Source organism: Macrosteles quadrilineatus, unplaced genomic scaffold, assembly GCF_028750875.1.
Source record: "Macrosteles quadrilineatus isolate MER2022 unplaced genomic scaffold, UCM_ALF_1.0 Scaffold_3__2_contigs__length_128488019, whole genome shotgun sequence".
Taxonomy (NCBI): Eukaryota; Metazoa; Arthropoda; class Insecta; order Hemiptera; family Cicadellidae; genus Macrosteles; species Macrosteles quadrilineatus.
This window is the reverse complement of record NW_026542596.1, coordinates 35,623,685-35,682,606: the sequence shown is the minus strand read 5'-3', so window position 1 is coordinate 35,682,606 and position 58,922 is coordinate 35,623,685. Positions and strand designations below refer to the sequence as shown.

Genomic DNA, 58,922 nt, shown 5'->3' with positions numbered 1-58,922 from the left:
ATGATTCATCTCAATTTGAGATGAATCATGAATAGAATATTTTGGTCTTTGAGGCATACAATGACTGACTATGATGACTACCATTTCCAGTTGAGTCGTTGAGTCCAACCAACCATTGACTATTGGATGTATGTATTAATAGTCAAAGGTCCAAGGTCCGACCATAGATTAAACATACTCCCTACTTAGGGAGTATGTTTAATCTATGGTCCAACCCAACCCACTGAGCTATAATACACAATGGTCCAACCATGGTGGAAGTGGAAGAATTGGATTGGAAGGAATCACATCATGACTGGGATCGGATTCACAATCGGACCCAACAATGACACAATAATTACAAAACGAAAACACAACATCACATCTTATTCACCAGTGTTGCCAATTGCGGGGAAAATCCACTACATCACATACGTGTATGCTTGGTTATTTGCAGTTTGCACCTCTCTAGTAAAAAAAAGAAACCGTAGAAACGTATATTATCGTGTAAATATGGGTAAATTTCAAATTATTTTAATCTTGGATGCTATCGAGGATTTTGCGAGTAATTTTAGAATCCTTGCGAGGAAAATCGAGGATTTCCGTCCTTTCATGCGGGGAAAACCAAAGAGGTCGGTTGGCAACACTGTTATTCACATCTGTCAGTCACAGTAACAAGAACAAGACAACAAGCAACAAAACTTAACCTCCAAACCAAATCGTTCAAGTTCAAGTAGTTTAAATTACTAGTTAATTGTGATATTTGGATATTATTTACTGAAATTGATCATGAGTTTGAACAATTGGATGAGCCAACTTGACGAATCCTTAAAAAATATACCGGTAATTAATCTAGCTATTCCAGGTTAGTTTGAAATAACTTATCTACAAACTTGGTTATTAGTTTGTACTAGGCCTAGGCCTAATTGGCAGCCTAGGCCTATCTGAGAAGTAACTCATTGTGAATAGTGATGCGCAATTGCGAAAAAAGTTTCGAATGTTTGTAGGCCTACCTCTCGAGACGGTTCGATTGTAATTTTGCTTATCTTAGTGAGTGGTTTTTATCGAGATATTTGTGGCGATTGTTTCGTTTCAGCACGGCATGAACATATAATTTGTCTCATATTCGTCTAAAAGAGAGTCCTTAGGGTACCGGTACTGAGAGTTTTAAAGAGATGTTCATGGCGATTGTTTTGTTAAGTACGGCATTGGCAATTATTAGCATCCAATTTCTATTGTATCTGGCGGAAATTGACCCTCAATGAGAGGTATTTCTTACTTCAACACCGAGGAAGGTTTATGGATATATTAAGTTAGCCTACTTTATCTACGGGGTACACTTCCATATCTGTTGGCACAAACAACCGAATGAGTAATATTGATTATGCGATTGTTTAATTTGATATATCGTTTGGTTAACTTAGTTAGGTTAGATTAACCTTACCTAACTAACCAAACGATATATCGAATAATCGGTAATCGATCGATATTTTCATTCGGTTGTTTGTGCCAACAGATATGGAAGTGTACCCGAACAATCGGAGACTTCCGTATCTGTTGGCTCAAACAACCTAATGAAAATATCGATCGATATATCGAATGAAACAATCTAATAATCAATATTTTCAATCGGTTGTTTGTGCCAACAGATACAGAATTCTACCTGAAATCTAGAAAAATAATTAATATTATCATCCTCGTAACAGCTCCTATAAGTTGTAATATAGCATGGCAAGGCCACACTAAAAAAACAGGCCGTAATGCTCGCCAAGCATGACGTCACGATAGAAGACGGCTATGACGTATAAGTACCTATTTATTTATTTTCCAATGAAAGATTAAAACAAGCAGCTGATCACAAACGGCAAAATTACGTCATTGCCGTCTTCTATCGTGACGTCATGCTTGACGAGCATTACGGCCTGTTTTTTTAGTGTGGCCTTGAGCATGGTCACCTTAGAATTTAGACAGTGGTGCAGACTGCCGACAAAAGTTTTGGCTTAACACATGCAACAATCGAGAGAAACATTTTGATTGTACAAACCTCTCACTAAGTAATCGAAACAATCAATAAGCGGAACATCTTGAGATGGAACATTTTGATTGTTTAAACATCTCGCAATCGCGCATTACTAATTGTGAATCCTAATAAAAATAGGGCTGCACTTTAGTAGGCTATCTGTCCTACACTCATTTGAATGAATATATCGATTATTTCATTCGATACATCAAGTTTGGTAAGCTAGGTTAACCTAACCGAATGAAATAATCTATATATATCAATATTTTTCATTTGAACGAGTGTAGGACAGATAGGCTACTAAAGGGCATCCAAAAATAGAGATAGTTTCTATGACTGGAATTCTGACACTGCCAAGGTAAGCTATTTATCCTATTTTACATTGCAAATGTTGAGGAAGAGGTTTCACCAGCAGCAGCAAGCAAACCAGAACTTATGATTTTCAATTATATATAGCCTATTTATTTAGGGTTAAGTTCATTTGGGTATGGTTAAATAAGCTGGCACCACACTGGTACTAGCCTAACTAAGATAAACAACACTATCAATGAACCAACCCAAAGAAGAATAATTTATTATCATTCTTCCACAAAACCAAAGGTGACCTAAGTTATTTTAAGGTTGTTCCACTAAGTTATTCTCATTATATTTCTAGGATCCCATGATTCCATGAGCTATACCATTAAACCAACATCAGATATAGCACCTGACAATGAGCAAATTGTTCTATTATTGGCCAGAGTATTTGGAAGCCCTAGTCGAAGAGTGATTCACAGGTGGTGTGCGACACAAGAATTGACTCTGTTACAACAGTTAAACCTCGGCATCAGGTAACTTAAATTAATAATTGGCTAATAAATGAACTAAAGATCTTGCAACTGAAGGTCTAATACCACAATTTTATTGGAATGAGCCTGTAAATTAACATGGGTTGGTTATACGTAAGACATTTTAGTAGGCCCTACTTCAAGTGAATTAGTATTACTGGAAAAAAAATTACAAATGCCACATAGGCAACCCAAGCCAGTGGTGACTGCAGTGATAAGAGTAAAGGCTGTCTCATGTTAAGTTGAGGCAGACTACCTGACCAGAGAGTAGAGAAGAACAATGGCTAGGCCGGTCCTTCGACGGCCCCTCCCGACCCTTGGAGTAAATCCCATTAACAACGCTTCACAGAATACTTCACTTAAAAGTGTAAATATTAAAAGTCATAAATTGAAAATATAATCAATAATGTCATATCTGAAAATAATGTAGGCTATTCTAGATTATAGAAAACAAAATTTGTCATGTTCGTCCCGTGCAAATCGGCCGACTTTAAGTATTAAAACAAACTTTTCCCCTTATAACTAAGTACAATATTTAATTTTAAATTAGGTACTAATAATTGATATTCTGTATGATACTTTGTTCATAATATTTAGGCGGTTTCAGGGGAAGAAATCTATCACCTCCACTTGACCCTTACCTTTAAAAATAAGCATTTGAAACGCCGTTAATAATGTTTCCAACATGTGTTGGATCCAATTTACCATTCATTAATGTAATTACTTAACTTGTATCATTTTGAGTAATCCCAGAATTGATAATGTTACACAATGTACATATAACAGATCAATTAATTAAATATTATTCACCCTGTTTTTGCTTATTTTTCATGAGCCTTGTTCCACTATTTTTCTTTCGTACAACACTTTTTTACTCTTCGCATTTTTGCGCTAAACTTTCTCTATTAGGAGCTGCATCTTACAAAAAGTAGACCGGAAGTCATTTTTTCATAGGCTATATCTCCTAAACTAGTGTGTTTATGTAATTATATCTCGTATAAAAAAGTTTTTAAATTGCATGTTGCTATGTACTATGAAAAGAAAGTTGATTTATGTTTTAATACAAATTTTTATTCTGTAGCAAATTATTGTGAGTTAGCTTTTTCAGTGAAACAAAACAAAAACAAATTAATTTAAACAAAGTCATATGATAAATAAAAGAAATTAGGAAACAGTTGGTTGAGCACAGCACCTCTCCCCTAAGTTTTAGAATCACATATTCATTCTTGTAACCGGTTGTTTTTTCCTTGAGCTTCTTCTTAAAGACACATTGATCAAATAAGATCGGTTGGTTCAAATTCAAGCGGTGAGAAGGACGACAGGGACTACTTTATCAATATCAAACTTCCTCTAGGGTCTACAATTCAAGATGAAGAACTTCAGGGAGCAAATGATCATGTGTTCAACAACCATACTGAAGATGAAGCTCGCTTTAACCAACCTCTAGCTCCTCTACCAAACGGTGAAGCCTCAAACCCTGTCTTAAGAAGAAGCTCAAGGAAAAAACAACCGGTTACAAGATTGAATATGTGATTCTAAAAATTAGGAAACAGTTGGTTGAACACAGCACCTCTCCCCTAAGTTTTGGAATCACATATTCATTCTTCCTTGTATGAACTGATTTCGTAATGCTGTGTCGAGAAAGTTGCCAAAGTTGCAGTATCTTGACAATCCTTTCAATTCCGTTGCAAAGTGCTGTATGTCTTCACCTTCCTGTTGACGTCTATTGTGGAATTTGAAAGCTTCTGCTACTTCATTTGGTGGTGGTGAAAAGTGTTTGGTGAGTTGTTTAATTAAATCTTTAAACGAAAACTCCGTTGGCAATTTAGGTTGTAACAAATCAATAGTGTTCCATAAGTTTTCTTTCCAATAACATGTAGCAGTGTTATTGTCTTGTTTTCCTCAGAAATATTGTTGAATACAAAAGCTATTTCTAGTCTTTCTAGGTAGCTGTTCCATGTTTCTTCATTATCATCAGTCGCCATCTGCTATGTACTATGAAAAGAAAGTTGATTTATGTTTTAGTACAAATTTTTATTCTGTAGCAAATTATTGTGAGTTAGCTTTTTCAGTGAAACAAAACAAAAACAAATTAATGTAAACAAAGTCATATGATAAATAAAAGAAATTAGGAAACAGTTGGTTGAACACAGCACATGTTCTATCCGGTATCATGATAAACTATAGGGTTTTTATAAGAAATTTCAATTATTGCTTTAGCAAATTTTATATGATCCTTGTTCCACTTAAAAACTTTTGTTTCAAAACTGATTATTTTCCAATAACATTACTTTGTCTATGATATAAAATTGTAACAGGCTAAATAACTATCCTAAATAAATCCACTAACAACGATGAGCAGTGAGCAAAATCGAGTATTCTAAGTAAATAAGTGATGGAAGTGACTTTAGTGCACTCCGTCCTCCGAGCAAAGCCGAATCGCCGTCCAGTCCACTGACACAGTTCGTTCCATCGCCAGTGCTAATGCGGCGTTGCCATACATTGCTTAGCGCCTGGCGATGGTTCGGCAACACCGCGCCCGCGCCGTGAGTCACTATCGACCGATACATGCCTGTGACGTCTAGACTGCCACGCACGTAGTTCAACAAATGTCCGCTCCACTCCACGCGTGCTAGTGTGCCAATTTCGGAATTCTTCTTTTACTGGGACCCACTCTTAAGGACGAAATGCACGTTTAAATTTATTTTTTTCAGGGTCCAAGGGGGAGGGGCTTTAGCCCCTGTAGCCCCCCCCTTGGAACCGCCACTGATCAGGCCAAACCTACCACAGTTTGTACATGACCGACAGAGTAAGCAGATTGGTAATTATGGCGGTTAAGTAAAACAAGAGTTTTATGTGAAGGCCAACCTGTGATTGTAAGAGACTATAGGGGCAGGAACAAATGGATTTCAGGTGTAATCGTAAAACCTCTAAGCACTGTGTCTTATTTAGTAAAGTTGGAAAATGATGTTATTTGGAAACGTCATATTAATCAGATAATTGGGTTAAATAGTGGTATTACAACAGCTGTACCCGGAGGTAAACTTAGATTCGCTGCCAAAGGTATCAGCTGAGTTATATGAGAGGGGGAAATCAGCTGTGGAAATCACCCGACCTATACCCTCTCCACAACATATGAGTCCAACAATAGCCACTCCCACCAGCTCCAACAAACGCCGCTCCAGTTCCTTTTCTCCCCGCCCCTCCAGTTCCAGTAACCGTCATTCCACCTCTCCACGTGTACCTGACCACAGACAAGGTGACGTCATTTCCGCACCGAGCCCGCAGCGGGCAGTAACAGCTGATGATAGTAAACAATCACCTGTCAGATCTGAGCGTAAGTACCCAGTCAGGGAACATTAGTTAAACTTGTAAATATTATTGTTACAATCCATATAGTTTATTATGTACTGTGTTTTGTTATTTGTTTAGGAATATTTTCCCTCATTTTATGTGTTTACATTGTATTAGTTGTGTGTACTATTGATTTGATTACCGTACTGTTTATGTTTTTGTAATGTCTAATCCACTGTAGATGTTCATGTTTAAACTTTTAAAATTATTACTTTTATGTCAAAAAGTTAAGGGGGAGGAAATATATAATAATATGGTAATATATGCATATTGATTTATAACATTTAATATTTGTATTGGCAACAGTGCTGTAACGTATAGTTCATTTGAATAAATTAATACCGTTGGTTGAACATTAACCAATCACAGATAGCGTCCTATTCCCCACCTGTCCTGCATGATGCTTCTCCTCGGCCTCAGTTGCCCGCTACCTACACCGGCTTCACTATGTAACGCTCAATCGCTCCTTTAATGTCAACCGGCGGTATTCAGTTCATTACAATGCGCCTTCTTATTTTACCCCGGTCTTACAAGTGCTATAAGTAGTGTTAAGAAGTAGTTCAGTGAGTACGAACATTACAATAACAACTATTTTCGTTGGGTTGTGCTGCTTGTGACAATTGATGTGCGAAAAGCATTTAACTCCGCAAGGTGGTGCAATATGCTGGGTGCTCTAGGGAACACCTTCCACGTCCTGGCGTACCTCATGCGCATCATATAGGACTCATATAGGATCATATAGGATCTTCGGTTTCCCCTCCTCATTTATGACACTACAGAAGACCTCCGGACGATGACTGTAACTTCTGGTGCTGCTCAAGGATCCATACTCTGAACGTCGCCTATGACAGCCTCCTGAGGTCTGAGATGCCTGAGGAAACTCTGTTAGTTAAATATGCAGATGACGTTGTGACTTTAATAGCTGCACGTAGCGTTGAGCTTGCCCAGCTGAAACTAAACCGAGGTCCATGCGCACCATTAGCGCATGGATGGCAGATCAAGGGCTCTCGCTCGCTCTGAGCAAAACTGAGATTGTGATTTTAACTAAAAAGAGGATTGACACCATCGTGCTGTAGAGGGTGTGGAATATTGAAGTCCAAACCGCTCGTGCCGCCAAGTACTTTGGGGTCATGGTGTACAGCAAGCTCAGCTAGCGAGACCAGATCATCCGTACGGCGGACAAGGCCGCTAAGGTGGTTTCTTCCCTTAGCCGGTTAATGGCCAATGTTGGAGATCCACGGTCCAGCCGCAGAAGGCTGTTGATGTCTGCGGTCCAGTCCGTACTCCTGTACGGTGCGGAAGTGTGGGCAAATGCACTCAACAAGGAGGTGTACAGGATGCGGCTCACTTGAGTGCAGCGTCAGGCAGCACTCAGGGTGGAATCCGCATACCGAACAGTGTCCAAACCCGCCATCCTGGTGATTGCTGGAGTCATCCCCGTCAAACTTTTGGCGGCAGAGAGGAAGGCATTATATCAGCGGCGTGGAGAGGACCAGGCAAGAAGTGAGGAGCGTGCCCGCACCTTCAAGTTCTGGCAGGAGAGCTGGGAGCAGGAGACGTGGGGACGGTGGACCAAGCTACTGAGTGGTTTTTTAGTGAGTAGTCTGTTCTTCTCAGGAGTCTCACACTACAGGTTGGCCACCTGTGTGTGTGGATGTATTGTCCCTCCTCTCCCTAAAAAAACTTTGGATTTTATGAAAAAAGCAAAAAAAAGTAATTGGGATGTATAGATAATTGTATTTTTTCCTTGCACACAAACAAAAAATGCCCTTTTTTACCTCAGCAGACCCGTCATTGGTTGCTGTCAATATGTCTTGTCGTCACGGCCTGTGTCAAATTATCGAGGTCCTACTGTATATATAATATTTTTACTGAATTTGTAAACATTTTTAGGGTGATGCCCTTAAAGTTTACATTATTATTATTATGACTTTTCAGAAACAGTGAAAATAACATGGTACCAATCAGTAGGCTTACTTACACCACTTTGTTTTTCAGATATCTGGATTTGAGAATATCCACAAAAGAGGGTGATACAAAATTGTATGCTGTCCACGGTCTGTACGGTGATGAAATATACCCTCATCTCCAAACATTAAACAATTTCCTAGAAGAGTTCCCTGAAGAAATAATAATACTGGATTTTCAACATTTCTACAATTTTAGTGATGAGACTCACGAATTGTTGATATCAATGATTAAAAATACTTTTGGAGGCAAGTTGTGCCCTCTGCCATGGGACATAATGACAGTGACACTGACGTGGATGTTGGATCATGGATACAGAGTTATTGCTATCTATCGAGACGGATTGGTGGAGAAACATGCGGAGTTGTGGCCTGGAGTGAGATGGCCTACGCCGTGGCCCCAGACTACCAATTCTGACGCCCTACTAAAATTCCTCAACAAGACAATGGCACATCGCCCCAAGAACGCCGGTTTTGTCACCCAATGTCTTCTCACACCCGATACCAAGGTAGGATCATTACTAAATGTTATAAGATAACGGTTTAAGTGAGTTTAATTTTTAACCCTCGAGCGGGTACTTAGCCTTTAAACGGGTATTACAAGAGAGCATGCAGAGATTCCATCTCAAGTGAAGCAATTATACTTAAATTAGGAACAAATTTATTTGTTAATCAATTACTCATGTAACTGGTAAAAAAACACTTTTAGGAGATTTGGGCGCATGCTGAGAAAACCTCTGTAACTTAACTGCACTCTCTCGAAACTCAGATTAAATCTAGGTGAAGGGTGGGTGTAAACAGAGGAAATCAAGTAGGGGGCCAGACACCACTGGCGCACCCCTCCCGGACGGGCAAAATCGTGACATAGAATGGGAAAAAATTATAGGAAAAAATAAAAATTAATTTTGTTATTTGTGTTTTGTTTTACAAGTATACATAAAAAAAACACAATGGAACACTTCATACTGTCAAAATAATTTTTTACTCGTTTTTGACTATGCGGATATATCCGCTACCCGTCCGCGGATGAGTAGAAAAGCAGCGGATATCCGCCACCCGTCTTTGAAGATATGACCATGACAACGTTGGGCAATAAATAAAGAACAATATGTAAACAATAAATAAAGACAACGTAGTGTTGAGCGCGAAACGACGAGGGGGGAGCGTAGGAGAGGGGGGTGGTGCGCGGGATAGGGGAAGGCGCGGGAGAGGGGAAGGGACGAGAGAGGGGGGAGTGTGGGAGAGAGCGCAGCCATGGAGAGAGGCGCCTTGGTACCGCGAAATATCTGGTTACTGCTCAAGCACCTGCCAGTCTGTCTGAAAAAGAGGCGGTTATATCCGCTTCCCGTCCGGAACATCAAAATCCATAAGCGGATATATCCACCACCCGTCCATTATCGCCAAAGACTTAGGCGGATATATCCATCACCCGTCTGGGAAGGGTTGTGTTTTTTTTACGAAATCTTTACGAGCGAATCTAAACTCCACTAGCGTTCAATCAATCAATCAATCAATCAAATATTCTTTATTCACAAAGTTTAGACAATATGTCTTGAATAGCGTCATTAAACTAACATAAACAAAAAATTATAAACTAAATAATTAAAATCATTCACAAAGGATTTATAGTAAAACTAAAAATGAGTGCTATAACTTTAAAAAATCACAAAATCTTAGAAGGTTACGTTAGAGTAAAACTAGGTAGTAACTGGAATTCAAATGGTCGTTTCGAGATTACAATTTAAAAATTCTTTGATGGAATAAAATGGGTTTCTTATCAACAAGTCTTTTAGTAGGCTTTTGAATCGGTTTGTATTATTTTCTTTTTTAAGTGAAATCGGTAATTTTTGAAGAAATTTTAAGCCTGCATATGAAGGTTTTTTGGTATAGAATTCTAAATTATGTCTAGGAAGGTTAATTTGAAAGCGTGTGTTATATTTACTTGCAGTGGATAATAAATGAAATTGTTTTGCATAAATTATTGTCTCATAAATATACAAACTGTAAACTGTTAATACACCCAATTCAGGAAAGATATTTTTAACTGAATCTGTTCTTTTTAATTTCATGATCACTCTAATAGCTTTTTCTTGTTTTATAAGTATTTTATCCAAATTTGCCTTAGTTGTTGCTCCGTAAATGGCGATTCCATAGGATATGTGGGAATGAATTAGAGAATAATAGATTATCCTAAGAGTTTCCAAGTTGCAAACCTTGGACATCAGCCGCAAGGCATGAATGCCAGATGATAATTTATTTACTACATAGTTTATGTGATTATCCCAAGATAGATTTTCATCAATAACCAGTCCCAGAAACTTTGTTTGGTTTACCTGATCAATTTTGTCTGTTTTTATAAAAATATTAGGTTCAAATGCTGTTATTGATTGTTTAGTTGAAAAGGATATTAGATTTGATTTTGTTGTGCTGATAAGCAGATTTCTGTAATCCAAAAATTTTTTATAGAGAGGAGACTCCTGTTTGAGGATTTTTCAATAGTTAAATTGGATTTTCCTGAAAACAAAACATTAGAGTCATCAGCATACAGACACATAGATCCATCACTGACCGGGATCATCTCTGGTAACCCCTTAATGTAACAGAGGAACAAAAGAGGCCCCAAGATCGATCCCAGGGGTACTCCATATCGTAGTGTCTGCCGCTGAGATCTAAAGTTTTCAATATATTTAGTATTTCTTTTCTCTATTACGTAGTCCACTTCAACAAACTGTTCTCTGTTTTCTAAATATGAAGTGAACCACCGTAATTCTTTTCCTATTATTCCTAATTCATTTAAAATATTTAATAGTTTACAATGTGAAACGCTGTCAAAAGCTCTACTAAGGTCTAAAAATATTCCAACTGCTTTATCACCATTATCTACTGAATTTATAATTGATTCAATAAAATCTATACCAGCTGTTATTGTAGATTTTCCTGGTCTAAACCCGTGTTGCTCCTTATCAAACACTTGATTCGTTTCAAGGTAATTAAAGAGCTGAATATAAACAAAAATTTGAGAGTTAATAATTTTTTTTCTCTTGCAACGCTTGTATTATATTCTGGGGGTGGCATGCATTGTCATAACTATATTTTCAGAGGTATCGGAGATAAAACTTAAATTAATTAAGTAGAATAATTTAACCTGTGGTTAATTGTAAGTTTGCTTACCTCACACAATACTTTGTTATCAGTTTGTAATACATCATCCGTGTGGAGAGTTGAGATCTAAATGCTCCAAGCCTTGTTTGCAAGCAGTAATTCCGTGGCTCAAACAGCAACGCCCAGGCCTACGAGGAATCAACGTTGTCATTACAGACTTTGTCGAAATGGGCGGCGACCTCTTCAGCAAGGTCGTCATTGGGTTGAATGATCTCCTATTGAAACCTTAGTTAATAATTAGTTTGCGTAGCTCTACTCAGTCTATACTAAAATGCAAGTGAGAATGCTTTAAGCACTGTGTCTGTGATTGTAGTGGTACATAAATGCTTTGAATGAAAAATGCTATGTTTTAGAATGGTACAAGGCACTAACTCTAAGAAACCAAGATAATTAAAACTCTTTAACAATGGCTTTTTTTAACCTTAAAGAAAAATAACTGTGAGCAAAAAAATACTTAAATTTGTTAATCATGATATCACTTCACAAGAGTATACCGTGGTAAAAATGAATTAGACATAACTAAATAGTTCAGAGTTTAGTGGGATTTTGAAGTAGGCTTTATTTAGCTCCTGTAGCTTCTAAACAAGCCATTACATTGGCTTTATTTATTTATTTATTTATTTTATATAAATAAATAAAAATAAAATAAACATTGGCTTGAGGATATTCTGTTTATATGTATCGGATATTCCCCTCCAACCCCCCTGGGTTCCCTTTTCCCCTACGTCAGAAATCCAAAAACTATTCAAATCCACAAATAAAAATCAGGAATTAAGATTTCACAAACATTTGGTATTTAAAAATTGCTAGTTTAAAACCGAAACCACATTTGTTACGTTAATCAGGTGAATTGTGATTGTACAGAAAATATTTTATGTAACAAATATGTACTGCCTTGCTGCATACTACCTACTCAGTACTACTGTTTTATATAGTGCTCACCGCGTCTGTTTGGATAGTGAAAATTAAGGAACTGGATTAAAAATATTTTAATTTTCCATCAAACCATCAAAATTGCTCCTGCAAACCACCAGTTGGTACGACTTACGGCCCTTATTTTGGAAACCGCTGTAGTTGGTGGTTTGCTTACCCTGTGCTTAACCGCTAGAGAAATGTTAGACCTACATAAAACAAAATATATATTCAACAGTACCGTTGGGCTTAATTGTTATAACAGGGTTGGGGTGTTGGAATTAAACATTTAAGTTATTTTGAAATGAAATAAAATTAAAAATGTATTTATTTAACCCTTTCGATGCTAGAATATTTGTATTGTAATTTTCCTAAAAAGTACTAGAGTTATTTAATTATTTTGTCCTAAAAATGCTAGGCTTGCCACAGGGGCAAAGTCTAGTGCGAGAAAAAAATCGGCAAAAATAAAATTTTTATCTTAAAAGTGCTAAGGAATGATATATTGTGCCTCGATCGTATGAGGAATCGAAAGAAACCATTGCGTTTTCGAAACTACAACCGAGACAACCGATATGTCCATTTAAACTCACAGGATCTAAAGACGCACCGGCACGATATATCGTCGCTTAGCGCTTTTGGATGAAACGCTAACAACAATATATCGTTGCATAGCACTGAAAGGGTTAAGAGGAAAAGTTAGGACTTGAAAGTCCTCTCTACCACTTAACCTCTAAAACATAAATAAAACTATTCACTTATATCAATAAATTTAAATAATCTAAAGTACTATATTAAATGACAATGATATAAAAGATAAAATCAAATATTCTATCTTTTATTTTATTTCATCACACCAGTAGTTAATTCTAGCTTCAAGCAGAGTTTTAGAAATATATACATTTGATTTACATTTATTCATAGTTTTAGCATTTACGTTGTGAACAAATCACCACAAATTGTGATACATATTAGTCGTGAATACATAATAAATCTATTCATTGCTCTCTATAATTTTCTCCTTTTTTTACTCTATGTACTAGAAGTCAATAATAAGGAACAATAAATCGATTTTTATAGGTCATGTTAGGCACCTACAGCAGGTATGAGTATTTTGTGTGTGTGAAGCTACTAGTCCTTTGTTTTATTGGTTGTTGACAAAGTATAATCATAGACTAACCAACACAAGTAGACTTCTCATCCCATTGTAAATTTTGAAGCACGTTTTTTGTGTCTAGTTCATGTACGTGACACAAAGGCGCTAGTGTCGATGAAACTTTGTTTCCATTATTTTAGGGTTAATTTCTTTATTTGTGCTTTACTGTTTGGTTATATAACTAGGGGACAAGTTATTGTTTATGATTAGATCGTATTATTTGGTTAAACGAGGTTTTAAATGGCTGTAATAACGGGAAACAAATTGTAAACAAAACACGACCTCTACATAAACCGTACATGAACTAACAATAAAATTGTCTTCAGCTGTTCCATAAGGATGAGAAATCTACTAAGGGAGTATGTTTTATCCATGGTATAATCATGATGGAATCAGATATATGACTGATGTATCAAAAAATCAATGTATAACAAGCACTCTCTTACGTCATGTTACTTACTAGCTAGTACAATAGTCATATCATGTTATTTTGAGAATAAAAACGTTTTAAAAGATTTCAACAACAAATAGGCTTAATAAATTATGTTGTTACTTGTTTTAGACTATCTTGTCTCAAAGAGTATTGATTTCTTAGTACAGTAGCAACAAAGTGGTTCCTAAGGTTAAAATGTCATTCTGCTTTAGTTGGTTGTAGCCTATATTGTTATGTATGCACAACATTTATTTTTGATTGTCTATTCATTTTATTTTAGTGATAAATGAATCTTCATTTGATCCGACCTGTATTTCTTGCTCTGCCTCAGTGCATTACATACAGTGGAACCTCAATAACAAGTGCCAATTCCAAATATTGATTTTATATTACCTCTTTTATATATATCCTCACATGCTACTGTAAACGTCTATAAGAAATCAACTTTGTTTGGAATTAAGTTTATTTTATAATTTCCATTAGACACTTGTTTATCAAGATATCGAGGTTCCATTGTATATTATATTGTGTAAATCAAAGACTGTCGATGCTAGTATACACAAATAAATCATACTGAAATAGCTAACAAAAATATAAGGCTTTGTACTCAAGTTAATCTTGTATTATCGACTAACTAGTTTTAAATCAAGTGTTATTTAATCAGTATTTTTAATATATTAGTTTGATTTACAAATCTAACAAATGCAGAATTTAGAGAACTATGATTTCAGGTCGGAATTTTTGTATTATACTGTCAGCACAGTATATCTTATATGGATTTCTATTCATTTAAATCATTGATCTGGTCTTATGCTGGACAGTGGTCATGTCTAGGATCTCTGTTCCTCTAAATGTGCCAGTATACACTTAAAGAGCAATCTATAACTTTATACTACCAACAGCTTTCATAAAGTATTTTAAAAGTTCAATTTTAATTTTAAGAATCGTTGATTATAAATTGTCTAATTCCTAGTCTTGTTATTTAATATGTATTGAAGTGTTTATTTAATAAATGTCACACGTTAAAAGCATCATTCTTAACCCTTTTCTAAATACAGGGTAAGTAAAACAAAACCCTCATAAGGGTAAATTAAGTGCAATGTGCCTGTCCAAACATGTCTAATATTAATGTATACATAGCCTCATCTACGTTATTAATACGCTACATGAAACTTAGTAAACATTAAGGCTTTTTGTTTTAAGATTTAACCCCAAATATTATATACCAAACAAAATGTTTGTCTAGGTGTGTAGATTTGCATACTGACTCTGTTAAAATGAAATATTTACTCTCTGAATTTGGGTTAGCGTAAAAACTACAATGGAAAAAGCGAGAAAGCCTGGACAGTTTGGTATACTAAAAAGAGAACTGAATTAACTCTGTGCTACATTTCTTGAGTAATCACTGAAAGAGCCGATTTGCAAACTATGGAAACATAGGAAAGTCATAGAACACCACCGAGTAGAAGAAATAGAAATATATTTTTTTTTTTTAATTTATAATCGTTATTATGGACAACCTATGAGTGGGAAACATTTGTAGAAAATACTATCAATAAAACAAGATCAGCTTTTGAAAAATGATAAGATATTTACAAGAAACGTTGATTATATTGAACTGTATTGTACATCGTGAGTATTTTCATAATATTTGAGCCGACTCAATCTTTTAAAGTCATCGGAAATTATGACTGTTATTCGTTTTAAATTGTCGCCTATAATACTTCGCAAGCTTGAATTCGAGCAACAGGTACACTAGTTTTGGTTAAGAGTCAACTTAGGAAATTCACAATAGGAATAGACCTTTTTGAAAGAGTGGTGACAGCTGATTTTACCACACTCCCCCACATTTATTATACCACACTCCCCCAGCTGACTTAACAATCAAAGTTGTGTTGACACCTACTGCTATCAAGCATGTTAACTACTACTACTGTTTGTGTATCGTACATAATCAAACCAGTCTTTATCTACTTACAATATGTATAATTCAGTTTTAAATTAAAATCATTGTAAAACTAAATCTTTAAATTTAGAGTTCTACTGGACCGATTTTAATTAATGGGTTGTTGGAAAGCTTTATTTGTGTGGATTTGCAAATAATTATGTAAGTTTGTTTTTGTTATGATTTATGGTGTTAAATTAAGAATAACATAAGAAATACGTTGAAAACGGTTGAGTTTTCACATTTTTTATTTGGAGGCAACTTTGGCTGCCTTTTGTGAGTGTTTTCAAATTCAAATTCAAATTGTTTATTTGGCCATTAAACATTATATAATAGGCTAAGTCAATACATAATTCAATAAAATAAAAATAAAACCATCATCAGAGATTGGTTAACATATAAAATCAAACCATGCTTAGTTCAAGTCAAATAGCAGACAAAATAAAAAGTAAAATAAATCAGATTAAAACCATGCACATTTGGGAAAAAAAATCAAAAAGCAGTTAAAAAAAGCACACACCATGCATTACCTAATTACAGGTGGACCTCTCTAGAGTCAAATAAAGGTGTTTCTAAGAGACAATTACTTAGAAAGGCTTTGAATTTTGGTAAATCAAGAGGCAGATGATTAAAATACTTGCAACATGTAACAGGATAACTATTAAATGATTTACTCATAGTCTGTGCCTTACAGTGAAAATATCAAACCTATTTCTAGTGTTATGGCTATGTACATGCTGATTTCTAGGTAGGTTCATTGGACTTAATTTCTAGGAGACATTGAAAAATATATACATTATATACAGTCATGACTTTGTTTTGGAGAAACAGTGGTTTGGAGTGCGCGAGATACTGGGCTCCACTAAGTGCCTTCATCGCTTTCTTTTGCAGAACCAGAATTTAGGCGAGTGACCCCAGAGCCTCGTTCCGTAGATAATAATGGAGTGAAAAAAAGCAAAGTAAGCAACACGAATGAAATCTTTTGGCAGGTAAAAACTCAGTCTTCTCAATAAAAATATAACCCTGTTAAGCCTACAGCACAGCGACTCAATATGATCTCCCCAGTCAAGGTGAGGGTCCAGAGTAAAGCCCAGCAGCTTTACATGGTCAGTGCACTCAGCAGACTTTCCCAAGCTAAAGGTGATTGCCTGAGTCTTGGATTCATTGATGAGGATCAATTTGTTAACATTGAACCAGGCAGTAGCAGTAGAAAGAAAACCCTCAACTTTGGTTTTTGAGAGCTTCAAGTCAGGATCTTTGGCAAACAAGGTAGTGTCATCTACATAAATAATAACATTACCTTACACTTCATAGTAGAGATCTTTAATGGTCACCAAAAACAAGAAAGGGCCCAATATGGAGCCCTGAGGGACACCATATGATTTACTGCCAAAGGGGTGGAATTTCTACCATTCCAACATACTATCTGCTGTCTATTGCTAAGGTAAGATCTGAGTACATCGAGTGCACCACTCTGCAGGCCATATCTTTCAAGTTTCATAAGAAGAATTTGGTGAGAGACACAGTCAAAAGATCGTGAAAGATCACAGAGCAAGACGGAAGTGTTTTGTTTGGTTTCAAAGCAATCAAGCACTACCTGAAGAAGGGAGTCCACTGCCGAAACAGTGGATCTGCCCTTCCTAAAGCCGTACTGCGCAGGCACAAGCAGGTGATGGACTTCAAAGTACTCATACAGTTGTTCCAGCATAACAGCCTCAAACACCTTTGCCAGAATGGGAATTATAGCTATAGGCCTATAACTAGACAAGTTATCATGAGATCCCTTTTTATAAACTGGTACAACTCTGGAGATTTTCAACGCGTCAGGAAATACCCCCTCATACAAACAGGTGTTTATGATGGTAGCCATGGGAGAAGCAATTACATGAATTATACCCTTAAGTAGTTCAATCGTCATGTCAAAATAATCTTTACTCTTTGACAGTTTGAAGCTATGCGCAATGTTAATGATAGCAGTTGGCGTCACAGGCCTCCAAGAAAAGTTAAAAGGTACAATTGGGACTGATTTAAGACTATTTTCTAGATTATCGGTACTAGTACTTGGCGTTAGGGATGTGCTACAACCCCCTATGAGTTCCTCTACAGAATTTACAAAATATTGATTAAATTCTTCAGCTTGGGCAAAGGTTTTGCCACTAACAGCGGGCTTTGATTTGGTGGCTTTAATAAAATCCCAAGCTGCTTTACAAGGATTTGCTGCATTGGAGATAGAAGCAGCCACTGAAGCCTGATTAGCCTCTTTTACTTTTGTTTTGTAATTTGTTCTTAAATTCTTTAAATGAGGAATTAGAGTAGGGTTGTTCTTTGACAGATCACTTACAAATATAACCAAATTCCTTAACCTAGATAGTTCAGGACCAAAACAGTCAGAGGAGTGTGTTTTTATATTGCCATTAACAATACCTGCTTGAGAAGTTTTCCTCAAGAGGAATGCACAAGTCAAAGGCATGATTTAAGTTGTCAAATAAACAATGAAAGGCCTCATTAGCAGTAAGGTAGGGCAAAGTCTCGCTCGCACCATAAGTCAATCAATATGCGTTGATACCATATCATTGAAATACTGGACATTAGAGGGGTTGAATACTCTAAAACTAACCTCAGAGCTAGAATTGGTGTCTAGTCTGTTTTCAGCAATAGTACCACAGGATTCAGTTTCAATGGAAAGGAAGACATGCTGGTGATCTGCAATCTGTTCCCGGCTGACAGCTGCTTTGTAGTTCCAGCGATCAAAATTGGAGATAAATGTGTCCAACGAAGCTTTCTCTCTTGTAGGTTAAATTATGGTACAGAGTAGAGATTATAACTACGGAGTAAATTTAAAAAATCGGTGACCTCGCTTGAATGCCTTAACAAGTTTATGTTATGGTCTGTGCCGATAATCACAAATAGTCCTAATAATGTCAGAAGATATTCGAGACACAGTTCTAATAAGTTAAAAAAAGTGACCACATTGCCACTTATGGTGATCTATACATGGTAACTACAACAGTTGAGAGTTCATTAATCACCACACCAGCAAATTCCCCATGCATTTCTACAGAGAATTTTTCCAGATCAAGAGGTTTACAGTTGAGTTTATTGTTAACATATAGAGCTACACCACCCCAGGGACGGGAGCGACAGAAGTAGGCTACCAGGTTTAGATTGGAAATAGTATTATAGAGACCTTAATTCATTCATGCATTAAAGAAATGCATAGTATCAATTTGTTTGTAGGAAATTATAATCTCTTTCAGAATATCACCTACTTTGGTCGATTTCCTCACAATTTAAAAGTTATTTTCATTAAAGCTAAGCAGACACCGAATTCATAGAAGTGAGAAAAAATGACATAGATACCGGTAAGTTATTAGCGAATTTCCCATAGGGAATAAGCTATTTCCGTTGTACTCATACGTGCGTGGAATTCCTCTGCAATGGCTCAGGTCATATTTAGTTGGCCGTAAGCAAAACGTTGAGGTTGACGCAGAATGCTCTTCCGAACTCGCCGAAGTGAGATATGGTGTCCCTTAGGGCTCTATCCTTGGACCTCTGCTTTTTATTCTTTATATAAATGACGTCGGTGCCTATGTTTGTCCTAACTCCTTAACGCTGTATGCAGATGATACCACCATGCTTTTTAAGGGCTCGTCTGAAGTTGTTCAAGAGAACATGTGTTCAACAATTAAAAATTTTGATAACTGGCTTTTAAATAATAATCTTCTTTTAAATCAGAATAAAACTAATTATGTCCAATTCCTAACAAGAAACAAAAATCCACTGCATCTTAAACTACCACAATCTTCAATAAAAGAACTTTCTGAAGTCAAGTTTTTGGGCGTTGTTATGGATTCTCGGCTGACGTGGCAATCACATATTTCAGATCTTTGTGGTCGTTTAAGCAAGGTGAGTTTTGCCTTGAGAACATTGGTTTCTTTGCTTGATCAGAGGGACCTGATTAATGTTTACCATGGATGCTTTCAGTCTGTTATATCATATGGAATAGAGGTTTGGGGAGGTTCCACACATGCAGACAACGCATTTACGGAACAGAAACGAGCCGTTCGTATTTTATCTGGTCTCCCATCCTCGCACTCTTGTAGGGGTGTTTTTCGAAATCTTAACATACTCACACTTTATTCTCTATATGTTTTTAAAGTGGTTCTCTTCATCAAGAATAAAATTGGGTCTCTTCCTGCTGTTGGAGATAGACACAGGTATCCCACCAGACATGGCTCAGATCTCCTTCTTCCACAAATCCGCCTGTCCCTGTCTGAAAGAGAAACTTTTACAGCGGGTATAAAGATGTTTAACCGTCTTCGAACCAGCATAAAGGAATGTTATGGCGAAAGAAAGTTTAAAAATGTTTGAAATCCTACCTTGTACAAAAAGAACCGTACAGTTTTATAGAATTTATGTCTGGCTGATTGTATCTTTTTTTGATATGTCTATCTTATTTATTAAATGTTATTATTTTAGTTCTTATTGACGACTGAGATGTATAATTGTAAAAAATTGTACCTATTCAGAAAATAAATGACTTATGACTTATGACTCATGGTAAGACCTGGACCTGGGACCGATTTTTTTTTCGTTTTGAGGTCCCTAAAGGCCAAAAACACCATCCATTCAAATATATATATATATGTATATATTTAAATATATAGGCCTACCTATATATATTTATATACCTATATATATTAATATATATACTAGCTATGTGCCCGTTCTACGTACGGGGATCTTAGTAGTCAGTTGAATGTGACAAAAATCACACAATGTTGGGTTTTTGGACATTTGTAATTTTACTTCTTAAAGTAGGTAGGCCATGCCATGTATTGTATGGAAAAGTACTGATGGTATCAAGGATCGTCGTCGAAAAGGTTGTTAGATTAATAAAATAGGTAGGCGTACGTACAAGAGATGGACTATGGGCCTATTTGCTGTATGGTCCAGCATTACACGGTGAGTAGAAACAGAAAGTGACACATTGGAAAAGCGGGGTTAGCACCATCCGTAAACCTCTGTTACAATCACCCACTGCAGTTGTGATTTTTTTACTTTACACTTTACACAATCACCATTGAAACGCCGTCAACTAGTGGAAACCTTGTTTGTAAGCTATTGGTAATTGGTGACGATCATTAAGTGTACCAGCTATATACAACACTGATTCAGGGTCTTTTTTCTGGTTATCAAAACTGAAGAACAATACTTGTGTGAACCTGGCAATAACTTGGCAATAACTAGTGCGCGCGCCTGATAAATGCGAGTAATATTACCGATGATGCCAACAGATAGAGGACACTTTAACGGACTAAGCTAGATCCTTAAAGATTTATATTCAATGGTACTACTGAAAATGAATCTACATAGCCATTTAGCATTAAGCCAAGCAAAGGAGCCAAAAGCAAGAAGAAGAACCACCACACAATCAAATCAAAGCTCAAAGCAACGTTGAGGTTGAGGTTGAGTCTTGAGTGGTTGAGTTGAGTTGAGAGTGGTGGCTGTGGGTTGAGTTGATCGAGTTGTCCTGTTATTTCGTTTCACAATTTTTCTTATTTGGTTTAATGGAAATAATTTGTATTATTTATAATTTCATTCTAAATTTCAATCCATTTTATCCACGTATATGTGAAATTTTAAATCTGCTGAACGCTAAACATAATGGACATTGAAGAAGGTGAAATATTAATTTCAGATGTTTCATCTGATGAAGACAAAGAGTGTCAACCTCAACCTTGCAGCCGTGATAGATTTCGTGTCCTACAAGATAGGCCTTTTTATCGTTATCACAATATCTCCCAATCAAATTCTATTTCTTCACCCCAAGATTTGAAGAGGCTACACAATTGCAGCGAGGATAGTTTTTGCCGTAAAACATTTAGGGTCTGTCTGGTAAATCCAACTTCTGAAAGACAGTACAATAACAGGTTTAGAAATAGGCGTGGATCTATCAGAGATGGTGAGTGTTTTTGTGCTAATACACCATTTAACATTAAGTTTCAACAACTAAGACGGTAGGCTTGGCCTATTGCATGTTTCGGCAAAACTGATCTAGGCCTAGGCCTAGCTTGATTGGATTATCGAACAATAGCCTAGGCCTAGGGCCTAATGTTAAAGCTAGGCTAAGTTTAGGCTTCTAAGTTAATACCACTTCTGTGAAGCTGCCAATAACTAGTGCATGTGTGTGTGTACTTGAGAGCGTCCTGTGTTTAGGGGGGGGGGGAGAGAGGAGAGGTTGTGGGCATTGAACTGTAACTCTTGAGCTCGCGGTTGGGGGGGGGGAGGAAGAGAGAGAGATGCAATTCATTTTAATAATGTCATCCGGTCGGTAACTTAGTGAAGATTATTGGAATTGATATGTTTCATTAAGTTAGTTAATTTTAGCCTATTTGTTGTTTTTTTTTATAGGCCGTTTTTCCCTTTTTTGGGTAATTTCCGGTCTTTTCCGAAAAATAAAAACGTCATTCAAGGGACGCCACTATGTGCGTATTTTAACCCAAATATGAGTGTAGGATGAGTGGCGCTATCTTGTAGTCTTGGACTAAGGCCGACATGTTCCTTAGACACAGCTGTTAATTAATAGCCCATACAGCTAATGGCAACTAAGGGACCTACAGTTTATTGTGGAATCCGAACCACATTTTTTCCACATTAGCCTAATTAACAAATTGGTCCAATTATTAGGATAGTACTGGGAATAGTCGTAGTACTCACTGTGCGAACATTAATCCACACCAGGTAGCATCGCATCCACAGTGCATCCCTATAATTTCCGGATTCAGCATGAAATTTAGGTCATTGTGGGGGAAAAAATTAACTTTTGCTACTAGTCACTAGGCCTACGTCGGAATAATTACCGTTATTTGAGTATACTAGATATACAGTACCTATACTATATAGAGCATACTTGGGAATAACAAATAGAAATTCTATGGAATAGCACTATTCATTAGTTTTTTTGGCTAACTTCTATTTTATTCGTTTGTTTTTAAATTAACTAACTAATAACTTCTATCAGTTACTTTTTACGGGACTAACTAATAACTTCTAACTAGTTAGAATTTTCAACTAACTTTCCCAATTATGCGGAAGCATCTCAAATAATGGTTATTTAATTCACGTGATCAGTGAGGGTTGCGTGCGGCCGTGAGAGGTCAGTGCCCTTGTAGACAAACAACGCGGGGGTGGGGAAAGAGAAAGTCAAAGTCCAGTTGCTTTGGAATGCAGTGGGCCTGAAGAAGGGTAGTGACGGCCATTATCAACACCCCAAGCACTGATGGGTGGGAAGGGGAAATGTTTGTTTGGTGATTGATATATCATCTCAAGTGTCAAAACATTGTCTTTAGTTGATGTTCATTATCTGACAAGTTTTATGTCATTTGTTTATGTTGTAGTAATGTAAAATGTGACAATGTTTGATTAAAACACAAGTACCAGGGGACCGATCTTGCTCAAGGTGTTTGATTTGTTCAAGAGGTAAAAAATAGGCTAGAGCTTATAAGCCTACAAATATTTTCAGTCTTACTACGATTAATTAAGTAGTAAAGTCAACTCGTTTTTGTTAGACATCCACTTATCCTCAATTTAGTCTACAAAACTTTTTAATTTGGATGATCAATCTATAAAATGTCCACAATAAGCTTCAATCAATATAAAACTCATGATACATAACATCTGTTATCTGACGACCGTTATTGCATTAAGTCATTGGGATCGTGGAACGTTGCAACTATAATTACGGGATGGTGTAATAACGCATCAATTCGTGCGGTGCATCGTCGAAAAATACAAATCTCCTTGGCCTTTCCTTTAGATTTTTAGTTCAATGTCAGTGTATATTGTTTTGCAGTAAAACACTTAATGTTTTTGAACAGTCGTAATTATCTCTTTGGTTAGTAACTATATACCTACACTTGATAGAGGACATGTTCACGCATACCACGGTATCAATGTTGTATCTCAGGAACGATTTAGCGTCATCCTGGGGGCTGAAAAGTGACGAAGGGCTCTCGCGCAATCTATTGACGGTGATATTAATTCCCGAGCAGAAATTCCACTAGTTGCTTTTGTTGACATTCTGCAAGACGACTCGTCCAGCTTACCAATGGTTAGCAGCCAACCTAGTACTGTGTGATTTTCATTTTCTAGGTTACTGCAGATCATTTTGTACCTTAATTTAATACCTTTTCATTTTTTAAAGAACTAATTTTAACACGTTCGCTACCGAGCGTCGCGGTTAATATCTGTTTATGTTTTTAGGTGAAAGTAAGTTAAAAAAAATCGATTTTTCAAGAACAGTTCATAATTAAAACAGTTTATAAGTATTAGTTGAGACTCCCGCCCACACACAGTTAAGTTTTAATCTTCTTTTGGGTGTGTATATTTCTTTGCAAGTTAAAGCAAACTGTTTTTTTTTTAAATTAATTAACATTAAGTTTTGATTACATTGTAAGTTATAAATAATTTGCTTCTTAGATCGTTGTAATTTTATTGTATTACTTAAGGAGAAATAAAGATTTATTATTATTATTATTATTATTATTACCTAATTGAACAAATGTAAAAGCTACACATGGGATAATGCAGCATACATACATACAGATGGAGAAAAGTAAAGAACAGTTTTTCCAACTATCATATGACGTCACCAGTCATCATATCCATAGACCAAGCGACGCAGTTGTGCGTCAGACATCCCTATAGACCACTGCAGAGAATTCAGTGCCTTCAAATAGACTGTTACAAAGATATAAGCGTTTTGATAACATTGGAACACCAACGCAAATATTTCAGTCTTATTTTAATGTGACTAGCCGTCGCATCTATGGGTAGAAACCAGCCGTCGTCCACAGGGCCGGATTTCCCAATAGGCCCGGTAGGCCCGGGCCTATGGGCGCAAGGTCCTAGAGGGCGCACGGCCGAGAGTAAATTTTTTTTTAAAGTCATACGCGCTGCTACTGCGTAGTAACGAACAAAAGCAGGAGGAGGTAGGCCTACACTATGCGTGTGCAGCGGCCAGCAGCCCGCGAGCCACGACGTGTCCACCAGACCGACAGGGCAGCACGGAAAAGAAGGCAAAGCCATATAATATATTATCGACTTTGACTTAAATGTGTTCTGAAATCATTTTATAATCAATCAAAGTATTAAAAATATCATTTTTGCAGTTCTAAAAATTAATTTGTCAACGTTAAGTATTTTTTTTTAGATTAACACTTCCTTTTTGATAATTTATTATCTTTCAAAACTTTGCCGCCCTAGGCGCGCCTATTCGGAAATATGCCCCTGCTTTGGAGTAAGTTAAAAAAAAAAACGTTTTTGGCATGTTTGACTTTATATTTCTCTTAACTTTTGTCTAAAATTAATTCTTAGCTTAATTGGGAGTTTATACTCACTCTAATCAACCCTCGAAAGGGGGGGGGGTTGATTTTAGTTGAAATAAAAATCTCGATTTTTTGAGGTTCCTTTCAATTTAAGAGTCGACAAACGTATGATTATATTGAAGTAAACTAATGTTTTGTATACAACTTTTTATAGTGTACATTTGTCATTTTGTGCCATAACGCCTTTCTTCACTCCAACCCGCTCAAAAAACCATTTTGATAGTTGTGTCCTTGGAATTTGGGTATATAGCCACTTACCCACCTATATTAGAGCTAGTATTTTGAAATTTGGTATGGGTGTTGGTCTTATAAGCCCAAATTCTTAAAGATTTTTAAAATTCTCATTTCCTAATTTAACCCCACTCCATTGATTAAAAATATCCCCCATAATAACTTTATGGAGAATAAGCGTGCGCAGAATAAAATGGGGTAGCGGATTTCTACCCCCGGATATTTACCCCCATGAAAAAATGCCTACGTCATTTTGACGTCACGAGGGGCGGGGCTTATACACGTTCGAGAAACAGCCCGCGGCTGGAAATCTACCCCCGGACATCTACCCCCGGAAATCTACCCCCCCGTGGTCAGCCCTGCCGCGTATCGGCACAGAAAACGTACTACTCTAACCCAGAATGCCAAACGCATGGTAAAAAGCATTAAGCGTGTTGAGAGAGCTTTGCCTGCCAATCCGTAGGCAGCGCCACCAGCGTTGCTATGCTGGTGCATGGCAACGCTGGTGGCGCTGCCTACGGCTTGACAGGCAAAGCTCTCTCAAAACGCTTAATGCTTTTTACCATGCGGTTGGCATTCTGGGTTATAGTAGTACGTTTTCTGTGGTATCGGGCAATATTCATTGTTGTAATTGATTTTATAAATTGCTTTACCTTCTTATATCCAGTAGTAGACATGCGATATGTCGATGTCTGTTTTAACATTGTCCATATTTATAATTCAATAAGTTGTAACAGTCCTTTTCAACCCGATCTACTTCACTGATTTTTACGGTCTCTTTTAAAAGCTTAAGATCTAGCGCAGCACAAAATGGTAATTAAAAGGATATTTCGATTAGGGCTTCAAAAGGTTGACCACTAAGCCTTTCATTTATTTTTAGAAGGTGCTTCCAATGGTTGACCAACTTTTACACTATACAGTAACAGTTTAAAAGTGAAATGTGAGTAGTACTCATCAGATCAATTTTTAAGTCAGGTTGTGAAAACATGAATAGATCGCCTGCAACTGTAAACAGGAAATGAAAAAGTTATGAAGATAATATATTATTGCGCACTTTTCACATGGTCAAGTGTTACATCGTACTGAACCATTGTTTTTTACAGACATTTCTTAAAGGATAAAGTGAATAAACTGTGGTGAACTTCCGGTTTATTCAATGTAGGGCAGGCCTAGTAGTGATAATTGTTTAGTAAACCAAAACTCAGTTGTAAACTGTTAAATTGAGAAAGAGGATCAATAAAAGTCAGGTGTATAATGGTAAATTTTTCATATCACCTAGTAGTAAAAAGTTAGTTTCTAAGATTTTAGATCTTTAGATGCGTACTAAGAAAGGATTTAAAGTATTTTCTCTTAAATACCTAAAAAAAATAAGACAATTCAGTTGTAAACTGTTAAATTGAGAAAGAGGATCAATAAAAGTCAGGTGTATAATGGTAAATTTTTCATATCACCTAGTAGTAAAACAAATAAGTTTCTAAGATTTTAGATGCGTACTAAGAAAGGATTGTAAAGTATTTTCTCTTAAAGACCTAAAATAAGACAATTATTAAAATTCAAAATAATGGCCACATTCAACTTTTTAAGCATAGCCTAATATATTTTAATATATATCAACGGTACGCCTAAATACCCCCATTGCAGCACATTCGCATATTCAGAGAATGTATAAAGTCTTATTGGAAAATCCTGTCTTAAAACAAAACTTGTCCATAAATAAGTGTTCAAAAGATTCATTCATAAGAATACCATATAGGAAGTGAATAAGCAGGTTTCCTGCCAGTAAAATGTTAAAATGAGGCATTTTAAGGTAGTATACAGAACAGAATTAGGTGAAACCCGTCGACATTGACGGTTACTTTCAAGGCTTATGCTAATTCATATAACTGCGATAAATAGATTGAAGAAATAAAAATTTTGAGCATTTAGCTCTTTAGCTTTTTTGATGAGTAATAAGTGTAAAAATTAATATTATCTTTTGAAAACAAATATTCTACTGGCTATGATGATGTTTCAATTATTACTGTTAAAAAAGTTCTTCCTGCTATTTTAAAACCTCTTTTACATATAGTAAATTCTTCTCTCATTTCAGGCATTTTTCCTAATAAACTCAAAATAGCAAAAATTATTCCAGTTTTCAAAAAAGGGGAACCAAACGATGTTTCCTGTTACCGACCAATTTCACTTCTTCCAGTTTTTTCAAAAATCTTAGAAAAAGTTGTTTTTATACAATTGATGGATTTTTTAAATGAACATAACTTAATGGATTCAGAACAACATGGATTTCAAGCAGGCAAATCGACAGTCACTGCAGTTATTGAATTTATTGAAAGTATAATAAATGCAGTGGATAAGAGAGAAAAAGTAATTGGCATTTTTCTTGATTTAACAAGGGCATTTGATAGTGTATCGCATGAAAATCTTATCGACACTTTATCAAAATTAGGTATTCATGACAAAGAATTAAATTGGTTTAAATCCTACCTATTTCTTAGGCAACAATATGTTGAGATAGAACATTATAAATCAGATTTCTCAAGTAAATATAATTACATCCAAAAGTTTAATTCACAGATGCAGATGGTCCGCCATGGAGTTCCGCAGGGGTCGGTGTTGGGGCCCCTCTTGTTCCTAATATACTTGAGGGGTCTGCCGGACTTGATGCCTGTGGGCGGGGCGGCCTGTTTGTATGCTGATGATACTAATATTACCATTTGTGGAAATTCAGAAGAAAGTATTGAGGCATCATCATTGGCCAGTCTCTCCATCATAAAAAAATTCTTAGATAGCAAAAACCTTCTTTTAAACCCTGAAAAATCTAATTTTGTATCATTTTCTACAAAACAAAACAAAAACAAATTAAATCCAGACATAATCTTAGAAGATTATAAATTACAACAGGTAGAACATACAAAATTTCTTGGTTTAATAATTGATAAAAATCTTGCCTGGGACAAACATGTTGATCATGTTATCAAAAAAATGTCTTCAGGAGTATCTGCTTTAAGACAAATGTATAAAGTTTGCAGCTTAAAAACATTAATATCAATATATTATGCCTTAGTTCATTCTAATTTAGCTTATGGAATCAGTATATATGGAGCAACTACATCAAAAAACTTAAAACGGATTTTATCGTACCAGAAAAGGGCAATTAGGGCAATGTTTAATTTGAAAAGGAAAGATTCGGTAAAACATATTTTTACCGATCTTGGAATACTAACTGTTCATGGACTATATATCTTGGAAACTATTATTTATGCAAAAAATATTACAAAAACTCAGGTATCAAACAAAATTAGTCATAATTATAACACTCGTTCTCAATCTCACATTGATAGACACAATCTAGAATTTTATAAAAAGAAAACAAAATTCGCAGGAAATAAATTTATGTCCCATCTTCCAAAAATACTTCTAAATGAAAATGATACAAAAAAGTTTAAAAATTGTCTGAAACAGTATTTGATTAAAATTTCCCCTTATTCTCTTGAAGAGTTTTGGGAGAACAAATAAAATAAATATTCTGTCTTATTTTTAGTTCTTAAATGTAAAACATTTTATTTTGTAATATCTGACTCTATTCCTGTACAATTGTACTTACATGAATAAAGGATATTTTGATTTGATTTGATTTGATTTGAATAATGACTATTGCGTTAGATACAAAATAAGGTTGACCATTCAATTAATAAAATAGTTCCCATACCGTACGTCATAAGAGTTATTATTGCAATTTTAACTGGTTTCTCTTCTTTTGGAAGAACCTTTAAATAGTATTAAAATCTTATTGGTCAATCTTTTGTGATAAACACTTCCGATCCGCGCTCATGCATGCGCTGTTAGATGTTACTGTATGTGAAAGTTGGTCAACAATTTAAATCACTGTCTGGAAATGAATCAAATGCTTAAGGGTCACACTTTTGAAGCCCTTTATCAACATATAGTTTTAAATACCATTTTGCGTTAAGTTGGATCTTAAGATTTAAAATTACACCTCAATCATAAATATCAGTGAAGTAGTTCTGGTTACAGTAGGCTGTTACAGCTTATTTCATTAGGAAGATAGATAATGTTAAACAAGACAATGACATATCACATGCTTAATACTAGATATTAGAGGGTAATGACTAACCGAAGAGCCGTTGATTTACATAAAGCAATTAATAAAATCAATTATAACAATGAATATTGGCCGATACATGGCAGAGCTGACCACGGGGGATAGATTTCCGGGGGTAGATGTCCGGGGGTAGATGTCCGGGGGTAGATGTCCGGGGGTAGATTTCCAGTCGCGGGCTGTTTCTCGACCGTGTATAAGCCCCGCCCCTCGTGACGTCAAAATGACGTAGGCGTTTTTTCATGGGGGTAAATATCCGGGGGTAGAAATCCGGCGACCCAATAAAATGTGATTTCAAGCAAATTAAGGTCTTGGTAACCATTAGGTAAGTTGTTCGGGAGACGGACAGCGGACCAGATCTTTGTTTGGGTTAATCCCCTGATTTATGGCCTGAGGGTAGTGGTCACCGGAGGAGTGGTGGGGAAATTCTGAATCCTACCGCAGGCGTTAACTTTTTGTCAAAGATTTCGCTTAGAATGCGATTACTTCTTAACTGTACAGCTTTTGTTAGAATTTATAATTTTATCATCAGTACTATTTTTCGATTAGTAAACCTTTATTCGATTTTTTCATTATCAACAAGTTTGGTTGGTTTGGTTTGGTTATGATAGTTTAATTTTATAATTAGAAAATTAAAAAAAAAAATAATTTAGGCATTTGTAATTTTATTTTATGAACAGAACTATATTTTTTATTAGTAAACCTTCATTTTATTTTTCATTATCAGCTAGTTTGGTTATGTTATGACAGTTAAATTAAATTTAAATTTAACCTATAAACAATACGTTTTGACAGCGACGGTGGTAGAGCTAACAGTTTGCCTAGAACAGTTCGGCTATGCACGGTATGATGCGGAAGCGTTCAACACCAACCTAGAACTGACAGGTCAACCAACCGTGATTAAGAGGATTACAGCCTCGGCCATGTGCCTACACCCAAGTTGTTCAAGGTCGTAAATGATTAGAAAATGTGAAATAGAGACCAATCCCATATTATCCCCCAAACCTACACAATCCCCCCCCTTTAGAAACCAAAATTACAGGAAATGAATATAGACCTAATATGTTTTGTATTTGTTTACATTCAGTTGGATATTTATAGGCATGCACTGTGGATGCGATACTCCCTGGTGTGGATTAACGTCCGCACGGGTGAGTACTACGACTATCCGCAGTACCATCCTGATAATTAGACCAATTTGTATATACCAAGGAAAAAAAGTGGTTCGGATTCCACTATAAAACTGTAGGTCCCTTAGTCGCCATTAGCTGTATGGGCTAGTCACTAACAAGACTACAAGATCACGCCACTCATCATACACTCATCTCCATTCATACTTGGCTTAAAATACCTACTTTGTACGGTCGCCATTTCAAAGAAAAGTATAAAGTATAAAGTTGCGTATTCATTGTTCTCATATTCCATACAGTTCAGAAACTTTACACACATTTATATTCACTGTACTTTATATCAAAGAATATCGATTGAGAAACACACAATTACATGTAACACAAAATTAGCACTCGTCACTAGTCCGCTGTGTTGTGATAACTCAAAATCATCGGAATAAAAACCGCCAATATAAGATACAGTAGTTGGTATGTCTGCAGCGGCCTCCACAGCTGGGTGTGCTGCCGCTCTACCCATCCCTACCTTTAAGACAACGAAGTGAGCTGACTGTAGAGTAAATTGTCGAAGAAGAGGATTCTCGTATTTAATTTTACTCGGTCAACGGGACTGAGGATGAAATAGCTTGTCGATGAGGTTTTTCGCATTTATATATTTAATTTAAAAAAACACGGTCTAGTGGCCTGACAAAGTAAATTGTCATTCTACTGGCTTAATGAATTATTGTAGTTCACACATCCGCTAGACACTTAACCAACTCTTCTAAAGAATTTTATGGTTTACTCGTAGGTTTTTTTAATGTTTTCATATAATTTCAAAAAGATTTTCATTATAGTTTTATAACATATGCTAAATAATCTTTATCAAGACGCTTCAAACATTGTTCAAAATATCATCAAGCATTTCAGGACACAAGAAATAACAGTAATATGTCAGATTTATAATTCAAACAAAGATACTTTTTAATTTCAACCAATTCATATCAAAAAAAATTTCCCCTCCTGTTATTTGTACGATATTTCCCAAGCGGGAGCACGCACGACACTGCGTCATTGCTAATTAAGGTTAGTTAGAGAAATGTTTAAAACTGAGTAACCCAACCTAGACTCCTTTTCGGACTTTGAATGGTTCGTATGTTCACTTGCTCATGACACATACTCGCACATTGTTAACTTAATGTATCCTATTTTTAAATTTGATCATTTGAGATGGTTCAGTACAGATCAGAGTTGTCAAGACCTATTTTACTGTAGTTACATTTGTTTTAAAATAATTCTAAATACATTTTCTTTGTTTTAGGAAATGTTTCCAATGATTTTGTGTCAAGAACAACAAACCAAAAACAGTTGTCAAGGCCTAATTATAAGAGCTATCCCGATCATAATCGTAATCATGAAAGTCACAAATCTAAAAAACGGAAACGAAAAAGGTTTGGAAAGAATAGGCCTACACCAGACAACTCTCAATATCAATATCATTGTGAGAGTCGCTCAACTGTTACTTCAGCTACTCAATTATCATCCATACCTAGTTCAACTGTCGTAACTCATGAAAATACTTCACTAATGCAAAAACTGATCACTTCAGGCTTAGCCAAGCCACCAAATGCAACTGAGTCTAGTTCAGAAATGGATAATGTTATTAAGAAGGAAATTACAATCAGCGATAATGTTGAGAGTAAAGATTACAGTGATGATAGTGAAATTGAAGTAATCATACCTCCCAAAAAAATTCCACCTTTAGTTACTTTAGATTCAGATGGTGAAGAAATGGAACAGTTATCACAAAGTAACCCTGAAAAAGACAAGAGTTGTACAAGCACTCTTGATGATAACCAGAATCCTCCATTGAACGTGACTCCTGCTACAAATGAAGAGACTGATGTAAGTAATAACTTGGCACTCAACAAAAACGGAGTTAATGAAAACCTTGACTGTATTGAAGTAACAGCTAATGGCTCGCCCATCAGCCAAGTATTTGAGTCCAATGATTCTCCAGACTCGTTATCCTCAGAGTTGTGCATGTCACTGTCATATTCCCCCTCCAGCCCATCATCAGTGAGTGGTTGTGAGAATAACATAACCAGCAATCTGAACCGCCAATCTTCAGTGGGCAACAACAAAAGACCTGCTCATTTTTCAAAATTTGAAAGTGACACCCGTATAGATTGTTCTTCCGCTAGTAGTGAAGAAATTAGTTCAGAAATTTGGTTGGACCAAACTGAAAATCAAAATTCTGGAAATTTAGAAAACAATCACTCTCCTGAAAGTCAAATTGTTAATCAAAAGGAGACTGACAATAAAGCAAGGGAAAGGAGAAATAGTTTGAGCAATGAAAATTCTCTTTCAGTTTTGGTGGAAGATTTCATAATGATGTCAACAACTACGGCAAAGGAACAGCAGCAGGACATTGTCCTTATTGGTGAATCAAATGCAACCGGACTTGAAACTAATGGAAGTGTTTCAAATGATGATCAGGAACCATACAGCCCATCTTCAGAATACAGTTATAAACCCGTCAATGACAAAAATAGTAAAACATTCTCTACTGGTAAAGAATCTACTTCGTATCTAATTCCAAAATTAACTTTAGGTACATTTATCCCTAAAGATAACTGCATTGAAACAATTACTCCTGGTGCTCCCTCAAAACTAATTGTCAAACCAGTTGAGCCCAGAAAAGATCAAGTAAATCTAGATGAGAATAATCGCAAACAACATAATATTGATGATAATGAAAATGATGAAGATAATGTTTCCCAGCTTAGGATGATTGCATTACAAACCAAAAAGAAAACAACGCAAGAGGAAACTCAATCAGATTCTAATGATAAAAGTACATCTCAAACAGCTTTAGACCAAATTGACGAAGAGATTGCTGAGCCAGAATCCTCAGAAGCTCCTTGTGGCTTAAATGAAGATGACGATGTTTTACAATTACGTGTTGCTGCACTGAAATCAGCTGTCATGAAAAAGTACGGTGAGCGCAAGAAGAAAGGACTGGTTGTTAAAAAACGGAAGAGGGCTCCTTCTGGATTTGGGGATGACATATTTTCTGTTCATGAAAGCAACACAGCTCTGGACCAAGAAAACACAACACCTCTTTCACCAAATATATCGTCAACTTCTGTTCAAGGTGAAGAGGATATGGAGTTGGCTGAATCAGATCTTGGAGAAGATGTTATTGAAGAGCTTCCTGAAACTTCAGTTGTTGAAAAACCAAAACTGTTTGCACCTGTTCATTTAGGCTTAAAACCCCTGTATGATAGTTCAGTGACACATTCAGTGAATTCATGCTCAGTTGTACCACCTCAACCCTTGCCTCCAGGTGTTGATGGTGACTGTCCGGAGATGATTGACCCAACAATATTGAGGTCAGTTTTACCTCCTCCCCCACCCCCTCCTCTTCTACGATCACCTCCTCCTTTAACAATTACATCAATGCTTCATCCTCCACCCCCACCCCCTTTCCCCTCTCATAGTAAATCTGAAGTTTTAGGAGAAATATCAAATCAACTGAATGTTGAAGAAGAGTTTGCTGCTTCCAGTTCTCTTTTTGGTAATCGTTCTTTTGACAATGAATCAGATATGAATCAACCAAACTTCAGTAATCGAATGAAAGTTGACAGTTCGAAGAAGTCTGATTCTATAAAAACTAGTTTGAGAAATAATTTAATCACAGTTGATGTTGTAAAAAATGTACCAAAGAAAGTCCCCCCGCCAAAAAAAAAGAGGAGGAGGAAGGTTAGGAAAGAATATATAAAATTAAAGGCTGAGCTTGATAGAGAGTTAGATTTACTTTGTATTACCAAACCTCCAGGGAAATCTACGACCAAATCAGCTGGTAGTGCAAATTTAACCAAAAATAAACAGGGTAGGCCTAGTGTTAGTTCTGGATATGGAAAGCATTGTGAAACCAGTCCAGAAAAGATTACGCCTAAAGATTACGAGAGCTCATCGCCCATTGTTTTGTGCAAAACAGATTTGCCTGCAGATAATTGGACAGATGGTGATAACTCAGGAAACGTTTTACAAAAACAACAACACACAGGGATTGACGCTGAAGAAAATTTTAACTTCTCTGATGAGTCCCCCATGGCTGACAATGATATAGATCTTTCTGACATGATTGTTCTAGACGAAGTTGGAATGTCTCCTGAACATAAATCTAAATATGATAGCACACATGACTACAGTTTTCCTTATGAAGATGAGGACGAGGACACTTTAAGGATCCGTGCATTAACATCATTATCTCCTAAACCTCTCTTTAAAACACCAACCACTACTCCCCCTCAGAATTCATACCCTCAGACTGAACCTTATGGTAGTTACCAAGGCAATAAGGAATACACTCAAAGGAAAATATTAGCTCCAGGAAAACCGAAAGAAGTTATCAAGCGAAGAAAAGTCGTTGGTGAAACCTCAAAATATCGACTCACTCGAATGAGTAATGATCGAAGGAGTGTGCTTCATGGGAAAGAGACATTAAAAGTTGTCGTCCCAACGAATTCTCAGTCCCATGCACCTGTGGAACAGTCTTTGCCAGTTGTACAGAGATTAGTGATCAATGTAAATAAAGATTCCGACAGTGAAGAAGAATGCGAATGGACCAGAAAAATACGAATACAGGAAACCAATACACTGCCACCTCTAGGACCGGTGGTAGACTATGAGCTTGAACGCAGTATAGACGAATTGTTGATGAGAGCTCGCAACAGCTCTGAAAACGTATCTTCTAGAAAAAGTCAAGATGTAAGAGCTCAAAGTTTCACACAGAAAAGAGATCGTAGAAGTAGTACTGATGATGACTCGCTACATGGCACCCCAATGGTAAGTTACTAGTTTGTGGGTTTTAAACGTAAATCTCAAGGTTGCAAACAAAAGATGATTTATTTGTGTGCAGCAGTAGGGAAAATGGGTTTAAAATGTGCTGCTACAATTCTTAAAAAGTTGAACTGGTATTTTTTAATCTCATATGTTTTTTTTATTTTCAATGTGTGTTCACTAAAATGCATTATAGGCCTAAACGTTTTTACAACTGCGTTGTGAGGATATAAAGAGAGTAGCATCTTGCAAAATTAGTTGATCAGCCTACATAACAGTTTTTTGTTTGTTGACACGTCCAGTCTGTAGATTTAGATAGTTTTAAATAAATTGAATGATCATGATTGAAATTTTTACTGTTTATTAAGCTCTACATCTGACCTAGAATTGGGTGTTAGCCTAATCATGAATAATATAATTTTTTGAATACCCTCCAATGGTGTTTTCATGTGTGATGAGTGTAACTTCTTAAATATATGTATTGGGATATTACAGAAAATGTATTGTTTCTATTATATCTTAACTTTGAAAACAAAACGCATTTCCATTGAAATTCCTGTTTTGTGCCTTGATAGTAGTAATTACATTTATTTTGCCTGTTTGAATAATTATTATTTATCTATTTTGTAGAAGCTGTTGCCCATTGAAAAACAGGAAGAATACAAACGTTTGAAAGCTATTTTAGAACAGAAGGAGAGGGAAAGAAGGTTGAAGAGAATTCCTAGGAAGGCAACAGAGACATCTAAATCACTTTTAAAACAGGTTCTTACGACAGAAAACAACAAACAGATTAAAGAGAATTCAAACCAAAACATCCATAGTAGGCCTAATAGTAGCCATGGGGACCTGAATTTGGATGAAAGGATATTAGAAAATTACGGCTCAAGTAACCCTAGAAATGTGAATGTTAAAGAAGACTCCATAAGCTCAGGTTTTAGTGATGCAGATGAAATAATCAGTTCTTTCCACCATGAAGAAAATATTGCAAGGAGACTAAATTCAGACAGTCATAATGTTCAGAATGAACAATTGAAGTCCTCGGATCAAAAAATTTGTGTGCCGACAGTTAACCTTATTACTGATAGAAAAATTGAGACGGATTCAAAAAATCTAGATCAGTCCCAAAGAGCCACCAACTCAGACTCAGATGAAAGCAGATCAAAACGGTTAAGTGTAGACACAACAACAGCAGCTATGAAAGAGAAGTCAGAAAACCTAAGCGGGCAAAGAAAAATAGTTTCTTCAGTCCAGAAAAATAATGCCACAAATAGAGAAAATATATCTAGTTACGAGTTGGAAATGAACAAAGAAAATTCACCAAAAATATCTTGTGAATCTCAATCTAGTTCTACAGTAGGTAACTTTTCCACAACCGGGGATTTCTATTTCAGCCAAACTACGGCAAGCGCTTCTGGACTTTTTGGGCTGAATTCCGGAGACATAGAACCCTGTAGTAGAGTCAATAATTGTGACAATGAAAATAATGTATCGACTAAAGAAACGCTCAGTGACAAAGTGGGTGATGTTCGAGATTTTTCTCCTGATTCTGGTAAATCCTCTGTAGAACATTTTAATAGACATCAGTTTTTGAATCCAGAAACTAGATGTGAAATACAGGTGGAGGAACAGAACGCGGAATCCAATTCAACAGAAAATATTAAAGAAACTCCTGCCCCAGAAGATTTAAAAGACTCAAGTCAATCAGACCCAAAACCATGTTCTCAGGAAGAGTTGGGAGCCAAAAAATCAGAACTGCTTAGTGAAAGGTATGTAGTAAGTTATACGTTTTAAGATAATGTTTGCATATTCTAGATAAGTTTGTAGGTGTTTGGATTTTCTTGCCAATGCACGGGAGTTGAGTTTTTTTCAGCTTCAGTATGGTTTATGTGAGAGTGTGTGCAAATATTCCGCTTGGTTTTAACTTAACCAAAGAGATTGAATCATTGCCAGTATTCTCAAGTAAGAAATAACTAACTTAAAAAGTCAGTGATCAACTTTAGTTTGCTTGACTAGCCAATTTGAATGGTCACATCAATACAGTAAAATAACTATTATTAAATAACAGCATTAAAACAGTGTTTTATACACAGTAATAATTGTCAATAAACTACTAATAATAAACAATTAAAATTAAATACTAATGTAAAGAACCCTCATTGTTTCTTTCATAGATTTATACAAATTAATTTCTTCTCTTATATATACATTTTCAATTGCTACATTTTCAACCTACAGTAGAACCCGGGTTAACCAAAACTGTTCCAAAAATTAATACAGGGCTAAAATATAAGTAATACGTTGACAGCGAGGCCCTTTCCTCTCTCGAAAGGGGCTTTTCTATAACCCATTGTAACATTTTTGCAGCTGAAATAAAACACTCTATTATATAGACATTGTTTTAAATTTATTTTTCCTACAAACTTTGGTAATACATAGGCTATTTTTAGCATTTGATGGGTTAACCAAAAAATTGGTTATCCGAAACTGCTCTCCCCTGTTTATTTTGGTTAACCAGGATTCTACTGTAGTTAAAAATGTAGCAATTGAAAATATATATTTAAAAGTAAAAATTAATTAATTAAAGGAAGGGATGGATTAAGCACCCTTATTCATGGTACATCCACCCCTGGAACAAATAAGCCCAAAATAATTGTAATTATCATTATATTAAAACCTGTGTAGGAAATACAAGGCACATTGATATTAAATAAAAGTTGTCTGAGTTAAAGTTAAAGAAATCTTGAAAAATTATGATAACCTTGTATAATTTGATATTTTCTCCAGGCAACAGACAGAATAAACTTGTCCTTGCTCTACCAATGCTCTATGAATTGAGCCCCTACTTTATTAATCACTCTTACCTCAACCTTGGCTTCTTATTTTTTTAAATCATAGTTTTTCAATAAATTTTTACTAATGGGCTTTTGAAGAGGTTAAAATAAAATGATTTTATGTCAAAGATTTGGATTGCTGGACGACCTGTCGGAGATGACCGAGTCACTGGATGATCTGGACAGTCAACAGCGCAGGTTGGAGCAAGCGGTTGTAGACATTAGCGAGCTGCGCAGAGCACTGCATGCCGCAGAAGACTCTCTGCATAAACAGCTGTTGGTGGCTAAAGATAGCGAGCAGAGACTCCGTGATACACATTCTGCTGTCAATGTGAGGTGTTCGAACATCATACAGCTGGAGACTACGCTTCACCGTGCTTCTTTTGAGTGAGTGACAACTGTTGTGAGTTACGAGGGCCGTTTGGAAAGTAACCTCTGGCCAGTTGTGTAAAAACATTAATGTAAATAAAACACTGTGTTTAATACATCTTAAAGTTCCTTCTTTATTAAAAAGGTTTAAATACATGCTTTTGCAATTTGAATAGATTGCCTAATAGCATGTATTTAAACCTTTTTCAATATTAAATGGGAATCCGGAGGCTAACATCTACAATGAAATTACATCTTGACTTTATTCTTCTACATAATTATCATACACATTTCAGTACTTATGGAAGCCTTTTACAAGCTTAAAAGTTCTGTTCAGAAAATCTCCTGCCTGTGCCTTTGAGCCATTGCTCACACTTTTAAGTCAAATCAAATTAGATACTTTATTGTCATTAATAACAAACGTGGAAAAGACATAGTCATCATACAAAATATTTAATAGGGTTGTATTTAAGGCCCGTTCACACTTGGCGACTAACTCGCCGCGACTTAGTTGCTGCTACTATTAGTCGCATCTACTACTCACCAGCAAAATATACTCTTGAGTCATGGCGAGTTGTAGTGGCTGCTTCAGATTGGTTGTGTTTACTGTGCTGAGAAAATTGTCATCTGTGGGATTAAGAATGGAGGATTAGAGTCGTCTGTGTTAAATAAAATTATAAAAATAAAGAACCGTCTAATTCATAGCATACAATGATCTAGGGCCTGGAAAATTTACATTTAAAATGCATTGGCCTTGAATAAAGATATTCTTTGTCTTCTATTTATTCATTGAGCTATTATGTATTTTCTTTTGTTATTATCTCTTCTGTATTTTTATCAAACTCAGGTTAAGAGGTAGAAAGGTCGTGTGGCTCTAACTTTGTGTGAATAAACTATTTTTATGTCGTTCCATTTTATTTAAATACAATAAAGTCATATTATCGGGCCGATCGTAATGAAAAGATGTGATGGACGAATCGGAACTCAGGAGTGTGAAAGACCTTGATTGGTCCCAAGGTCCTTTCGCAGAATTATTATTCTAGAGTCCTGGCTTCTGCTCTCTTGGCAGCTCACCAGTTAAGTTAGATGTAATTAATAATATAAATTATTTAAGTGCATTTCTTGAAAATACTCAATAAAGGCAGCCTAAACTTGGCTATAAATCAAAACTATGAAGAAGCCGTTTGTAATGTTTTCTTGTATTTTTACTTTTCCACAAATCTTTATAAAAATTATACTTTCCTTAATCATGTGCAAATCTACACAGATTAAACTTTCCAACAACCCATTCATTAATAATCTCGGTCCAGTAGGACTGTAGATTTAGTTGTACAAAGATTTTCAAAACTGAATTATTATAAGAGTAGAACACTGATTTGAACAACAGTTACAGTGGAGTCCCGATAATCCGAACTTCGGTAATCCGAAAGTCCGCTTAATCCGAAAAAAAAAAATAAATAAATAAAAAAAATTTTGGCAATTTTAAAAAAAAATTTTGAAAATTTTTTGAAATTTTTTTGGAAATTTTTTGAAGTTTTTTTAAAATTTTTGGAATTTTTTTGAATTTTTTTTATTAAACTTTTGACACAGTTAGCTGTACCTCGTCAAAGTATTCTGTAGCGGATGGGCGAGATAGACTTTTTTTGTAGAGTATTTTAGTAAATATTTCACCATTTTTGTTATTACTGTAAGATTTTACATTTTTGTCCGCCAAATCACAAATGGATTTTATTACGTGATAATGCTGCAGCCAATAGGTCTAGCTTTAAGTAATGTGAAAAACAATCCCGGGCTCGTGCCTGCGTCCGAAAAAGTAGTAAGAAGACAAAAAAAATTTCAAAAAATAAAAAAATTTCAAAAAAATAAAAAAATAAAAAAAAAAAAACAAAAAACGTTTAATCCGAAATATTCGGTAATCCGAAATGGGCCCGGTCCCAACCATTTCGGACTAACGGGACTCTACTGTATTTCCAAAATGGCATCTATGATGTTTATTTTATGGCTAAAACATTTACTCGGTGGCAAGTGCTAGTTGCCACTACTTTCTGTTCTCACTTAACGATTAGTAGCCGCTGCTCTAGTCGCAGCGAGTAAAATTGCCAAGTGTGAACAAACCTTAACCCAGTCAAGATTAGATCAATAAGCCTAAAAACACAAATCACATAACCACACACATAGGGGGGTGGGCCTTATATCACAAACATCAAAAGGAAAACATTTAAAAGTATAAAAAGTGAATTCAAACAAGTACATTTAAGTTCTTTGTAATCAGAGAACGACTGGTGTTTCATATGACCCCATGATATACTTTCAGCCACGTCATATATTATACTAGAAGAAATGGGAGCTACTGGTTAGCATATGGGGTTTTGTATGACCCTTTAGATGAACCCTTTCACAAATTTCTTCCTCAGTTATCACATTTGGTACTTTCAAAATTTCTGATGAATAGCTGCAGCCAAAAACTGGTAATTTTGATGTTAAAAATCTTATAACAGCTTACACTTTACTCTTGGTGGAGGATTTGGACAGGAACTGATCTGCTGCTTAAGTTTGTAGCCGATTGGCCATGCCACTATTCTCTCCATAGGGTTATCTGTCAAACGGAGGTTACTTTCAGAACGGTCCTTGTACATGATGTGAATATATATAACAGTAACTGTTGTCATATTGGAGGGATGGAAATAATATGTTGTTAAATCCAAATTTTAAAAGTGGTGTTTTATTATTTATACAGTGCTCATCTAGTATGTTGGTAGGCCTTTTAGAAGTAACCTATATCGTGATTAGCTTAAGAGAGGATTAATTAGTTTTGCTACATCTATACAGTTAATTTTTTTCATTACCTATCCCTCTCTTTTGTAGTAGGCACGAAACTCCATAGAAAACTGGCTTATTCCTCAGAGCTCATTATGAGCATGAAGAAGATTTAAGCTTTTGATAAAGTTATACTTCTTAAAAAAAATATTTTATAACTAATAGCCTATAAATAATTTTGTGTTATTTAATAATGAATAGTATATTTCGTATCTAGTGCCGAAAATGAGGCTGTGCCGGCTCGAGATCATTTTTAAGTTTGAGACGAAGTCGAGAACTTAAAACGATCTAGAGCTCCAAAACCATTTGGCCCATGGTACGAATGCTATCTTTCACCACACTACACCCTCTTACCACTATTCACCACAATAATGATGCACATTAATAGTCAACACTACTACAAATTAAAGGTTATGTGAAATATTTTGAGAAATCAGCAAAAACAATAATAAATACTAAATAGTTGCCTAGGTAGCGGCATAGACTAACAAACACGAGTAGTTCCATGTCTACTTCTGTACACCATGTAAATTTTGAAGCTCGTTTTCGACGTGTCTAGTTCATGTCTGGTGACACTGGTGGTAAAGTTATTGTTTGTGATTACGTCGTTTTATTTGGTTAAACGGGGTTTTAAATTACTGAAATAACAAGAAACAAATTGTAAACAAAACACGACCTCTACAGTGCATCGGACGGAACTAACGATAAAATTGGCTTCAGCTGTTCCATGACAATGGAAAATCTACTAAGAACGTATGTTTTATCTATGGTAGCGGTTACAATAAAACAAGTCTATTGCAATGCATATTGATACTGCTTGTGTATTTAATAGATACATTAATGACTTGACTTACTTGACTTAGTTCCTGTATTCCCGTGGGGGACATAGAGCCGCAAAAAAGCTCTCCACCATACACGGTTCTGGGCCAGCTGCTTTACTTCTCTCCAGTTCTTGCCTTCCTCCTCTATCTCTATCTCGATGGACCTCCTCCAAGTTATCTTTGGTCTTCCCCGTTTTCTACTTCCTTGGGGGTTCCACTCTAATGCTTGTTTGCTGATGTTATCATTTGGTCATCTTAGAGTGTACGACCCATCCAGCAAACTTCCTTTTCTTGATAACTTCACCAATGGGGCTTTCATGCGTTCTTCTCATAAGCTCTTCGTTTTTTTTACTCTTTGTGGCCAATGGATGTTGACAATTTTGCGGAGACATTTGTTTATTAAAATCTACAACTTGCTGGTGACTTTCCATGTCTGGCGAACATACAAGAGAACGGATTTAACATTTGATTCAAATATTCTTAGCTTGGTATTTCTTTGTATCTGGTTTGATCGCCAAACTGGTGTTAGTTGTGCAAATACCCCTTTGGCCTTCCTAATCCTACACCCCCCATCTTTGACACAGTGCTTCCAAGGTATTGAATTTGGTCCACCTGCTCAATTGCCTTATGGCCCACTTCCAGGGAATTATTGTTCCTTGCATTGATTCTCATTTCTTTAGTTTTTTCAAAGTTTATTTTGAGGCCGACCTTCCTTCCATTGGTGTTAAGCTCCTCAAGACTTTCTTTCATATCTTTTAGTGCATGAGATATCAAGCACAAATCATCGTCAAAATCAATATCCTCTAACCTGTCTGTTAGACCCCACTGCAAGCCTCTCTGCCTACTCGTTGTTTTCCTCATTACTTTGTCTAGAACCATGAGGAAAATTATTGGTGACAGTAAGCAGCCTTGTTTAACTCCTGTTCCAATTTCAAATGGCTCCGATGATAGTTTTCCTTTATGGATTACTTGGCATCTGTAGTTCTCGTAGAATTCTCTGATGAGGTTGATGATTTTTGTCGGCACTCCGAACTCATGCAGTGCTTTCCAAATAGAATCCCTGTTAATAGAGTCGAAGGCCTTTTCAAAATCCACGAAGGCCAAATAGACCGATGACTGGTATTCTGAGCATTGCTCAACACTGATTCTTAGGGTGTTGATCATGTTGATACAGGAATGGTCCTTCCTGAAGCCTACTTGTTCTCTACTAAGTTTTGTGTCTATTACATTCTATTTAATATGATTCTAGTAAAGACTGTACTAGCAACAGTCTTAACAAAGCAGGGTAATGCCTCTCCAGTTAGAACATTGTGAGGTATCTCCTTTGGGATTTTGATTAGCATTCCTTTTTCCAGTCATCCGCTATTGTTTCCTTCTCCCATATTTCTTTAAATAATTCCAGGAGTATTTCTGCTGTCAGGTTAGCATTCAATTTAAGCATGCTGTCTCCACCGGGTGCTTTGCCATTCTTCAAGTCTTTGAGTGCTGCTAATATTTCTACTCCTGTGGGTGTAGCTGTGTTTATTCTAGGGTCTTCCGCATGCATTAATAATGCTTTAACTAAATAAGCAAACAGTTGGTTTTTGGCCCTAGGGATGTAAAAACCTGCTCGGTCCCCAATTGACGATGACAGATTACATGACAGCAATACGTAGCTTTCGGCCTCCAATAAACGCCTAAAAACATTGTAGTGTGGTGAAAATATTTTTGTTGCATACAACATCAATTTTTTGTTGATCCCAGTCTTTATATTTTAAAATTCTCTGGTTAACTCAATGTAAAAACTGTCATGTCAATGACTACTTCCTTAGTTATGAATGTACTTCATCAGATAAACTCATTCATTTGTGTTCTTTTATTTCAGAATCCCCACAACAGCTCAGAAATTGATGACCAAGAAAGTCAAACAAGTGAAGGAGAAAATGGACAAAGTAAGAGAAGGGCGAAGTATAATAAAGTCCTTAATTCACAATCCAGACATAACCAAAGAAGAATTGACAGAAATGCATGCTAACCTGTTAGAGAAAAATTCTGGAAATTCGGAACCAGATGTTGAAGATTGCAACATTTTGTGGCTACAGGATCCAAACGAATTTATGCTGGACGATTTGCCTTTAAGTTATAGCTGTGATACTGAGATTCAAGAAACAAATGTTTGTTCTAATGTTCTCGTAGAAGGTCAAGTATTGCATCATCTGAAGGTCAAAAGGAACTGTCAAAAGGAAAGAAATGTTTCAGGCATGGTTGATTGTACCGCTTCAGAGCTAATTCCTGTAAATACTGTTACAAGCGAGGACACTGTGCGTTTTAAAACCTGTGATACTTCAAGAAAATACAATTCAGAAAACAGTGCTACAACATTTGATGTTTCAATTTCTTCTGAATCCAGCCAGCTACAGTCACAAAGTTCTTTGCAATCAATAATAATAAGTAAACATGCAGAAGATTCAGGTAGAAAATCAAAAGAATGTACAAATGAAGAGCTTACCACTGAACGTTGTGCAAAATCTTTTGATTCCGAAGTCACTGAAGAAACGGTGAAAATACAAAATTTAGTGAAAAATAATAACACATGTAATAAAATCAAAGTCTGTGATAAAACTAGGAACATTCCATCGAATGAAAGTGGCTCCGGAAACTCTGGACAAAGGTGCCATTCTAATAATTCTGGATCATCTAAATCAAAGCTCAAGTACAAATCCATTCTTCAGTTCAGGCATCTGGGTTCCAGGTAATTTTCACTTTTTATTTAAATTTTGTTCCATCTTAAATAGGGGTTTTCATTATTTAAGTTCTTTAGAAAATTTAAATGGACACTAGAGTTAACCGGCTAAAGTGGTTCAGTTTTTTTTATATTTATTTTTATTTTTTTAGATCAAATGTTTATCTAGTTCCTTATGAAAGATTAAAAAAAATATATTTACTCTAAGTGTTTTTTTAAAATTTTCAAAAATTTACTATTTTTTCATAGAAAATTAGTAATTAAATATTTTTATAAAAACTTGTGGAGATGAAAAAATCTAAATCCTTATGGAAGGAACTAGTATGCTATGTACTAAATATGTGTTAACAATTTGGATACTCTAAGTCTAAAGATGGGTGAGAAAAGTATTATCAAAGTTATGAAAAACTAACGTTCGTAGCGAATGATGATTAAAAGTAGAAGTCGTGCTAACTCACTGGCACTCAAATACTTCATTGTTGAAGCAGACTTAGGAGCGCTAGTGTTGTCGTGTGCTTGCTTATAACTACAAACAAAGCCAGTCGGCCGATGTTGGCATGGTAGCTCAGTAGGCTAAGGCATTGCACTGACTAGTGTAGCGCAGAGGTCTTTCTACATGCGCGGGATCGATTACTGTACGTGTGCAATCCTGACTTTAAGCTCAATAATGTGTAGCTCAGCAGGCGGGAGAAGCCCACCTTAAAAAAACGTCCAGCTTAAGTGGAAGTTGACGGCATTATTGAGTTTAATAGAGACTAGGTGAAACCCGTCGAAATCAACAGTTACTTTCAAGGCTTACGCTAATTCATATAACTGTGATAAATTGAATGAAATTATACATATTTTGAGCATTTAGCATTGTTTAAAGAGTAATAAATGTATAAACAATAATGATATTAATTGCGTTAGCTACCAAATATGGTTGATCATTCAATGAATAAAATATTTCTCATACTGTACGTCATCGGAGTTATTATTAGTATAGTATGTTATGTGGTATCTCTATGGTTATGTGGTATCTCATCCTTTGGAAACCCCGTTAAATAGTATTAATATTGTATTGGTGGATCTTTTGTAGTTAAACACTTTCACTTTCATCAGTGTAATGCACAGGGTGTCTAGTAGTCGGGAAAGTCGGGAATTAGTATTGAATTTCAAAATGGTCTTGAAAAGTCGGGATTTAGTCTTAAATTTGATTTCAAAGTCGAGAATTTTCATGATTTTGCCGCGATCAACGTCTTGCGTTTACGTAACCGCGAAACCAATGATGATGATGTCTACACGGCCTCGGGAAATGTTCACGATTTTGCAGCGATAGTGGACGACGACGATGACGTTTCCGAAACCACGAGAGACGATGATGACGTTTCTGTGACAGCGGGGGACGATGACGTTACCGTGACCGCGGGAGACGACGATAACGTTTCCGTGACCACGAGAGACGACGATGACATTTCTGTGACAGCAGGAGATGACAATGACGTTTCCGTGGCCGCGGGAGATGACGTTGATGTTTACACGGGCGAGGGAAATGTTCTCATGATTTTTCCACGATCGTGGAGGACGACGATGACGTTTCCATGACCGTGGGAGTCAATGATGATGTCTACACGGCCGCAAGAAATTTTCATGATTTTGCAGCGATCACGGACGACGACGATATCTGCTCGACCGCGGGAAATGTTCATGATTTTGTCGCGATCGCGGATGACGACAATGACGTTTCCGTGACCGCGGGAGATGACGATGACGTTTCCGTGACCGCAGGAGATGACGTTTCCGTGACCGCGGGAGACGACGAAGATGTCTACACGGCCGCGGCAAATGTTCATGATTTTGCCGCGATCATGGACGATCACGTTTCTGTAACCGCTGCAGTCAATGATGATGTCTAAATGTATGGTACGCGGAAGATTTCATGATAAAAAAACCAAATTTGCTAGTTGGAATTTTTTATTGCTGCATTATTTCTTCACTTGAAAACACAACATTATCATAATACTACTTTATGACAAAGACAGGGGTTGGTGTAGTATTATTTAGAAAATTTGGTTAAGCTATAAAAATTGGAATCGGTATCAAGAATTGAGAATCGATACATTTTGGTATCAACACCCACTAATTGTTGAAAAAACTAGTCTTGAAAAATCTGGAATTAGTCTTGAAAAGTCTGGAATTAGTCTTGAATTTTGTAATGGAAATAAACTAGACACCCTGAATGCAAATTAATCTAGGCCTATGATTTTATTTGAAAAAAATATCTGTTGGGAAGGACACATTCTAACTTCAAAAGGAGGTGGTATATCCATTATAGTGTAAGTTTCTTTATAACCTTATTGTCATGACAGTAGCTGCTAAAATAGTACTCATTGGACCATTTTTACAGCCAAAATGTTGTGTTATTTTTAATAATGTTACCAACCCAGTGGGCCACGGTCCGTAATATAGGCCACCGCAAATAATTTGTCAAGATAGGTACTGTTTTAGGCAAGGTTTCTATGTTTGGATGTTATTAGACACGGTAAGAGCACAATAACATTCTTCTGCAGATGAATTATCCGTTGGAGAAATATAAGCCGAATAAGATTGGGTAAGTTGCATGGATTTTTTTTAGGCTGCTGCTCAGTGCTCTTTAAGAATATCTATTTTAGAGATAAATTAAATGGTTTTTGTTGCTGAGTAGCGCTAGTAAACATGCACAACCCTTTTCATAAGTCTAATAACATTCAAAGGCTCTTTAAAATTCTGCAGTAGATTGCAGTTTTCCAGCTTAATGACTTTCAAAATCAGGTGCATATTTCTACAATTCAGTAACTCCCAATAAATGTGTGTAGTTTAAAATACAATTTAAATATTAACAGCTCTTTCATTAAAAAGTAGTGTGAAATTAATCATATGATGATAATGTAAACAAGTCTGGGAAGGGAACTTTAAAGGCTTACGGGACAGATCCCTAAGGGAATTTACTTAGTTTTTCTTTTGATTTCTCATCTGCAGACCGAGGCCTTTCTTTAGACACCTCTACAGAGTTCCTACGCCCAGCCGTCCTCTTAAATTAGTGGAGACAAAGTTTCCATAAGTATTTAGATTCCCCAATGTTAATCTTATGGGAGAAAACCCAACTTTGATGGAAGATCCAGCCTGAACTAATAAATATTAAAAAAAAAATACACACTTTGCAAAACTGCAGATCAGGGCCATTATTTTGACACTTTAATCATCAAAATCGGTCCAAAAATGAGGGAGGAGTTCTGTTCACAAAAATCGGCTTAGCGTATTATACAGTACACTCCCTCTTATCCGGACTCCTCGGGACCGAGGCCAGTCCAGATAACGGGTTTTCCGGTTAAACCGACGTCCCCAAAAACTCTTTAAAACGGACCGTTTACTGTGATATTCGACTTAAATTTAAGCATTGTATTTGGACACGAGATCACTGGTCTCGAATCTTTCCCGCGAGAACTGAGGTTTCAGTATCGCCCACTTACTGCCGATCTAGTCCGGTTAAACCAATATGCTGATAAAAATTGTCTGGTTAAAGAGATGTCATTTCCGCCGAGTGTAGTCCGGTTAAAAGGTATCCGGATAAGGGGGATTCTACTGTATACAGTAGAACCTCTTTAATCCGAACCCCAGTAATCCGTACATCCACTAATCCGAACACCTCATTGCTGCACTCTATACACAATACAGTAGTTTTATATTGTATACTGTATTTAATGTACAGTACTGTTTATTCACTGTTTACTACTGTATTAAATAAATACTGTATTTTACTTTTCAGCAGCATTTTTTAACTTTTCCCGTAGCAATTACGATCCATTTTCGCCACATTTTAGCTATTGTTATGTAAAGACGTTGTTGCATTTGGACTGTCATTGAAGAGACGAATATGTATGGAATAGAATTGCATGTCAGTGTCAGATGAAAACGTTCCTTACTTTCTGAACCCTAATTAATAATAACTGTACATAACCCTGCAAGTGCCCAATGGAAGGTAAATAGTATGCCTTTGGTTACAGTGCCGACAAGGGTGCCAATGACAAAACCATTCTGTGTCCTTACGATTTGACAGGGAGATGCCAAGATAAAGCTTGCAAGTATCAACATCTCCATTGACCCCTGTAAATATACTTTAGAGTTAAGACTTTTACAGTTATTTATTTTTCATTATTAACATCTAAAGTCATATGATTTGTTATTGTAAACCATTATACTCTCCATTCTTTATATGTATAGTTTATATTGCAAGTAATGTCATGTTCAAGTTCCTTTGGTTTAGTTTGTTATTTGTTGAAATTAAGTTTGCATTTACCAAGTTGGTGGAAACTTGAGTTGATAATGTTAAGAATTCATTTGGTACCGGTAAGTAATTTGTCGGTTGCGGAGTGACACTAACTAAGTGCTTATCATGAATTGCATCAACTTGACCATTTGCTTGATGAGTTTGAAGCCTCTGTTTCAGAAGCAGTGGGCATGACTGCTGTGGTTCCGCATGAATAAGGTTGGTCAAAGGTCAGGTACTTAAATAATCCTTATTTATCCTTTAAAGATTTACTCATAGGATGTTTTACTTTTGTGTTTGGTGCCAGTTGTTACGTGCTTAACGTAAGATGTCTAGATTGGCGTAATGTAATCTTTTACTTTTATCTTTCCATTCATAACACTCTAAGGTGTTTGTAATTTTTCTGTCTAAGTTTGTTAATACTTGGGAGAGCCAGAAACATGCTGCCATCCTGACAGGGCACCTAAGAAGCTAATACTTAGCACTCTCAGTGCGGTCGACATTTATTTCAATGTTGTTCAATGTTCATTAGTACTCGACGTGTTAGGCTGTTGATTACAATAACTTTTATAAAACGGCACATTTTCAGTTATTTCTTGTTACATTTATTTCGTGGCCCATTCTACACGAGTATGAATCCCGCAACAGGAGATTCGCATGGCCTTGCCAATATAGACTGTGTATGTAGACTGTAGACTGTGTATGTAATGTAGACTGTGTGAAACCCATGTGAGGCCATTCTAGACGAGGTGGCTCAGATCCAGTGGAGATAAGTTGAATAGCTTGGGTTGTCTAACTCCAACTATTTCAACTGCTGAGGAAGAAACGTAAGAAGAGCCGATGATGGACACATCAAACATTATCAAACAGATGCGCCAGAGGGACATTCCATGTCATGTTTAATGACCATCGGAGGTACCCGTAATAGTTTTTCCAGTTTTACAGAAGGTCTGTTGAGACATTCGATGAACTATTAGGCGGGTTACACACCGGTATCGCCGACATAATGTCGCAGATATTCCAGGAAGAGGCACGTGCTGGCGACATGAAAGTGAAGGAATCAAAAAATTCATCAGTTTAAATAATGTCATCGTCAGAAGAAAATGATGTGTTGTTGCTGTTGTTCTTTCTACAAAAACATTAATGATAATTTCATGGTAATTTTTCCAAAATACTTTGTAATTAATTGTATTACAGTACTTACGTAATTTCCTTATGGTGTCAATTGGAGTATTATAATATCACAATACTACAGTTCACACCATAAGGCAATTAAGTAAGTTAAAAAGCGCCAAAACTACTAGAAACGTGTTCTGCGCATGCGCGGTCCCAAGAGACAAGAGACATGTCTGTCCAAACACTGACCGGTTGGTTCACTCGAGACACGCACCTGCAACACGAGTCGCAGGCAACGTGTCTGTGACACTGGTGTGTATAGCTCCATAAGTTAACATAGGTTGGTTTTCAAGGGGCATGTCGCAGGCACGAAAAATATCTGCGACATCATGTCGGAGATACCGGTGTGTAACCCGTCTTACTATTGCTGTGTCACATTGAGAAGAGAGATGCTGTCATGATTTTTGTTTTGGATTGCTCTGGTGACTCCCATTCTTGGTATAGTACATAGCTTTGTCAATTTAATTCCAATTTTTGGCCTTTATCTCACGATTAGAAAAATCCTTGGTACAACATACTGTTCAGACCGAACCTCACAAAGAAAGTACTCTGGGTCATACCACAATGTGTTAACCCAATTAATGCTACTGGACGGTAGATTTGAAGTGAGCTGCCGTGCGCGGTGATAACGCTACGTGTAGAATGGCACACGCCAATTTAACGCAATGGTTCGGAAATCCCGTGGTAGGTTTCACACTCATGCAGAATGGGCCTTGGTTTTCCGGTAAATAAAAAAATTTGAAAAACGACTAATAATCGTAATATAATAAGAAAATATTAAATATAAATTGTTTTAATAGTTTTTGTATAATAATTCTGTAAACAATGAAGGAAAATTAGTTTCTGAGCTTTTATTCTACTCAATTATTACAAATTATCAAAGTATTATAAACATTTAAAATGAACTTTGAATCAAGTAATTATGTTGTAAACTAGCTAGCTTTAAAGTTTGCCTCCTGAAGTTATTATTTAGTTGCATTACAATTTACCTTCTATTTCTAACTTCAACTCCTCTTTTCCCTAACGGAAAAAAAACTATTTTTCCTACAGTCACCCGACAAAGTTGGCTTCCTTGTACTGTTTATAGTACAGAAAGCTGCTAATTGCTGCATATTTATACTTTGCCGTAAGGTTTATACTTTGTCGTACGGTTTATACTTTGCCGCACATCAGGATGCCAACGAAACAACTCAAAACGTGGTTCTATTATGCACGTAATCCGTGTACGCTTGGAAATAGGTTGGCAACACTTAAAGATAATATTGTAATACTATGAGCAGCTGATTGACTATTATAACTACGATTTAACCTGTCATTTTGTGTTTATAGTTTCGGTATTTCTGAACTTTCTGGACTTTTCTTTTAAACGTTTTTAAAACATTCCTACGATCTTAATAAACAAGAAAATACCTTTAAAGCATTTTTTTTAGGCGCGGAAACCACTTTAAATTACAAAAACATACGGAACTATATTCTCAAAACGCGGAGCACATTTCTTGCCGAGGAAAAATAGCGGAGTGATACGGACCGGGTACTACTTTCTCTAGGGCACCTATTTGTGTTGCCAGCTGAACCTAAAAACGTGTTGTATAGTGTTTGAAAGACTAATTATTTATATGCTTTATAGTGACTGTAGGAAACATATAATGTGTAACACGAGTGCAAAAGGCCTTTGCTGCACTCGAGATCATTCCGCACTCGCCTATTGCTCTCTTGTGACCTACCTACAATTTTATTTGTTGCATTAGATTTGCATATATTTGTTAGTTAGTTCTTGGTTTGGCATTTAATTTCTTAACCAACTAATAAGCTGATGAGAGTTTATACAGTATTATATACATTCATTGCTTAACATTTGTTTCAGCTCGGTAGATTATTCCAAAGCATGGACTTTAGTATCACATGGTAAGTTGGCTCTACACAGTATCCAATTGTCTTGGCACTGTTCATTATTGTTACACGTAACACAATGGTTTTTATTCCACCCTAAGACATCATACATTGCCACTACTTGCACACACTTGTGTTTCATACACAATACTTGTATCTTATATTTCTGGCATGTCTATTTTGTTCTCAGCATAATGAAGTTTCTTAAAAAATATATAAATATGATTCAATTTTTGCTTATTGGATTAAATTTTGCAAATCTTTAACAAATCATTGGGAAAAAATTAATGTGTAAGTTATCTTTTACTTTTGTCTTACAATTAGAACTAAGCTAGCTTGGTCTTGAGTTTTGATTGTACATCCTGTTGGTGGAGTGCTACCTTTAGATCTGTTGAATATTTGTTTAATTGCTTATACTTATCTGCTTGGTTTATGGCGCCCTACATTTTCTCTTTGGTGGTTGAATTTATTTAATTTCTACCATTGAAAGTTCTTACTTGTCTCTTTGGTTTTTATAGTATGAAACATAGGACTAATAAATTAAACTGATTCATTAGCTTTTTAAATATTTTAATTATTACACTGAAAGAGTGAAAGGTAAATTTGTACTGTTTTGGAGGTCTCTTTGCTTATCACTTTTTCAATCCAATAATAAAGCGTTAATGTAAATTTAACCATTCACAGTTCTAGAGTTGTAGATATGATGGTGGGGATGTAAAAAGCGTAAGAGTAATATTTTCTTAAAACTAGGACGGATATAATTTTGTTTTCTTTATCTTATACAGTGCCAAGGTTAAGGAGGAGATGCATTATTTATGATCAAATGTAGGCAGAATACAAAATATGCAATACTAATAGAATACTAATAGGCTATGTCACCCAAGCCAACTCAAAAAGCGATGTCTTTGTTGCAAGTTGTTTTTATTTCCTAGAGATATATAATTACTATTATTATACGCTCCAACTCAAGATAGTTACATAAATCTTACTAATTTTAAAATTGGTCCTGTTGTGTTTTTATTTTGTAATCATACGAGTCAAGTACAAAACGATTTAACGATGCTTTTGTTTTAGGTAATACCAACCCGTATTTCATTGTTATCTTCCTTTTGTTAAGTAAATTTCCTAAACTGTTAAAACATATAATTTTAAGTATATTTATACCTGTCCTTTATTTAAAGGTAAACAAGGCCTAACTAATATGAGTTAAAAAATAATCATTGTAAATTTATTAATCTCAACTTCAGGTTGCAAGGAGTGTTTTTAATGGTTTCCTTGTTCTTTTGTTGTCGGAAGTTTTGCAAGGTTGATGTCCATTATTAAATGTGATCAGTCTAGTCTAGTTTGGACGTAATAATAATAACATTAGGATCCAATTTTCAGGGTGGCAGGATTTTGGCAGAACAGTTAAGCTACAACACTTTCCACCCTAATAGTTTGAAAATTGGGGTTGGTCTGGGGTCTGGGTCAGTAGATAGTTTCTAGTACAGTTTGGGCTGTAAATTGTATTATTAGAGAAATTATGTGCTAACGTTATCAATACTCCTGATTTAATAAGTATTTGAGGTTAATAGTGGCTTCGACCATTGCCCAGTGATGTTTAACTCACACCCTGCCTCCCTGAAACTTGCATTTCACTAGGAAAAGGTGAGTTCAGTTGCATGCCAAACCCAAGACCAAGCTAGTTTAGTCATCATGCCAATCCTTATCCCACAAACATGTTTATTTCACATTCAGCCATAGCAAGAAAGTTCGGAAGAAGAAAATGTTTGGTGTTCTTTGCAATTAGACGGAAGAATGACTTTAGACTAAAAAAGATATTAGTCGGTGCTCACTCCAACTCTAGTGTTCAAGATTTTCGGTTCAAGTTTGCTATTCAAGAAGTGAAGAACAATTGTGCAAGATGTCGGCTTGAACAAGAAATTTTCTGTGTGAATTAAAAGTGAGAATCAAGTGTGGAACTCATATAATTTTGTTACCTTGTACTCATAAAAGTACATTAAATATTTAAGTGAACTGCCTAAATACTTCAGGCATATATGTAATAAAAAGCTGTCTAATTTTATACCAATAAAATTATTTGTTTTGTATTCTTTGTCTTGGCATTCATAGTTCCTTGAATTTTTTAGTGGATCTAGTAGAATCTTTTGGAAAAATACTTGTGTGAAAGAAGTAGTAAATCTCATGATTGGTCTAACTACTCAAATATTATGTCAGTGTAAAATAATTAATTGTAAAATCTGTGTCAAACAAAGTTTGGCTATGAGATAAAATTTATATACCTTCAGATGGATAGAAAAAAATATGTATGATTTAGTTGTTTCTGTCTTTTAATATTCATGGTTGATTGTGATAAAATGGGATTGGAGGTTTGTTTAAACTTTGTTCAAAATTATCAATTTATGAAGTCTTCAGCACAAATAAAATCTTTTTCATCACTCTGTATTCAAAAATTTCCCGTTTGCATACAGCTGAGATCTCCTTTTTCCACTAGACGCTAGTTCAATTTCCATACACTAAAAACAAATTGTGAACAACTGACTATTCCTGAAATAAACATTACTTTCGCTACACAAACAATACCTTAACATAAACAAAATTACAATCAGCAGAATTTTTCACTAAAAATTGTACAGCCGTATATTGTGTTTAGACATGTTTAGATTAGAAAAATGAATAGATAACAAAATATCAGATAATATAGCAAAAGATTACACATTATAGCCTTCTATTACCATACTGAGGTGTTAAAAACAAAACTGACTGGCTACAGTTGAATTTGTGAGATATCTGTATGGCAAAAAATTACAATATGTATTGCCATACAACCAAAAACAATGGTGATACATGAAAATAAGCAATTTTTCATGGCATCTAATCTCACAAAGGAAGGAGACCCTTCTTTCTTATTAATTGAATTATTACTGAAATAAAATTATACCAGACATATGAACTACCGAGCTGCACTGACTAATAATAAAAATGACTTCAATATTCATGCTTGAAAAAAAAAATTACTATTTTTTAAGCCTTTTTCAAACAAATCTTTAACTTAAAACCACCTCAACTAAAATTTATACTTACAGGATTTAATCACTGCAATATCGTTCAGATCTAGTGTAGGACATGGAGATAGCCCAACTCTGCGCGGTGGTCAAATTTAAGCCGAGGAAAAGTTTTATGGCCCCCGAAGGGTGCAGTCCAACTCCGCACGGTGATCACTTTTAGTGAGTAGTCTATAACTCCTGCGCGGTGGCCACATCTAATCCCTACACTACCTTGTTGTGCTTTCGTATGAGATGTGTGTTTAATACTATATAAGGTTAGGTTAATGATAGGTAAATTCAAATTAAACTGGTATTCTATTTTATACTAATTAACTTTATGTTATTAGTTATACTGTGGTTCGTACAGTTCTAAATCATGTACATTAATAACAATTTCAAACTTCAAATACAGACGCACAGCCATCAGGGCTGTGAGAGCTTAAATCGACCACCGCGCGGAGGGACCAGAAGTGATCACCGCGCGGAGTTGGGATGAGCCCTAGGACATATCTAGTACACACCATTTTTCTAAGCATATGCCGACTGAGGTAACGATGCACCATTCATTGTTCTAAATATAACTTGGTTAAGAATTGAGAAAGTACTTGAAAAAGTAATACCTCTGCTTTTTATTGATTGTTTTACTTTCAAATAATCCAAATTTGGACTGTTGGTCAAGTCAATGCCCATTACCATTGACAGTGAATGAAATAAAAGTAAGTACAGTAGTCGAGTCATGATGCTGACTCTTTACTTCTTCCTGGTTTCCTAATACAAAAAATGAACCAGGTTTTGCATAAGAAGAGTCTCACTCAGGGTGGCTGGAGTTGGTGCACCCAACGATATACAACACCATGTGCGATATACAATACCATGTGCGCCTTGCTGGATTAATCAAACTCAAACATGGCGACTCCTATTTCATCCTGGCTTTCTAATACAACATGGCTTATTATTGTTAAAGTGCCAAGGTAGCAGATTTTGGGTACAACCTTACTAATTGAGTCAGCCATGACGACTCCTACTCACAGAATTAAGACCGAGCTTAGAACCCTTACAGAGAAAGAAAACTGTTGGCCAGATGTGGTGGAGACTTATTTGATCTTGATAGGTTTTTTTTTTATTTTACCTGTGAAGATTCAAACCAATTAAAGGTCCGGTCCACTCCACCACCTTCATGGTAGAGAGAACTGGTGACGTCCTTTGCTCTCATAGCTAATGAGTGTACAGGTTAAACCTCTTAAAACCGAAGTAGTTCTAGATTCTGGTGCACAAACTAGAAGATTGACGGGTGGCGTCGTCCTGTAATCCAGCTACTAGGAGGTCACAAATTGTGGATATTTATAGGCATGCACTGTGGTTGCGTTACTTCCTGGTGTGGATTAACGTCCGCACGAATGAGTACTACGACTACTCGCAGTGCAATCCTGATATTTAGACCAATTCGTATATACCAAGGCAAAAAAATGTGGTTCGGATTCCACTATAAACAGTAGGTCCCTTAGTTGCCATTAGCTGTATGGGCTATTAATTAACAGCTGTGTCTAAGGAATGTCGGCCTTAGTCACTTACAAGACTACAAGATCGCGTCACTCATCCTACACTCATCTCCATTCATTCATACCTAAAATATCATTCATATATTAAAATACCTACTATGTATGGTCGCCATTTCATAAAAAGTATTAAAAGTATGGAAACCCAATGTTTACACCTAACAGAACAGTTAATTCCTTACTTGTTGTCACTGTTCATTAATGTTACAGGTAGGTAACACAATGGTTTTACCATTGTACCATTTGTTTTGGGCCATTGTTTATTATACAAATTAGGTAATAGAAATGGCCTCCATCTTATGATATTCAGTTTTGATTAAAACAAATTCTGGTCAATGAACATAACCTTAGCAATAAGCTTTTCAACTGTTGACTTTGAATTTTATTCCCATTACTATCTACTGTGCAACACACACCCCTACCCAATGTGCACTCCTACCCAACCCGAGGAAGAGCCTGTCTCGACAATATATTTACCAACCTCGTTTCTGACCACTATGAATGTTGGCTCTACGGACAAGACCTCATCTCTGATCATGCAGGTATTTTTGTTAATGTTAAGCTGGATGATAATAAAAGCCAGGCTGGTGTAAAAACTAAATCGTTTAAGAGGAGACTGATTACTACTGCTAGGCTAGCTGATTTTAATTATTGTCTTTCAAATCTTAGCTGGTTAGTATTATATAACAACTGTGATATTGATGCTGTGATCTCTATGTTTATAAATATACTTTGTTATTATCTCAATGTTTATTGTCCAATTGTAAATAATAAATGTAGACCAAAAACCAAGCCAGGACCTAGTAACTGGTTTACACCTGAACTTGCAAACATGAGAGAATATATCATTTACCTTTATGACATATGGAAGACTAATGGTAATGTTAATGACAAAATGAACTTTAAAAATGCCAAGAAAGTTTACACAAAAGCTATGAATGAGGCAAGAATTTCTGCAAACAACAAACTAATTAATAAATCAACAAACAAATGCAAAGCGGCCTGGAAGATAGTGAGAAGTGAATCAGGGCAGAGCAAAGTACCGACTGAAATATGTCTTTCGCCTGACACCTTTAATGATTTTTTTGTTAATGTACCAACAAGTATGACTCACAATCAGAACTCAAATTTACCAGACTATTATAAACTACTTAGTAATTTAAAGTTTACCACCAACTCAAATAAATTCTCATTAAAAAAAGTTGATATGAAAACTGTGAAGTCAATAGTAACTAGCCTAAGCTCCTCTCGCAGCGAAGATTGTTTTGGACTGTCGAACTACCTATTGAAGAATATTATAGACCCTATTCTAGTACATCTCACCTACATTGTCAACCTAGTATTAGTTACAGGTGTTTTCCCAAATTGTTTGAAGCAATCAATAATTAGCCCTATTTTTAAGAAAGGTAGCAGAGATTTACCAGAGAACTACAGACCAATTGCTATTGTCCCCATTATAAGTAAGATAATCGAAACTTGTTTATTTAGGCAAATGTATGATTATTTTACAAGTAACAATTTGCTTAGTACTAACCAATTTGGTTTCATGCCTAATTCTTCAACTACCAAGGCTGTAGAGAGCATTGTAGATTATATCCTCAATGGTTTTGAAAACAATTTTGCCACAGGCTGTAGTATGTTAGATCTAAGTAAAGCTTTTGATATGGTTTCACATGTTATTCTTTGCAGGAAATTGGAGTATTATGGTATTAGAGATAAGGAACTAGCTTTAATTAGAAGTTACCTTAGCAATAGATCTCAAGTAGTTAAAGTCAATAATGTTTTTTCTCAACCAAAGTCAGTATTAGCAGGTGTTCCACAAGGCTCGGTCCTTGGGCCATTCTTATTCTTAGTTTTTATCAATGATTTTGCTGTAAATGTTCCATGTTTTTCTGTTTTATATGCTGACGACACAACTATTCTTGAAAAAGGTGTAAATATCCATAATGTTTTAAAGCAGCTTAG

The 58,922-nt window shown here is 35.9% G+C and overlaps 2 protein-coding genes across 7 annotated transcripts; both read left to right on the top strand.

Annotated features, from left to right (window-relative positions):
* The first annotated feature begins 518 nt into the window (after positions 1-518).
* LOC128990310 (PI-PLC X domain-containing protein 2-like) lies at positions 519-14,823 on the top strand. 2 transcript variants are annotated; one of them, XM_054412638.1, is made up of 4 exons: positions 519-844; positions 2,655-2,829; positions 8,179-8,656; positions 11,342-14,823. In XM_054412638.1, the coding sequence occupies exons 1-4, from the start codon at positions 769-771 to the stop codon at positions 11,537-11,539; spliced, it is 927 nt and encodes a 308-aa protein (XP_054268613.1). In that variant the 5' UTR covers positions 519-768; the 3' UTR covers positions 11,540-14,823. The 2 variants fall into 2 exon arrangements, with proteins under 2 accessions (XP_054268613.1, XP_054268615.1); XM_054412640.1 differs by having other exon boundaries at positions 687-822.
* Positions 14,824-21,268: 6,445 nt separating this feature from the next.
* Positions 21,269-54,444, top strand: LOC128990974 (uncharacterized). 5 transcript variants are annotated; one of them, XR_008490579.1, is made up of 9 exons: positions 21,269-21,717; positions 31,917-35,449; positions 36,074-37,209; positions 38,404-38,661; positions 44,146-45,012; positions 49,026-49,127; positions 49,469-49,507; positions 52,329-52,369; positions 54,092-54,444. XR_008490579.1 is itself a non-coding variant. In XM_054413662.1 (8 exons), the coding sequence occupies exons 1-6, from the start codon at positions 21,420-21,422 to the stop codon at positions 49,120-49,122; spliced, it is 6,189 nt and encodes a 2,062-aa protein (XP_054269637.1). In that variant the 5' UTR covers positions 21,269-21,419; the 3' UTR covers positions 49,123-49,127; positions 52,329-52,369; positions 54,092-54,444. The 5 variants fall into 5 exon arrangements, 1 of the variants encoding a protein (XP_054269637.1); XR_008490581.1 differs by having other exon boundaries at positions 49,469-49,518; XR_008490578.1 differs by having other exon boundaries at positions 49,026-49,507.
* Positions 54,445-58,922: the final 4,478 nt, after the last annotated feature.

What these genes read in the sequence shown, in the direction of transcription:
- LOC128990310 (XM_054412638.1), top strand. Translation starts at nt 769, where the DNA reads ATGAGTTTGAACAATTGGATGAGCCAACTTGACGAATCCTTAAAAAAT. An exon ending in AATTAATCTAGCTATTCCAG is followed by an intron (nt 845 to 2,654) that starts GTTAGTTTGAAA and finishes TTATATTTCTAG; the next exon opens with GATCCCATGATTCCATGAGC. An exon ending in TTCTCACACCCGATACCAAG is followed by an intron (nt 8,657 to 11,341) that starts GTAGGATCATTA and finishes CTTTGTTATCAG; the next exon opens with TTTGTAATACATCATCCGTG.
- LOC128990974 (XM_054413662.1), top strand. Translation starts at nt 21,420, where the DNA reads ATGGACATTGAAGAAGGTGAAATATTAATTTCAGATGTTTCATCTGAT. An exon ending in TCAGAACTGCTTAGTGAAAG is followed by an intron (nt 37,210 to 38,403) that starts GTATGTAGTAAG and finishes TTTATGTCAAAG; the next exon opens with ATTTGGATTGCTGGACGACC. An exon ending in TTCAGGCATCTGGGTTCCAG is followed by an intron (nt 45,013 to 49,025) that starts GTAATTTTCACT and finishes CTTTGGTTACAG; the next exon opens with TGCCGACAAGGGTGCCAATG.